We start from the raw sequence: 72,089 nt of genomic DNA, 5'->3' as shown, positions 1-72,089 counted from the left end.
TCGGATCGGGCAGAAGTGAAGATTGAATTTACAGTACGTAAGGTACTGTTTTATAGAGTAGGTACAGAATTATTTCAACATGAGTTACTGATACGAAGTAAGAACCTGGTAATTGGAATTACGTACAATAGTCTATAGTGCGATAATGTGCACATTAGAACTGAAGCCTATATCGAAATGAACGGCCACCATTTTAAAAATGTGTTTAAATATTCGTATTATGATTGTGATTATTTTTCAGTTTAACTTCATTCTCTATATTGTACCCTAATGTGCTGTAGACAGTATAATATACACTGCATAATGAATACGTCCACATGGACAGCTCAGTTCGTGAGTAAAAACACTCATTGTTAATACTGTACTGTATTTTGATTAAACAAAAACCTAATGAAAATAATCAAACTCAAAAACGTGATATTTCCTAGTTTACGTAAATGGATAAACTACTTTTTTTTCCTATACCTAGTAAAGTGATTTGTTTGTATGTTACGCCAGTATCATCGAACTCCAGTCTTGGAAGGGGGTAGCAAACGGCGTTGATCCAGAGGTATAGGCAAGTTAATATTAAAAATGTTAGTAAAAATAAAATGATGTCCCTGTATAAAAATCTCATTTTCACAAAAAAGTGACTTAAGGGTATATGTACGTGAACGATCACAAATATTATCAGAAAACGCAGGCTCTAAATTTCTAAAATTTTACAAGAAAATGAACTTACAAGTGGACAAAAATTACAAGGTACCACAACAAGACTTATTAGAAGTTAAATATCTGATAAAAGAATAAAAAAGGTTACTAATAATATTTTTTTAGAATTCACCTTTCACTTTAAGTTAAATTTTCCAAAATTTTAAAATTTTCACACACATTATTTCATAACTCCACTACCATTAGAGATAGAATTCTGAAATTTTGTACACTGATTTAACATGCATTTATGCAAAAGGTAGACTACAATAATGCCCATTTCCTTGAAAATAGAAAAATTAGGTCACAAAATATTATGTAAATTTTAATATATTTTATATAGGACAAATAAGAAATTAATTATATTAAAATAAACAACTCTACATATCTCAGAGTAGTCTACTTTTCAGAAATAAGTGTTTATTACATGCAGGAAAATTATTAAAAATGTCAGAGAGAACATAACAATGTTATGGTTACCAAATGATGTAACTGCGGAATATATATACATTTTTTCATACTTCGATAAAACTGACTTGAAAAATACTATTGGTAACCTTTTTCATACTTTTATCATATATTTAAGTTCTAATAAGTCTTGTTCTGGTACCTTGTAATTTTTGTCCAATTGTGAGTTCATTTTCTTATAAAATTTTATAAACTTAGAGCCTACATTTTCTAATAATATTTGTGGTCGTTCATGTACATATACCCTTAAGACCTTTTTCTTCCCGGCCACAGAAATAATTACATCAGTAATCAATTACATAAGTAAACACAAAAGTGCATAGATAAATAAATTAATCATGGCCCCATTGTTTTGTTCCTCCTCCTACATCCAGTGTAGTTTTCCTCGTCGTAATGTCATTTCTGACGTAGTTGTGTCAACATCCCTGAGTGCGATCAAGACATTTAACAATCTTGTTGTTATGCATGTTCCTGCTTGTATTTTTAATCTTGACCACAGTAAGGCCCGCAGATCTCAGAGTCCGGGGCTTCTCGGCGGTTGCTCAATGTGATTGTTGCGCCACCTCGCGCCAACTTCCGCTCGTCTCGAGAGGTGAACACCCTCCAGCAATTGACGCTTATTTCGCATCCAAGAGACCGCACAGCTTGGCTGCAATCCTCTGCAATACAGCAGCGGGACGCTCAGACATGTCTTGCTAATCAAAGAGACGGAAAAGCTACGAGTTTATTTTGTTTTTATTCTCAAGTCTTCAGTGCGGAGTAGGTATTGTGATGGCCGCCGAAGTGTAGACTCTGAACCCCTTGATAACAGCGCCTGTTAATGGAAGAACTCTTCCCCTCTCTGACTTCTAGAGCAAAGGTTCCCAAACTTTTCGGCACACCTGCCCATACATCACAATCTCGCTGCTCTTTTTTTTTTTTTTAAATAAAATAAAAGAACTCTCTCATAATGTGATGACTGTGCTTGGTGAAGTTTACACAAGTCATTAATGAGGGACGTCTGATGGACGACAGACTCGCACATAAAGATTCAAGATGTATATTTTTATTATTTTCATAGAGAGAAGTGCTGATTCACAAATATGACGTTAATAGAGACAGCAGACCCTTCTTAGTTCTGTTTGCATTTACAGGAACCCAAATCATGCATAATGTTACGCAACTGATAGCTAACTTCGTCTTCCCTAAAATTAACATTGTGTGACTGTTCAGTCACAGTCTAATATATACAGTCGCGAAGCTCAATACGTAGTAAATATGCAAACATTAGATAGTTGCTCACCACTAGGATCGCTAATATCGCCTCATTACAGGCAATGCAAAATAGTACCGTCACAGTCTACTGTTTCTAGCACCCTCAAAACTCAAGCTTCGTGACTGTATATAGTAGACTGTGGTTGAGTGCTTTTAAGTAGCATAATAATGATAATAATAATAGTAGTAATAATAATAATAGTACTTACTGGCTTTTAAGGAACCCGGAGATTCATTGCCGCCCTCACATAAGCCCGCCATTGATCCCTATCCTGAGCAAGATTAATCCATTCTCTATCATCATATCCCACCTCCCTCAAATCCATTTTAATATTATCTTCCCATCTACGTCTCGGCTTCCCTAAAGGTCTTTTTCCTTCCAGCCTCCCAACTAACACTCTATAAGTAGTAGTAGTAGTAGTAGTAGTAGTAGTAGTAGTAGTAGTAGTAGTAGTAGTAGTAGTAGTAGTAGTAGTAGTAGTAGTAGTAGTAGTAGTAGTAACTTACTGGCTTTTAAGGAACCCGGAGGTTCATTGCCGCCCTCACATAAGCCCGCCATTGATCCCTATCCTGAGCAAGATTAATCCATTCTCTATCATCATATCCCACCTCCCTCAAATCCATTTTAATATTATCTTCCCATCTACGTCTCGGCTTCCCTAAAGATCTTTTTCCTTCCAGCCTCCCAACTAACACTCTATATGCAGTAGTAGTAGTAGTAGTAGTAGTAGTAGTAGTAGTAGTAGTAGTAGTAGTAGTAGTAGTAGTAGTAGTAACTTACTGGCTTTTAAGGAACCCGGAGGTTCATTGCCGCCCTCACATAAGCCCGCCATTGATCCCTATCCTGAGCAAGATTAATCCATTCTCTATCATCATATCCCACCTCCCTCAAATCCATTTTAATATTATCTTCCCATCTACGTCTCGGCTTCCCCAAAGGTCTTTTTCCTTCCAGCCTCCCAACTAACACTCTATATGCATTTCTGGATTCGCCCATACGTGCTACATGCCCTGCCCATCTCAAACGTCTGGATTTAATGTTCCTAATTATGTCAGGTGAAGAATACAATGTATAATAATAGTAATGATAATGACAATGACGATGACGGTGATGATGATGATGACGATGATATACCTCTGATTGAGATTCTGGCTGATATATGTACATATTCTATTATCAGGCAGTACATCTCGCTTGACGAAATGTGTCACTTTTCAGGTTCAGACCTGTCTTAGGACAGTTGACTAAACAACAATAATAATAATGATAATAACAACAATAATTTTATTTATATTTATTTTATTTATTTGTTTATTTATTTATATTTATGTGCCGGTCAACAGCCTTTGGCCAATTACAGTTCAGCACAGTAATACAAATAAAAACAATATAAATAGTACAATGGAGTTACAACTTACTAAAACAATTTTTCATAATGAAAAACTATAGAAGAAAATTCTCACCACTGTTGGTTCTAAAATAAAAAATAACATATATTAGTATTAGTAGTATTAATAATGATGATATTAATAATAATAATAATAATGATGATGATAATGATACTTCATTGCCAGAACAAAGACACGTGTTGCTTTTTTATGTATAAAAACCTCTAGCACCCCCAGAAAGAGTAAGTTATATACTCGTGCTGAGGGGGCATTCCACATGATGTTAAGATAATTTATTAAATACTTACTTACTTACTTACTTACTTACTTACTTACTTACTTACTTACTTACTTACTTACTTACTTACTTACTGGCTTTTAAGGAACCCGAAGGTTCATTGCCGCCCTCACATAAGCCCTCCAGCGGTCCCTATCCTGTGCAAGATTAATCTAGTCTCTATCATCATACCCCACCGCCCTCAAATTCATTTTAATATTATCCTCCCATCTACGTCTCGGCCTCCCTAAAGGTCTTTTTCCCAACTAACACTCTATATGCATTCCTGGATTCGCCCATTTATTAAATAACAGAGTAAAAAAAAAAAAAAGAGAAACAGACATTGCAATATTGAATTTTAAATTTTCTCTCTGAACAGCAATTTTTAATTGAAGAGTCCACTGCAAGAATGATGGATGTCACTTTCTTGTCGAAAATGAACCAAGACTGTCAATGCATAGCTTAAGACATATAGAATGTACATAGAGAGTCATATGGCATTAACACTGATAGTCATTGTCCAGTAATGATCGGAAAATCACAGTTAAGCTTTGAGCACTAAGCATTTCAAACTTTCAGTTGCTTTTCCTGCAAAATGTATTCCAAATGACATCCATCATTCTTGCAGTGGACTCTTCAATTGTTTTTTTTTTTTTAAATAAGGAGCAGTAATGAAATAGTATAGTATAGGCCCTAAAAATATAAAATATGACCGAATGCCTTGTATTTACAGATTATGTGAAACAATTTAAAACAACAATTTGACACTGCTGTACATTTTGATCCATTCAATGTATAGGCTATATATTGAATTGATCGAAATCACATCCAAGCATGTTAGCTTCGACAATGCCAGTATAGTTTACAAGAAAGGAGGTGTCAGTTCTAAGCTCTTCCATAACGCACAAATTGTCAAGCCTCATTGTCCAATGTTTTTCATTGAAAGCTTAGCCATCAAAGAGTCAAGCCACTAGCCCTTGAATGAATGATTGCCTACCAGTCACAACAATGAAATAAGTGTAGCGCCGTACCGGTGCAAGGTAGGAACTCATTGCTTAATGAAAAATGTTTGTATTAGTACTCTATACCTACAGTATTCTTCTGTAACATAAGTTTTGAATCACACTGTATAGTAATCCACAGCCTTCCTTATTACCCATGGATGCTGTCATTGTTACAATCGATATATACGGCCAGTCACGTTTCATATTGTATCAACAAAAGAAGTATAAATTTTATTAGAAGTATAAAATGTTGTTATACGAGTAAATACAGATATAAAATTGAGTCTAATTTAGACATTTAATCACAGTCTAGTATATAGTCACGAAGCTCAATTCGTAGTAAATATGCATCCACAGGTAGTTGCTAACCACTAGGGTCGCTAATATCGCCTCATTATAGACAATGCGAAATAGTACCGGCACAGTCTATTGTTCCTAGCACCCTCACAACTCAAGCTTCGTGATTGTATATACTAGACTGTGATTTAACCATACATTTCTCCTTTGCACGGAATAAATAGTACATTATGCAACGAGCCTATAGGCTAATGGTAATAATTAAGACGCGAGTAAGTTTATTTATGAAACGAGCGCAAGCGAAAGTATTGATTTTTTCCGAGGAATAAATGTCATTGACCTTGATATAATCTAGAGAATAACATGAACATTAATCTTGATATAACCTGGAAATTGATTTAGAATTGAAAAACTAGACGACAAATTGAATTTATTTGAATATTACTTACAATTAACGCTAATTATTATAGTAACAGAACATAACCTTCTGCGACAGTATTGGATTTCCAGCCTCCGTGACGTTTCGCTAGTTGTCTTTCGATTGCATATCCGAGAATAATCGATACTTGCGATTTTATAATGGTACAATGGTGATTTCTCATTGGCTGAACAACTGAACTATAATGAATAAGTGTACTTTAATGAGGTACATTAAAGGGCTGCTACCAGGTGTATAATTACTACATTTCGGCATGGTCGAGCATAAAACTCTTTAGAAAATTCAGGCCGGTTCAGATGTGTTTCTACAGGGACATCATTTTATTTTTACTAACATTTTTAATATTAACCTGTCTATACCTTTAGAGAACCGGAAACACCACTTGCTCCCCCCTCCAAGACTGGAGTTCGATGATACTGGCGTAAAACACAAATCACTCTACTAGGTATAGGAAGAAAGAAAAGTAGTTCATCCATTTACGTAAACTAGCAAATATCGCGATTTTGAGTTTGATAATTTTCATTAGGTTTTTCTTTAATCAAAGTACAGTACTGTATTAAGAATAAGTGTTTTTACTCACGAAGTGAGTTATCTTTGCGAACGTATTCATTATGCAGTGTATATTATACTGTCTACAGCACATTAGCGTACAATATAGAGAAAGAAGTTAAATTGAAAAATAATCATAATATGAATATTTAAACACAATTTTAAAAATGGTGGCCGTTCATTTCGATACAGGCTTCAGTTCTTTTGTGCATATTATCGCACTATAGACTATTGCATCTAATTCCAATTGCCAGTTTCGTCCTTCGTACTAGTAACTCATGTTTAAATAATTCTGTACCTACTCTACGTACTGTAAATTCAATCTTCACTTCTGCCCGACCCGAAAATATAAAATTACTCAGACATGCTATCTACTGTCCGTCCAAGTGGTTATGCCGCAGGATTGTAGAAAGGGAGGAAATCACGTGACAGTTAATTACTTAACGAGGCCCTTTTATTTAAGTTAAATTAAACAGCTGTATAATATTACGTACACTTCCAATTCCTAAGAGAAATTAATGTTTTCAGAAAAGAGCTGAGACAGCCCAGCTATTACAGAGGGGCGAGCAGAAGCAGGTGGGGGAAATCGGGATGCGATGTAGGCAAACGGACAGTACCTGTGCGAAAATATGATTCAATATTGAAAGCTCTTTCGTCACTGGAAAACGCGAACATATTTCTGGTACGTACTATACTCAGTAACTCAGTACTGCTTACTATCTGCGGTCTTGGTTCTGTGTGGAGTTGGAACTTCCTTAGTAGAAGGGGTGGGAGTGAAGTACATTAAAAAACTCAGGTATAATAAAAATTGAAGTAAAAATAAAATGATGTCCCTGTATTATTATTTTATTGCAGTGCCTTCTGTGTATCTCTATTTCTATTGTTGCTAAGCGGAGTTAACGTATCACGATAATGTTTCTAATCGATAGCGACTTCGATCGGCATTTCTTTTGCAGCGGAGTGTACCTGCATTTAATATTGAATATTATTACAGACGGTGACCTATGATTATTTGGAAGCGCACGATCATCAAACACTTGCACGTCCCACGCAATTATAGGGGTTCTGCGAATCATCTGCCATCTTTTATGTGCAAAAGATGAAAATATAATTGAGATTAAATTCGTAAGTTGATTATAGTGTTAAAGTAACCACATTGCCTCAGTTTCACGTGTACTACTGCAGCCATTCTCTTTAAAATCCGGTTGGTTTAAATTGAATAACGACAGCAGAGTGTAGTTCGGGATGTCGAGCAGTATGTTGCTATGCTTGAAACATTCTTTACACCGAGAATGCACGATCTTAACATCGAAAACATGCATGTGGTCTCAACAGAACAGAGCCACATCACATACTGCTCGACAATCGATGGAAGGCGTTCGTCAATTGTTTGGAAGGCGCGCCATGTCACGCTGCGAGATGCCCTGACCTCAGTGTTAGCGATTTCTTCCTGTGGGGACATCATAAGAGCAATGTGTACCTCACACTCCTGAAACCATCGCTGAACTCAGAGGATTGAAGATGAAATGACTATCATTCCTCGATACATGATACACAGAGTCCACACCTATGGAGTAACGGTTAGCGCGTCTGGCCGCGAAACCAGGTGGCCTGGGTTCGATTCCCGGTTGGGGCAAGTTATTTGCTTGAGGTTTTTTTCCGGGGTTTTTACTCAACCCAATATGAGCAAATGCTGGGTAACTTTCGGTGTTGGACCTCGGATTCATTTCACCGGCATTATCACCTTCATCTCATTCAGACGCTAAATAACTAGAGATGTTGATAAAGCGTCGTAAAATAACCTACTAAAATAAAAAAATAAATGATCCACAGAGCATGCCAGGGTTTCCACACCAGGCTATTAGAATGTGTAGGCCTACGCCGAAATGAAGCATATCTTTTCGATGTCATCTTCAAGAAGTAACATTGACAAATGCCAATGTGTAGTAATGGCAACTATGCACATGAATTTCCATCAATAAATTATGTTTGTACTGTCCCATTTACGTTAATTCAAAATTTCTCCTTTCCCTGTACTAGTTTCTGTTTCTATCTGATATAACCTGTAGTCTAATCAGCATTAGTCTTTGTAGTTTTATGCTCTTCACCTCTAATCAAGAAAAACGACAATCCAGGTTGCCAAGCGACGATAGAAAACAAAAGATGTGAAACAGATGAGATAAATGAACAATTGAATAATCTTTCAAATTTAAGTAACTTCATAATGTAGGGGTAATATTTGAAAATTTCAAACGGGAATGCAGTGGGTGACAGGGTAAACTTCCCCCCTCAGTATCCAAATTAACGGGTTTGTGTTTAAATTAAATTTGATTGAAATAGTTACCTGAACTGGGAAGTTAAGAAATTAAAGCTCATGTATGTATGTATGTATGTATGTATGTATGTATGTATGTATGTATGTATGTATGTATGTATGCATGTATGCATGTATGCATGTATGCATGTATGCATGTATGCATGTATGCATGTATGCATGTATGCATGTATGCATGTATGCATGTATGCATGTATGTATGTATGTTTAAATTTAAACATGTGGGAATACTTTCATGGACACCCACGAAGCTTAGCGATTTCGAGCTGATACAGAATAGCTCAAAAAACAACACAAACGAATGAAATTGAAATGAATGTCATTTTGATGAGTATGCTCAATATAACAAAAATCAAACGACAAACTATACATTACACGGGTTCGAATTAATAAAATGTAAATTGGCAGCTTTCATGCATCTGAGAACTGGAGAGAGAGAGAGAGAGAGAGAGAGAGAGAGAGAGAGAGAGAGAGAGGAGAGAGATTTCGGCTTATATGTATAAAAAATGTTTTGAAATCTTAAACCTTTCGAATAGCCCCTAAGGTAGGTATTGCTTATGAAGAATTCACAATCAATATCACCCTTTACGGACTTACAAAAGAATAAGTAGTCAATAATAATAATAATAATAATAATAATAATAATAATAATAATAGTGGTGGTGGTGGTGGTGGTGGTGGTGGTGGTGGTGGTAGTAGTAGTATGTAATTCTAATAATAATAATAATAATAATAATAATAATAATAGACTAATAATAGTGAAGCTGTTACTGGAGATCACTTTGAGGAACATAGGTTAAGGGTGTTTGAGAATAAGGTGCTTAGGAAAATATTTGGGGCTATGAAGGATGAAGTTACAGGAGAATGGAGAAAGTTACACAAGACAGAACTGCACGCATTGTATTCTTCACCTGTCATAATTAGGAACATTAAATCCAGACGTTTGAGATGGGCAGGGCATGTAGCACGTATGGGCGAATCCAGAAATGCATATAGAGTGTTAGTTGGGAGGCCGGAGGGAAAAAGACCTTTGGGGAGGCCGAGACGTAGATGGGAAGATAATATTAAAATGGATTTGAGGGAGGTGGGATATGATGATTGAAACTGGATTAATCTTGCACAGGATAGGGACCAATGGCGGGCTTATGTGAGGGCGGCAATGAACCTCCGGGTTCCTTAAAAGCCAGTAAGTAAGTTACTGGAGATAGTGTAGGTATTAATAAATTGTATCAGTCGCAACAGATATCGGTGGTGGTAGTGGTGGTGGTGGTGGTAAGCAGTGTGGGTTTTGAACATTGCTTTTGTTTGCAAAACTCGAGCAGAGATACAAAGCGGGGTTCCTCTCTGTCTGTCACCGCTAATGCGAAACTCGCTCTCGACAGATAAACTTAGTTACGCATTTCCAGCTTGCATAACACCGATTGCACACTGTGAGCGAAGTAGGTACATGCACCGCGTTCCTTCCTTGAGCATGAGACACTTCCGGTGTATTGACACTTCGGCTCCGGCACTGAAATTCACTGGAAGCAAGGACTCTGTGACGCAGTGCAAATGACATAACCTTACGTTGTCCTACTCGATTAACATGAACTGTTTTGCTTAAACACTAATAGTTTCCATGGTAACACTCAAATGTTCTGAAAGTGAAAAATTTTAGACTTCTATAATGTAGATTTGTTGAATTTGGGCGATTTATCAGAAATTTATTTTCTCATATTTATTGAGATTGCTGTCGTCCAGCGAAAGATTGTGGGGTTCAATCCTCGAGAACTCAGTTCTAGAAATTCAAAATATAAAAATAGAATGGAATTATAGAATCATTTTGTTTTCTTCATCGTACACTATATGTCTTATTTTTTATACTTTGTATACCTATTTTATTTTTGACCTGTTGTTAACATTTTATTATGCTTTTTTCTTTCTTTCTCTATGTTATATATTATGTCTGATTTCTTCATACTTGTTGTTTACATTTTATTATTATCTTATTCAGATTTGTGTGTAAAATTGTAGTGTACTTTGTAAATTTGTAGTGTTTTTGTAACGCAGTTTTTACTCCTGGTTGAGTGTTAGAGAAGGCCGTATGGCCTTAACTCTGCCAGGTTAAATAAATTGTTATTATTATTATTATTATTATTATTATTATTATTATTATTATTATTATTATTATTATTATTATTATTGTGTTATTTTTATTATTAATCTATTTTTTGTGTACATTTTATTCGATTGTCAGTTTCTGGTTTAATTATGTAAATCCTACTTAATTGTAATCTAATACTAATATGTATACTAATGTGTTTATTTTTATTTTTACTGTGTACATTTTTTTTATTGAATTATCGGCTTCTGTTTTTATGTGATTCGTATTTGATTCTAACAACATTAATATGTATTCCACTATGTTTATTTTTATTTTATGAGGTAAATTTTTATGTAACTACCTCTTTTGATCTCATTATGTACCTAAATTGTATCAGTATGTACGAGTAATTACTTAATTCCGATCCAATTTTATGTTCAACTATGTAAGCAAGTTTTAATCCTGGTTGAGTGTAAGAGAAGGCCTTACGGCCAGGTTAAATAAACCCATTATTATTATTATTATTATTATTATTATTATTATTATTTTGCCCCGTTGATTTTGTTGACATTGCAAACTTCATGTGAATAAGTACAGAAACTTGTTTACAGCGCACATTAAAATAGCCATCTGGAATCGAAGTCATGGTCAATCACTGAAACCTCACCTTAGTTTATATGCAGCTGTCCTTATTATATGATGCTGGACTAATTTGGATTGAGCATTGCTTGCAGACAAGTTTGGCTTCTTTAGTTTCTTTTTATCACGGAGAAACTCGCGTTAAGAAAACTTGCTGATATGCAATTCATTTATGGAAGGGCAAATGGAAATGGAAGGAAATCTGCAAGGTTTTACCTGTTAAAATATCATTTACGATGCCGACTAGTCCATGGCATGTTTATAAAAATTCACAGCGTTTGCAGGAACAGGTAGTCTACAGCTAAACTGCCTTGAGTTCGATGCTAGCTGACTACATGCAGGGACATCATTTTATTTTTACTAACATTTCTAATATTAACCTGGCTATACCTTTGGATCAACGATTAAGAACCGGAAACACCGTTTGCTACCGCCTTCCACGACTGGAGTTCGATGATACTGGCGTAATAGACAAACAAATCACTTTACTAGGTATAGGAGGGAAGAAAAGTAGTTCATCCATTTACGTAAACTAGGAAATATCGAGATTTTGAGTTTGATAATTTTCATTAGGTTTCTGTTTAATCAAAATACAGTACAGTATTAACGATGAGTGTTTTTACTAACGAACTGAGCTGTCCATGTGGACGTATTCATTATGCAGTGTATATTATACTGTCTACAGCACATTAGCGTACAATATAGAGAAAGAAGTTAAATTGAAACAAAAAAAATCCTAATATGGATAATTAAACACATTTTTGAAAATCGTGGCCGTTCATTTCGATACAGGCTTCAGTTCTAATGTGCATATTATCGCACTATAGACTATTGTACCTAATCCCAATTACCAGGTTCGTACTTGGTACCAGTAACTCATGTTGAAATAATTCTGTACCTACTCTATAAAAGAGACCTTATGTACTGTAAATTCAATCTTCACTTCTGCCCGATCCGAAAAGATAAAATTACTCAGACATGCTATCTACTGTCCGTCCAAGTGGATATGTCGTAGAGTCGTAGAAAGGGAGGAAATCACGTGACAGTTAATTAGTTAATGAGGCCCTTTTATTTAAGTTATTTTAAACAAATGTATGGGTATAATATTACGTAGACGTCCAATTCCTAACAGAAATTAATGTTCTCAGAAGAGAGCTAAGACAGCCCAGCTACTAGACTTTACAGAGGGGCGAACAGAAGCAGGTGGGGGAACCGGGATGCGACGTAGGCAAATGGAAAATGATTCAATATTGAAAGCTCTTTCGTCACTGGAAAACGCGAACATATTTTTGGAACGTACTGTTTACTACGACCGTAAGGTTACTATGACTGTATATGCGGTCTTGGATCTGTGTGGAGGAAGGTTGAACTTCATTAGTAGAAGGGGTGGGAGTGAAGTACATTCAAAGCTCAGGTACAATAAAAATTGAAGTAAAAATAAAATGATGTCCCTGTATATCGAGACTTGTAACTACCAAATGGAACATTTCCGGTATGGGTTCCTATATGAAAATTTTTCGCATTGATCACCTCTGTCACGCCTAAAAGTTTGTAACGAAGTCACAGAACCACCCGGTATAATTTTATCTGTCTTTCTATCGTGTTTTACAGTGTTAGGTTCTTCACCAAGGTAAAAGTCGCTGACCACACACCGCAATCTAATGTAGAGTTCACGAGAGCGTGAAATTTATCTCCATGCCACCCACGCGCCTTTGTGGTACCTGAAGGGCAGACCTTCACCGTATAGCATTTTATCTGCGCCCGTTTAACGCTCTATCAGTGTCATTCTCTTCACCTTTCAATTCCCTGTGTCATATCATTTTCATAAATTCCTTAACTGGGATAGTTTTGTTTTCTCTCCATTTCGGTTCAAATCCATTTATTTACATTCTTTGGACTTGTTTGAGACATCACCATGTTTACTTGTCCTCGCCAGACTTCCCATCTTTTTATTATTCATTTAAAACATGTCCGATTACGTTGTTGGGAATAAAATAAGTCTACATGTTTGGTTTTTCCTTCAATATAATGTTATTTACTGTAAATACAATGTTTTGTAATTAGATGACAGATTAGTTCAATAATAAATATCTAATATCTTACGTCTTATACATTGTTGTTGTTTAGTCAAATGTTCGAAGACATATCTGGACCCCATAAGTGACACCAAAAAGACATATCTCATGAGGCAACTAGGACAGGAGATAATGGGTAGTGTGTTCAGTTCCTTTGCCCCTCCTTACAGATTATCAAGCTGGAGCTAATTTTTCTTTTCTAATATTAATTGTTACCATAAAAAATGTAATCTGTAGGACCAGAAAATAATAATCTTTACGTAGATGAATTGCTTCAGTTTAATTTTTCATAAATAATTGAATTGTATACATTTTGAAAGTCTTATTATTTTTGTGTTTTTCTGTTAATATTCGATATATATAAATCGTGACTGAACAGTGCTTTTCCTTATTGGTGATTCCTAATTTAACCAACTCGTAAAAAAAAACTCTTTAATTTACCGTTATAACGTTAATTAGTCCACACCTGTGGAGTAACGGTTAGCGTGTCTGGTCGCGAAACCACGTGGCCCGGGTTCGATTCCTGGTCGGGGCAAGTTATCTGGTTGAGGTTTTTTTCCGGGGTTTTCCCTCAACCCAATATGAGCAAATGCTGGGTAACTTTCGGTGTTGGACCCCGGACTCATTTCACCGGCATTATCACCTCCATCTCTTTCAGACGTTAAATAACCTAAGATGTTGATAAAACGTCATAAAACCTCAGATTATCGAAGTCTCTTACGTGGACCAATATTCCTCAGCGTGAGACAAGTGACTAACAAACTTGGAGCTCACATTTTTGTTTGATGAACCTCGGAACCCCTAGCAACGTCGTCGTGACATCGCGTACACTTTTTTTTTTTTAAATAGATCTTTCCCCTTCTCGGTTGTCTTTCTTAACGTCCGCGAGAAGCTGCAGGCAGTGGGTCATGAGTGTTGGGCTCGCAATGAAGATGGATCAACTCCTGTGTTCCGGGTTGCGTTGCGCCGGAAGAGCGCCTAGACGGTGGGCGACACTTCCGACAGTCTGGCCTCCCCCTCCTCGCGTGCGAGCGCGCGCTTATAAGGCGGCTACTCGCGCAGTTTGAATCACAGAACAACACTGAACAACCATGGCGCTGCTGAGACTGATTACGCTGGTGACCACACTGCTGGGCCTAGCAGCCTGCATGCCACCTGTCCTCTACGGTGAGTACAGCTCAGGGCAGACTTGCATAAGAATCCGTTGCTATGCACATCTTCCCTAGTAACGAACTGTGTGCATCACATTAATTAATACTAAACAGTTGAATCGCTGTTATAACGACAGCAACTTGTTCCGCATTGTTAGATGGACTTGCATAAGAATCCGTTGCTATGCTTCTCTTCCCTAGTAACGAACTGTGTGTATCACATTAATTAATACTAAACAGTTGAATCGCTGTTATAACGACAGCAACTTGTTCCGCATTGTTAGATTGCCTCGCATAAGAATCCGTTGCTATGCACATCTTCCCTAGTAACGAACTGTGTGCATCACATTAATTAATACTAAACAGTTGAATCGCTGTTACAACGACAGCAACTTGTTCTGCATTGTTAGATTGCCTCGCATAAGAATCCGTTGCTATGCACATCTTCCCTAGTAACGAACTGTGTGCATCACATTAATTAATACTAAACAGTTGAATCACTGTTATAACGACAGCAACTTGTTCCACATTGTTAGATTTCCTCGCATAAGAATCCGTTGCTATGCACATCTTCCCTAGTAACGAACTGTGTGCATCACATTAATTAATACTAAACAGTTGAATCGCTGTTACAACGACAGCAACTTGTTCTGCATTGTTAGATTGCCTCGCATAAGAATCCGTTGCTATGCACATCTTCCCTAGTAACGAACTGTGTGCATCACATTAATTAATACTAAACAGTTGAATCGCTGTTATAACGACAGCAACTTGTTCCACATTGTTAGATTGCCTCGCATAAGAATCCGTTGCTATGCTTCTCTTCCCTAGTAACGAACTGTGTGTATCACATTAATTAATACTAAACAGTTGAATCGCTGTTATAACGACAGCAACTTGTTCCACATTGTTAGATTTCCTCGCATAAGAATCCGTTGCTATGCACATCTTCCCTAGTAACGAACTGTGTGCATCACATTAATTAATACTAAACAGTTGAATCGCTGTTATAACGACAGCAACTTGTTCCACATTGTTAGATTTCCTCGCATAAGAATCCGTTGCTATGCACATCTTCCCTAGTAACGAACTGTGTGCATCACATTAATTAATACTAAACAGTTGAATCGCTGTTACAACGACAGCAACTTGTTCTGCATTGTTAGATTGCCTCGCATAAGAATCCGTTGCTATGCACATCTTCCCTAGTAACGAACTGTGTGTATCACATTAATTAATACTAAACAGTTGAATCGCTGTTACAACGACAGCAACTTGTTCTGCATTGTTAGATTGCCTCGCATAAGAATCCGTTGCTATGCACATCTTCCCTAGTAACGAACTGTGTGTATCACATTAATTAATACTAAACAGTTGAATCGCTGTTACAACGACAGCAACTTGTTCTGCATTGTTAGATTGCCTCGCATAAGAATCCGTTGCTATGCACATCTTCCCTAGTAACGAACTGTGTGCATCACATTCATTAATACTAAACAGTTGAATCTCTGTTATAACGACAGTAATTTGTTCCAGCATTGTTAAATGGACTTGAATTAGAATCCGTTGCTATGCACATCTTCCCTAGTAACGAACTGTGTGCATCACATTAATTAATACTAAACAGTTGAATCTCTGTTATAACGACAGTAATTTGTTCCAGCATTGTTAAATGGACTTGAATTAGAATCCGTTGCTATGCACATCTTCCCTAGTAACGAACTGTGTGCATCACATTAATTAATACTAAACAGTTGAATCGCTGTTACAACGACAGCAACTTGTTCTGCATTGTTAGATTGCCTCGCATAAGAATCCGTTGCTATGCACATCTTCCCTAGTAACGAACTGTGTGTATCACATTAATTAATACTAAACAGTTGAATCGCTGTTACAACGACAGTAACTTGTTCCGCATTGTTAGATGGACTTGCATAAGAATCCGTTGCTATGCACATCTTCCCTAGTAACGAACTGTGTGTATCACATTAATTAATACTAAACAGTTGAATCGCTGTTACAACGACAGTAACTTGTTCCGCATTGTTAGATGGACTTGCATAAGAATCCGTTGCTATGCACATCTTCCCTAGTAACGAACTGTGTGTATCACATTAATTAATACTAAACAGTTGAATCGCTGTTACAACGACAGTAACTTGTTCTGCATTGTTAGATTGCCTCGCATAAGAATCCGTTGCTATGCACATCTTCCCTAGTAACGAACTGTGTGTATCACATTAATTAATACTAAACAGTTGAATCGCTGTTACAACGACAGCAACTTGTTCCGCATTGTTAGATGGACTTGCATAAGAATCCGTTGCTATGCACATCTTCCCTAGTAACGAACTGTGTGTATCACATTAATTAATACTAAACAGTTGAATCGCTGTTACAACGACAGTAACTTGTTCTGCATTGTTAGATTGCCTCGCATAAGAATCCGTTGCTATGCACATCTTCCTTAGTAACGAACTGTGTGCATCACATTAATTAATACTAAACAGTTGAATCGCTGTTATAACGACAGTAATTTGTTCCCGCATTGTTAAATGGACTTGAATTAGAATCCGTTGCTATGCTTCTCTTCCCTAGTAACGAACTGTGTGCATCACATTAATTAATACTAAACAGTTGAATCACTGTTATAACAACAGTAATTTGTTCCCGCATTGTTAAATGGACTTGAATTAGAATCCGTTGCTATGCTTCTCTTCCCTAGTAACGAACTGTGTGCATCACATTAATTAATACTAAACAGTTGAATCTCTGTTATAACGACAGTAATTTGTTCCCGCATTGTTAAATGGACTTGAATTAGAATCCGTTGCTATGCTTCTCTTCCCTAGTAACGAACTGTGTGCATCACATTAATTAATACTAAACAGTTGAATCTCTGTTATAACGACAGTAATTTGTTCCCGCATTGTTAAATGGACTTGAATTAGAATCCGTTGCTATGCACATCTTCCTTAGTAACGAACTGTGTGCATCACATTAATTAATACTAAACAGTTGAATCTCTGTTATAACGACAGTAATTTGTTCCCGCATTGTTAAATGGACTTGAATTAGAATCCGTTGCTATGCACATCTTCCCTAGTAACGAAGTGTGTGCATCACATTAATTAATACTAAACAGTTGAATCTCTGTTATAACGACAGTAATTTGTTCCCGCATTGTTAAATGGACTTGAATTAGAATCCGTTGCTATGCACATCTTCCCTAGTAACGAACTGTGTGCATCACATTAATTAATACTAAACAGTTGAATCTCTGTTATAACGACAGTAATTTGTTCCAGCATTGTTAAATGGACTTGAATTAGAATCCGTTGCTATGCACATCTTCCCTAGTAACGAACTGTGTGCATCACATTAATTAATACTAAACAGTTGAATCTCTGTTATAACGACAGTAATTTGTTCCAGCATTGTTAAATGGACTTGAATTAGAATCCGTTGCTATGCACATCTTCCCTAGTAACGAACTGTGTGCATCACATTAATTAATACTAAACAGTTGAATCTCTGTTATAACGACAGTAATTTGTTCCAGCATTGTTAAATGGCCTCGCATAAGAATCCGTTGCTATGCACATCTTCCCTAGTAACGAACTGTGTGTATCACATTAATTAATACTAAACAGTTGAATCGCTGTTACAACGACAGCAACTTGTTCTGCATTGTTAGATTGCCTCGCATAAGAATCCGTTGCTATGCACATCTTCCCTAGTAACGAACTGTGTGTATCACATTAATTAATACTAAACAGTTGAATCGCTGTTATAACGACAGCAACTTGTTCCGCATTGTTAGATGGACTGGCATAAGAATCCGTTGCTATGCACATCTTCCCTAGTAACGAACTGTGTGCATCACATTAATTAATACTAAACAGTTGAATCGCTGTTATAAATATATGAACTTATTCCTGCATTCTTGGATGTAAAGATGTCTTACTTTCTAGTCAAGATTTTAGTTCAGACAAATGGTTGGATTTGTGGCTTTCGCAATGGACTGGACATAAACAAGGGAAGAGTCGTCGAGGAGACCAAGGAGCAAGTTAACTCTAATGGAATTTGGACATGATGTTGCAATGAGGTGCAGGGAATGCGAACCTTGTGTCTAACAGTGAAAGTGGTCATTCTGCGTGTGTACTGACAGATCATTGATGACGAAGTAATATTTCCTTTTTATCAAAGTGTTGAAGTTCTTTGTGCTAATAATTAGTTAAGAACCGAATTGAAGGACACTGGCTGCACGTGACAAAGCAACGAATGATGACAAATCAGAATATTTCGTTGTGGTTTGATATATTGTGGCGACGGCGATTTGAGGAAGATTACAAGTCTCTTCCGGTCACATTTCGGAAATAGTTCCGAAACAATTGACGTCTTCGCTCCAGCAATGGCAGTTCTTTACTGCGTGCGATGCCGTGACTGACACTTGATTAGAAGTTCGCGAATTCAAACCCAGCCGATGGGCGGTACAAATTATAGCTCTGTCTCTCGTCAAGAGGGAAGTGAATCTGTGTGGCAAAATTAACGGTCAGCTGTTTTTCGTCTCTCAAAGCTTCCTGTTCTGCGGACAGATGTCTCTGCAGAACACTGACTCACGTTTTAGATTTTACCTTCTTCTTGCACAAAGTTTGATGAGCGTATTGTGATGCTTAAAAATATCAATAACAAAATTTTCACGGAAATACACATTGTCTGCACTCCTCATACCGAAGTGTTTTTCGGTATGTCATCTGTCTGTGATCTTACAGCGATTTCTTCTGTTGAAAAGTTTTGTTTATATTCAATATCTATGAGTTTGTTCAACCCATTATGTACTAGAAATACAATATTTTTCATTAAAAATTGAACTGTATTAATTTGAAAAAAATGTTTAAAACGGTGACTTTTCGTGAATCATTTTCCGTTTTTTTTTTCTTTCTTGAAATTTTGTTTGCGTGAGACGAAGCACTAAAAGATATTCTTAAGTAATATGCCCTCCGACAGCATTATTCGGAGGTTTTCAGTATTATTTAGGCCTACATAATAAACTATGATCGAAAATTTGTTAAGAAACACATTTAATGATCAAATATTCACTTTGCAAAATTGCCGTAACCATAGAATTAGAGTCAAAGTAGCTGTTTGTCATAAAAATTTTACTTTTCTGTACAAGTTACAAATGTACAGTGAGGGACATAATGAAGTCGCGGGCGAAAATGTTTCAAGATCTGTAGCGCGTTTCATAAGAGGCTGCAGTTTTAATTTTACCTCAACAAAGATAATATGTAATATTTAAACAGAAAAGCGAATCGAATATCTCTGTTAACATATTATGACCGAAAGCTTTTGGATCGAAGTATTCGTACTGTGGCATTCTTTGACAGAAAACAATTCATTCATTCATTCTTTCATGCATTCTTTCAATCATTCATTCATTCATTCTTTCATGCATTCTTTCAATCATTCATGCATTCTTTCAATCATTCATTCATTCTTTCAATCATTCTTTCATTCATTCATTCTTTCAATCATTCTTTCATTCATTCATTCTTTCAATCATTCTTTCATTCATTCATTCTTTCAATCATTCTTTCATTCATTCATTGATTCATTCTTTCTTTCATTCATTCATTGATTCATTCTTTCATGCATTCTTTCAATCATTCATTCATTCTTTCATGCATTCTTTCAATTATTCATTCATTCTTTCATGCATTCTTTCAATCATTCATTCATTCTTTCATGCATTCTTTCAATCATTCATTCATTCTTTCAATCATTCATTCATTCTTTCAATCATTCATTCATTCTTTCAATCATTCATTCATTCTTTCAATCATTCTTTCATTCATTCATTCATTCTTTCAATCATTCTTTCATTCATTCATTGATTCATTCTTTCTTTCTTTCATTCATTCATTGATTCATTCTTTCATGCATTCTTTCAATCATTCATTCATTCATGCATTCTTTCAATCATTCATTCATTCTTTCATGCATTCTTTCAATCATTCATTCATTCATGCATTCTTTCAATCATTCATTCATTCTTTCAATCATTCTTTCATTCATTCATTCTTTCAATCATTCTTTCATTCATTCATTCTTTCAATCATTCTTTCATTCATTCATTGATTCATTCTTTCATGCATTCTTTCATTCATTCATTCTTTCAATCATTCTTTCATTCATTCATTGATTCATTCTTTCATTCATTCATTGATTCATTCTTTCATGCATTCTTTCAATCATTCTTTCATTCTTTCATTCATTCATTGATTCATTCTTTCATGCATTCTTTCAATCATTCATTCATTCATTCATTCATTCTTTCATGCATTCTTTCAATAATTATTTCATTCATTCATTCTTTCAATCATTCTTTCATTCATTCATTGATTCATTCTTTCTTTCTTTCATTGATTCATTGATCATTCATTCATTGATTCATTAATCATTCATTCCTTCATTCATTCGTTCATTCGTTCATTCATTCATTCGTTCATTCTTTCATTCTTTCATTCATTCTTTCATTCATTCATTCGTTCGTTCATTCTTTCATTCATTCTTTCATTCATTCATTATTTCATTCTTTCATTCATTCATTCTTTCATTCATTCATTGATTCATTTATTGATTGATTCATTCGTTCGTTCCTTCCTTGATTCATTCATTCCATTCATTCATTCCATTTATTTATATATATATTTATTTATATATTTATTTATTCATTCTTTGATTTATTTATTTCAACTGCATGGTTATTTGAAACGAACCTTAACCATAAGCATGACCATGGCACAGTAAGGCCTCTACTCACAATTATCAACAGCTTCACAAAATAATAACATTAATAATAGTACTACTAATCCTTGTAGACGGGATTTTCTTGCATGAATAGAAATCGGGCGTAACTTTGTACTCACCCGTTATTATGGCCCTCATTGTAGAGTCAGAATGAGTTTCCCGTCACAAGCATCACAATTCAAAAACCATGCAAGATTGTATTTACTGTATAGTGCTGCTCGAATTTTCTAATAGGGTTACCTGCTTTTCACAGTTTTAAATATGATTTTTGTAGGTAGCTACTCGTGGGTTCATGCCCATGAAATATGTCTCGTTTTGGTTAGAATGTCATAAGCGATTTCATCATTATCTGTATCAGTTATAAATCCCGCTATAAAGGATTGCTATACAAATATAATTATTTGTGTAGTTTGTGCAAAATTAATTGTAATGCGTGTCATTAACTTACAAAATAATAATGAAGCCAAATGTCTAATTTTTAGGATTATAAAAATGCGTTTTTGTGTACATTCCAGAAAACTTAAGTTTATCTTTTTGTTTCCATGGATATTAAACAATTTCATTCATTTTTGTCTTCAGCATAGCAGTTCAATCAAATAAACAGTGAACAGAAAAGCATGATAAATAACTCAGTAACTGTTGAATGGCACACAACTTTGTAATGAAAATATGCAATCGTCTTAGAAGGGTGTGTGTGTGTGTGTTCCAGAGGGTGACGTCTGCAGGGTGGGGGGCGGCCGCAGAGGGATCTGCAAGCCGCTGAACCAGTGCAAACCTGCAATGACTGCACTACGCATGTCGGGAACCAAACCCACGCGATGCAGCTTCAAGGGCTTCGATGAGGTCGTTTGTTGCGACGACGAGATGTCCCAAAGCATGCGCAAGAGCGAGATAGGTAAGTGACTTCGCATCTGACCAGCTACTTGAGCTGAATTTCGGTTATGAAACTGAAGAGAGAGAGGGAAATTATTTAATGGCATTATTGGGAATTCGGAGTCAGTCAGGTGAGGACACTGCAATGTAGATAATGCAGGAGAGTCGCAACTGACTTTTTTATTTCAAAATTTTCCAAGAAACCAGTAAAAAGTTTGTGTAAAAACTCTGTAACCGTTCTGTCACAAATTTGTGTAAAAGTTCCATAACTGTCTCTTGTGCTACAAATTTATGCAAGATGTTCGTAACTGTCTCATGCATTACAAATTTGTGCGTACTGTAACTGTCTCTTATGCTATAAACTTGTGCAAAATATTCGTAACTGTTTCGTGTATGCACATATCTACAGGAAATTCGTAAATGTCTTTGTGTACAAGGTTGTAGTAAAAGAAGTCCGTAAATCCCCTGTGGTTGTGCAAAAGATTCATAACTTCTCTTTCCTGTAAGTCTGTGGAAGAGAGCCGTGACTGTCTTCAGTGTTACGAATTTGTGTAAGATGTCCGTAACTGACTCTTTGTTCCACAAGTTTGTGTAAGAATTCCATAACTGTTTGTTACAAATTTGTATAAAAAGCGCACAACTGTTTCTTGTGTTACAAATTTATGCAAGAGGTCCGTGACTGCCCCTTGTGTACAAGATTGTTCAAGAGGTTTGTAACTGTCTCTTATGTGCAAGGTTGTGCAAGAGGTTCGAAACTGTTCCTTGTGTACAAGGTTGTGCAAGAGGTTCAAAACTGTTCCTTGTGTGCAAGGTTGTGCAAGAGGTTCAAAACTGTTCCTTGTGTACAAGGTTGGGCAAGAGGTTCAAAACTGTTCCTTGTGTACAAGGTTGTGCAAGAGGTTCAAAACTGTTCCTTGTGTACAAGGTTGTGCAAGAGGTTCAAAACTGTTCCTTGTGTACAAGGTTGTGCAAGAGGTTCGAAACTGTTCCTTGTGTGCAAGGTTGTGCAAGAGGTTCAGAACTGTTCCTTGTGTACAAGGTTGTGCAAGAGGTTCAAAACTGTTCCTTGTGTACAAGGTTGTGCAAGAGGTTCAAAACTGTTCCTTGTGTATAAGGTTGGGCAAGAGGTTCAAAACTGTTCCTTGTGTACAAGGTTGTGCAAGAGGTTCAAAACTGTTCCTTGTGTATAAGGTTGGGCAAGAGGTTCAAAACTGTTCCTTGTGTACAAGGTTGTGCAAGAGGTTCAAAACTGTTCCTTGTGTACAAGGTTGTGCAAGAGGTTCAAAACTGTCCCTTGTGTACAAGGTTGTGCAAGAGGTTCAAAACTGTCCCTTGTGTACAAGGTTGTGCAAGAGGTTCAGAATTGTCTTTTGTGTACAAGGTTGTGCAAGAGGTTCAAAATTGTTCCTTGTGTACAAGGTTGTGCAAGAGGTTGAAAACTGTTCCTTGTGTACAAGATTGTGCAAGAGGTTCGAAACTGTTCCTTGTGTACAAGATTGTGCAAGAGGTTCAAAACTGTTCCTTGTGTACAAGGTTGTGCAAGAGGCTCGAAACTGTCTCTTGTGTACAAGGTTGTGCAAGAGGTTCAAAACTGTTTCTTGTGTACAAGGTTGTGCAAGAGGTTCCAAACTGTCCCTTGTGTTGTGCAAGCGGTCGTAACGCCCCCAGTGCTTGTGCAAAACATTTCTTAACTTCTCTCCTTTACAAGTTTGTCTAACACTCTTTAGTGTTTCGAATTTGCGTAACAGACTCTTTGTTCTAAAAGTTAGTAGAAGAGCTCCGTAATTATTTATTGTATTACAATTATTTGTAACAAATCCGTAATTGCCTCTCGAGTTACACATTTGTGCAAAAGAATCATAACTGATTCTTTGTGATATTAATCTGTGCAATGGGTCCGTAACTTGCTCTTTTTGTTAAAAGTTTGTACAAGAGAACAGGAACTGTTATTTATGTTACAAGTTGCGTAGGAAATGCATAACTACCTTTTTTGTTACAAATTTATGTAGGATAGCCATAACAGTTTCCTTGTCTTCCATCGCTTTGTGTTATAAAATGCGTTAGTTCTATTAAATATCGAAATGTTAAGAAGAAACTTTCATTTTATTCTGAGAGAATTTTGATGTCAAATTTTATGGGTAGTTAAAGATAGATTTTGTAGTATCAGAACGTAATAAATCTTGGAAGCGCCAACTGTTTTGGGAAGTAGGAGGAGAGGTTTCGAGGCCTGGAGGGGCTTCCCCATTGTGATGTATGACGGCGCAGTCAAATCCAGGTGGCCGTGAACCCTCGGAATGTCGAGGTCGTCTAGCTCTAGTCGCTTGTTGATGAGTGTGTTGTGCGTGTTGCAGCTTGTCGGGAGTACCAGAACGAGCTGCCCCTCCGTGTCAATCCCTTCATCAAGAACGGCAAGGACGCCGCCCCCGGAGACTACCCCCACATGGTGAGTGCAATATATCGCTGCCTAGTCTGTAAGGGGTGGCTTGAAGTTCCTAACTGACAAGTATTGAATTTTTTATTTTTTGCACTGTCTGAATATTACGTGGATCTTTCTATCTGTCGTCCTTGGTAGCGTAGTCGCTATAGCGCTGGCCTTCTATACTCGAGGTTGCGGGTTCGATCCCGGCCGAGGTCGGTGGCATTTGTTTAAATGCGACAGGCTTATGTCAGTAGATTTGATAGCATGTAAAAGAACTCCTGCGGGACAAAATTCCGGCACACCGGCGACGCTGCTATAAACTCTGCAGTTGCGAGCGTCGTTAAATAAAACAATTTAAAAAAAATCTTTCTGTCTAATTTGGTATTCGTTTTATTCATACATTCCAATATTTACTGTAACAGTATTGAATTTACTGTAATATATTTTTTTAAATATTAGCGTAGGCATTTCTTTTCTTGAGGAAATGTTATAGTAGTCAAGAGCCTAACTGACAAATTTTGAAATTTTGACTTTTACCTTCTGCTTAAGTCCACACCTGTGGAGTAACGGTTAGCGCGTCTAGCCACGAAACCAGGTGGCCCGGGTTCGATTCCCGGTCGGGGCAAGTTACCTGGTTGAGGTTTTTTCCGGGGTTTTCCCTCAACCCAATATGAGCAAATGCTGGGTAACTTTCGGTGTTGGACCCCGGACTCATTTCACCGGCATTATCACCTTCATCTCATTCAGACGCTAAATAACCTAAGCTGTTGATAACGCGTCGTAAAATAACCTACTAAAATAAAATAAATTCTGCTTAATTTGACGTTTAATTTATTAAAGTATTGCAGTATTTATTTTAAAATAATTTTTAAAAAGATTTGTACATTTCTATTTTTAACTAAAGTTTACTTTAAATACGATTTTCTCAAAAGTAATTTTTTCAACATATTATGTTCTCCAATTTCTCAAAAATTATTATGTACATTTTCATGAATTTTTACCACACAATTCAGACAGCACTGCGATGTCTGATGTTGTGGATCTACATTATTAAATTTTCTTAAATATTTTATCTTTGAACAAATAAAATATCTTAAATTTTGTTAAAAAAATAGGTCTATAAAAATTATATATTTATTCTAATCGATATTAAAAAATTCTTGATCAGTGTATTCAATAACCTTTCTGTAAAAAAAATTCACATTTTTAAACCCAATAATTTCAGAGATAGTGGGGCATTGGCTTTTCAAAAATGGTAAGGTACCGTAGGGCTTTCAATCTTCCCTTAACCAGTATCAGCTCTCATAAACCTCCTGCAATAGTCTTCAAGATTTATTAAAAGTCTTCAATCTTCACGAAAATAAAAAATTGAGTAGATGTCGGAGACCACCTAACCTGCCTGTGGTTTTTAATTTTGTGGAATGTACGAAAATAGCTAATTGACAATGCTTTTGAGACAGTACTTCCTGCCTGCAGTTCTTCTTTTCATGGAGTCAATGAAAATAGAAATTCGGCAAGGTTTTACAAACCACTTATCTTGCCTTATAAAAAGAAGAAGAAATAATTAAATTTAGCAAAATACGTTAATTTTATTCAGGAAGTCTTTTCAACTGCCCAAAAATTTGCTGTTCTGGTATATTGCATATCTACTTTCATTTGGTAATATTTAAATACGCTATAACAATGCAGCTTTTGACGGCCTTCGGAATTCTACACATGCCCAACTTAGAAATGCGCGGAAAAACAAATGTATTCATTCGCGAAAAATGAAGTAGTTCTTATCATTTTCATAAATTTTACGGCTTGTAGAGTTTTTCTGTGAATTTAATTGAAAAAATCTCACTAAGCATTCGATATTAAACATTTTGATACACACAAACTGCACCCGAGCACGAGTTTTTGCTCCTTCGAGTGTTATAATTACATACGTCATGTGTATAATCAGAACGAAATAAATTATTACTCTTCATTTTTAGATACACTCTTTTAACACTTGTCTTATATAATCATTGATGAACTGTTAAGTTATTTCAACAGAGGATGATACAAACAACGCCGAAACTAATGATTCAGGTTACATAACACCAAAATTTATAATATTAACACAATGAAGTAGTTATAATTTGTTGAAATAACTTAACAGTTCATCAGTGATTATTATTATTATTATTATTATTATTATTATTATTATTATTATTATTATTATTATTATTATTATTATTATTACTATGCAGGTTAAAAAACAACTTGTAGTAGCTTGTGTACTGTATTTAAACACCAACACTCTTTCTTATGTTGTGCAGGCCGCTTTGGGTTACGTAGATTCTTCGCAGCCTGGTGGGATAGCCTGGAACTGTGGCGGCTCCCTCATCAGCGACCGTTACGTGCTGACGGCCGCTCACTGCGTCGTGCCCACCACCAGGACGTGAGTACAGCTTTCCTTATGCCTCCCTACAATTCTGCTACGGATTATAAAGCAAAATGAATCTGTTGAGGAACGAAGTAGGCTAATCGTTGCCCAGAGTGCGATATAGGAGGCCGGTCTATGCCGCGATGAAATGCGGTGATGGATATTGTTGGGATTGGGATGGCACAGGGCAACCGGAGCTCCCGGAGAAAACCCCTGTGTTACCCAGACAGCAGACTTGCCCAACACAAGTTAGCCAGAGATCGAACTCGGGTCCGCAGTATTATAAGTCCAGCGCTCTAGTTGTGGTAGCTATTTTTTATAAATTTAATTGAAAGCTTTAAAATTTATTTTGGTGAATCCTAATTTTTAATAACCTCATGTCCAGAGTGCCTAAAAATTTTATCGACAAATTAATTGTGGTAATATCCACAGAGTAAAGATATATTCCAGTGAAAACTCCAGAGTTCTATTTTAAATATTTTTCAAGTTACCATTCTGTGAATTTGTTGAAGCCCAGTTCTAATAATAAAAAAGACATCCCTAAAAGGCTTAAATTAGGGAAAGGGTAGGTCTATGTTTTATTTGTAGGAAATACATACCCGGTGTTTTGTTTCTTTTCGCTCAAATTATTTTCACTCTTAATACATGAAATTATACAAAATCAACGCAACTCAGAGTGATTAGGCAGTATATGGAGAGCTGTTCTCTGATTCTTCGGCAAGTTAGAAGTTGAACAGTTCGATGTCATTTATAGTCGCGACGCTGTTATTCCCGGCGTGACTCCTCCTCTTTGCTTACGTCTTAGAAAGTGAAGGCTCTATAAAGTCTAGGTATGTAGTATCGTTCGCCATTTTTGTTCTTTCGTTGCCGAGCTACCGGACGAGGGATCTATTTGCCACACCGTTAAACATTATCATGTCGTAGCTCCTATGATAATAAATCAAACGCATTGTAATTCAGCAAATAATTGAGCGGCAAATAACGTCCTCGTGTGCTTTCTGCGAACCCCAACGAAAGAGCGGGCGATTATATTAAGTATTTATTGAGCCTTAAGAAATGAATAACGTTTTCCTCAGCGAATCACAAGAGGCACACGTTTAAATGTAACTGACCTGCAACGCGATTGGCTGCCGGAAATTAGAGCGACGGGACTATAGAAGACTAAAGTCTTTTGCTGTTGTGTGTGTATTCTTTTAATTAACATTTCAGAAAATCTTGTCGGTTTGTTTCTGAGACACCCTGTGTTATTATGATATGACAGGCGATTTATTGCATGAATAGTGATTATTCACCAAATATATACAAGAAAAATTAATATTTGAGCGTGCTTCAATATGTTAGTTATTTAAGAGTGAAATTGATTGATTTTTCCTTGGAGGGAAATCTCCACAGTTGGGCCAACTCTTGAATTCACCATCGCTGTGTCTCTGCGCAGGAAACCACCGGTGAAGGTGCTGCTTGGGACAGTGAACCTCCAGGATCCTGGCTTCATGGCGCAGACGTACCACGTGAAGGATTGGCGCAAATACCCCCAGTACTCGACATTCACCGCGTACGACGACCTGGCTCTCATCGAGCTGGACCGCCCCGTCAAGTTCTCGGAGACCGTGCAGCCCGCCTGTCTGTACACCAAGTCGGAGCTGCCCGACACCGTGCTCGAGATCACGGGCTGGGGCGCCACCACCAGCACGCGTGAGTACTACATCTATTTTCCTTTGCTAACAGCTCGAAATTTGTGTGCCCACGACTGATTCAGAAAACAATTTCAATTTCATTGTCTCAAAGACAACGCTCACGACCTACTTGATAATCAACAAAATCAATGTTCTCCATCCGACAACAGTTTCTCATTTGTTTTCAATATTCTCTTATGTATACCTCTTTAAAATTAATTATACTAATATTTTTTTTTTCTTGAAGAGGAATTCCCTGGGTGTCTAGAGTCTGGAAATTTGTATGGATGTGAGTGTGATTGTGAGTGTGCCGGGTTAATATTAATTAACCAATTATCACAAATATAGAATAACTCTTCTCGGGTTCTCAGCCAGGTGAGTTGGAGATTAGCTTCCAAGCTTTCGACGGCTAGCTCTGCCATCTTCTTCAGGGACGAAGAAGATGGCAGAGCTAGCCGTCGAAAGCTTGGAAGCTAATCTCCAACTCACCTGGCTGAGAACCCGAGAAGAGTTATTCTACATCAAATGCCGGGAAAGCCTCAAGTTATACATCACAAATATAAAAATACATCAGGACTGTCGCTGGGCAGTAACCTGAACACACGTTTCAGCGTCACATTGTTGACAAGTAAGTCCATCTGTTAGCACAACCATAAAGCATCTAATAGATGCTATAGAGTTACCAACAACGAAAAAAAAAATTAATAACTAAATAAGACAGAGTATGAAAGAAAATATTGTACACTAGGCTGCAGAAGAAATATCGATACGAAATTGTGTCGTTTTCCGAGGACTTTAGCAAACATGGCGAGGTGGAAAACTATCTTCATGAGATTAGTTTCATAACATGTTGACATTTTTATTTAATATAAATTAATTTTAAATTATTCATATACTTTTATTTTGCACCATTAATAACAATACTAGGGCTACACGAAAATAGTGGAACTGTAGTTTATATGGTATTCCACAGCCTTCCTTATTATCTATGGATGCTGTCATTGTTGTAATCGATATATACGTCAGTTACGTTTCATATTGTATTTTTAAAAATGTATCAATTTTATTATAAATATAAAATGTTATTATAAATACAGATACAGAACTGAAAATTGAATCTAATTGAAACATTTAGCTACACATTTCTCCTTTGCATTGAGTAAAAACGCTTTAGAAAATTCAGGCCAGTTCAGATGCGTTTGTGTAATTACTTTTATTTCAAATGTTTCCTAAGCGAAATCCTCGTAACACGATAATGTTTCAAATCGATAGCGACTTTGACTCGGAATTTCTCTTTCCAGCCAGTGTGCTAACAACTACGACAGTCGTTCATTTCGCTTCACTGAGCATCACAGTTCATTGATGTCTTCATCTCAAGCAAGAAATATAACTAAAATTGTTTCTTTTGTTGCAGGATCTGCAAAGAGTTCAATTCTACAGTATGCCCAGCTAAGCCTTGTACCCAATGACAAGTGCAATGCGAGCTACGTAAACCAGAAGAAGGTGAACAAAGGCGTGCAGGAGGGCATGATGTGTGCCGGCGACCCAGAGGGCAACATGGACACGTGCAACGTAAGTATCCTACTCTCCTGACTTGGCTCACACATGTAATTACATGTAATTACGTTCGCAGCGCTAACGTGTGTATCACTTGGTTTCTAGGGCGACTCTGGAGGTCCACTACAGGTGAAGACCACCGAGACAAACGCTTACCTAGTCGTGGGCGTCACCAGCTACGGGCCCTCGGTCTGTGGGGGCACGACTCCCGCAATCTATACGCGCGTGGACAAGTACGTGGACTGGATAGAGAGTGAGATCTGGAAATGAAGAAGCAATATACAAGGCAGTGGCGGGACTCAGATCCACACTGGAAATACCGTAGAAAATAGTTGAATATGGTTCACTGAAACTAGCAGACATGATAATCTGTATGAAGAACTTTTATCATAATTATGTATTCTATATTAGAATTATACGTATACTCAAAAATGAGAGATAACTCTTGAATCCCCACAGTGCGATGTGCCATATATTTGAGTGAATGATTATTTTAACACGACACGGCTTTCAGTAGTCGAGAGCTGAATAAGTCAAAGTACCTTCTCCTACAAAATTTCATTACGAATAGAGGAAGGTTTACTTCATTACTTTTACAGGGAAAAGATAGGGTTACCATACGTCTTATTTTTTTTTTTAGGTAAAAAAGTGTCCGGGCGGATTTAACTCTATTTTGGCTGCAGAGAAAGAGTTTCATTTTGAAACGCGCCCTGATTATAGTGCGTCTTGAACGTGTCTAAAAGCGCCATTGACGCTCGCGCTATTATCGTGAAGTATTTTTTTAGTTGGCAGCAATTGGCAACAATGAGGTATAGTATGTGAGCAGTACAAATTGCAAGGATTTCAACTGATTTTGTTTCTGGAGATTTTTTTTTTGGAAAATAAAAGTTGCTACTGGAGATTTCTTCATCCAGAAAGTATTCATGGCACAAAAATGAAGACGACAACAATGAAACATTGGGTGAATATAATGATTAAGATTGAAATAAACATATTTTCAGTAATTTACCCGAAGGTTCATGACAAACCAATTAAACATGGAACTTTCACTATGTTAGATACAGATAGTTTTGGTTAGATTACTTGAAATTCGGACAGTCTAAATTTGTGTGTTTCTGTACCACATAATGCCAATCACTCGTATGCCAATATAAAAACAAGTGATAAGTTTATGAAGATGTATAGAATCTGGTAGATTAGCAAGTTTATGAAGATGTATAGAATCTGGTAGATTAGCATTTTTTCTATTTCATTGTTGCCATTTGTTAACTGAAGTCTGATAGTTCGATATTCCTCTGAATATATACCATATATCTTATGAAGTACTGTGATACCAATGTATTTTTGTCTAAAAATGTGTTCTGTTTTTTATAAGAAGAGTTCTCTTGCCTTATGATGGACCTATGGTAACCCTAGATAAAGGGCATAAATATAAATATCTCAAATGTTATTCGGTAGCTCTGTTACCTCGCGTAGTTGTCAATTAGATTGTACAGGATTTATATCCCGTTCTATGTTCCAAGATAACTTCTTATTTACTTTCTTTCCGAGAAGGAAAGTGTAGAGTTATGATTTATACGTATTTTTTTTACTTGTAATTGCAGCGGATCGTTAATATTCCATCCTCATAATTAAAACATTGCTCAATATTCCACCAGTATTTCTTCATTTGTTACTGCCATGTTTTTCTTTTGAAAGATGTTAAACATGGCAGCGTTAAATGAATATCTACTACACATAGATTGAGAGAAATATGGTGATATTTCAAATTACTAGATAATACTGTTTATTACCTTATGTGTTATTTATTTTGTATTTCTAATTATTTATTTATGTAATTTATTTAATGTAATAAATTTTTTATGAATGACAATGAACTGCTGTTGTATTAATGTTTGATCCTATTTCCCTTTGTTCCTCAACAACCGGAAGAACGGACACAAAAGTATGACGATCTTGACAAGTCATGCTACATCTTGAAATACGACATTCTGTATTTGTGTACACAATGAGTCAGATTTCGTTGTTGTTTATAATGCATACTCTTGTAGGACTTCCATTTGCCTTCTTGTTTCATAATATAAATCACTAATTGTTTTATTGTTTTACTAGCCGTACCCGTGCGCTCCGCTGCACCTGTTAGAAATAAATATAAAGTAATTAGATAATTAAAATAGGACGTTTGATCCAGGGAACATTCGTGTTTGATAGAAGGATAAATCGTTTAATATGTTACTTATTTAAATAATTAAAATGCGGTCATTTTGGTCCAGAGAGCAATCATTTGTTGCAATAACAATTCCTTTAACATGTTTCTTAATTGTTATTACATTCAACCATAATTTAATGAAGATTGACATATCATTTAGTTTCAATGTGTATACTTTATATTACTTGCTATGTGTTTCCATTGAATTATGGTAATAACTTAATTTTAACCCTTGTTTGCCACGTCTTCAGTAAATGGCGCTTGGCCCACCATGGTTCTGAACCCTTCAAATAACTCAAATAGTGATACAGCATAAACAGTGATATGTAATTATATTTCTTTCTTTCGAAAATGTAAGAATTCACGATCTCCTATGTACCATTGCCATGGAATGAATAAATTAATGTGTTTTTTATTCCTACTCAAAAATTTTATATTTTGCACATAGGAGTTACTGCAGGAACAACAACGCTATAATCTGAGGCGGCGGTGAAAATGTATTGTATTGTTATTTTAAAAGTCTTGTAATCCTTCAATATCAGTCCTATCAAAATTTTGCATAGAATAAAACTTATCGGAAATCGGTTACAGATTTATTATTAGTACTAGCCGTACCCGTGCTCTCCGCTGCACCCGTTAGAAATAAATATAAAGTAATTACACAATTAAAATAGGACGTTTGATCCAGGGAACATTCGTGTTTGATAGAAGGATAAATCGTTTACTATGTTACTTAATTTAAATTGCATCCAAATAATTAAAATGCGATCATTTTGGTCCAGAGACACTCGTTTGGTGCAATGACAATTCCTTTAACCTGTTTATTAATTTTTATTACATGCAACCATAGTTTAATGAAGATTGACATCATTTAGATTTAATGTGTGTATTTTATTTTACTTGTTATAGGTTTCCATTGAATTATGGTAATAACTTAATTTTAACCCTTGTTTTCTACGTATTCAGTAAATGGCGCTCGGCCCACTATGGTTGTGAACCCTTCAAATAACTTAAATTATATTATATAATATTACATTACATACTATATTATATTATATTATATTATATTATATTATATTATATTATATTATATTATATTATATTATATTATATTATATTACATTATATCAGAAGTTACTGTAATAACATTATAGCATTATGTCCATCTAGAGAAACTACACTTTCCAGTGGTGAAATAATAATTAATTATACAAATCGGTTAATTTAGCTTCCGATATTACTTCATATAAACACAGAAACATTCTCTGTAGGCTATCTTTCATAGCTTTCGAGTCTTGCTGTCCAAGGCCCCTTATAGACGAAGTCATTTGTTTTTTAATTCATTACACTGCCTTAGATGGCAGTTATTTTAATTTTAAAACTCATTTATCTCATTAAATATCAGTCCTATCAAAATTTTTCAAGGAATAAAACTTATCGCAAATTATTTTTGAAGAAACTTTTGTTATGTAACATTTTTTACAAAAATCAATAATAAGCGAGATATTTCGATTTATTTAATTCAGGCCCCCTTATAACCCCCTTTTAAATAATGTATTTTGAATGCCATATAGCCTAAAATCTAAGTTATAACGAACTTAATATATATTCCAATTTTCATCGAAATCCGTTCAGCCATTATCGCGTGAAAAGGTAACAAACATACAGACAGACAGACAGACAGACATAAAAACAAAAATTTCAAAAAAGCGATTTTCGGTTTCAGGGTGGTTAATTGTATATGTTAGGACCAATTATTTTTGGAAAATCGAAAATTACCAGAAAAATTTCGGTTACAGATTTATTATTAGTATAGATTCAAGACTCTGCAGAATTGATGTTTCCTTTACGTGATGAATTTCGTATGATACCGGTATTATTTTTAATATCTTTTGGTAATTCGAAAATATCTGGTTTGTACTTGTGGTCAATCATATTCGGTTATTAAACTGTAAATAGGAATAACATCATTTCTTGAAAATTCAGGCATCAGAATGAGAATTGGATATCACAGTTTGTTCAGTGATTATAATGTTGTGATTGAGTATTTCATCTTTAAATGTTCTATTTTCTGCTAAGACCAAAGAATAAAATGGAAGTAGTATGCGGTTCTTATTTATTTCTGCTGATTGACGTATTTATTTATTACTCACTATGCATTTTTTTTTTAGGTATTTTACATAGGAATTTAACATTTCCATAGGAAGGCTACGTATAAAAAATGAAGAAATAACTTAATCGTGGGCCATGTTTAGAAATTAGCAGGCTTTGACAATTTGTAGATAAAACAAGAGAACATCAGATTTGATTTAGTAACCATAAATAATTTATGGTTACTAAATCAAATCTGATGTTCTCTTGTTTTATCTACAAATTGTCAAAAGCCTGCTAATTTCTAAACATGGCCCATGATTAAGTTATTTCTTCATTTTTTATACGTAGAACATAATTATTATGTTCTCTTGTTTCACAAATTGTTAACGCCTGCTAATTTCTAAACACAGCGCACTGATTAAATGATTTCTTCATTTTTTTATACATAGACTTCTTATGAAAGTGTTAAATCCCAGGAAAAAACATAGTATAGCTTGTATACATTTTTTATTTTTGTTACCTTACTAGCCTGTCTTCCTTCTTATCATAATTAACTCCACATTTTTTTTAGATTTATATAAAAGTAATCAGTAATGGCGTCCGTTTCGGTGAAATGCAGACGTCAGCAATGGAAATATTTTTAGTTGCTAGTAACATTATATTAATGATATTATTACATATCAGTAACATTATTATTCGTATTATTGACTGATATTTTGTATATTGATGGTTATTTTGGTTTCCAAATTGAAATTAACATAGTAGATGTTGAAATTTCAGGATATATCATTTGAATAAAACGTTTCTAAAGAGTGAAACCAAAACCAAACCATAGAAAAGTAATGCTTCATTTTATATAATGTTTATATTAGGATATTATGTTCTACGGACAGCGGCCATTTGGAATCATGGTATTGAATCCGCAATGTCATGGTACGAAGTATTTTAAGTAGTCTAGCGTGTAATGGTGCTTAACTATAATGAAGTTTCCGTTTTAAATTATTGTATTCTTGCAGCATGTGAAGAAAGCATGATGTTACCGGACAGCTGTATATTAAGTAGACTGCGAAATATCGCGGACTTGACATCTAGCGGAGCGGCGTGGAATTACGTCCACAAATACAAATATTAACATAGCGGAAATCGGACTATTGTTTAAAACATGTACTAATGTGGAATAATATATGAAACACTTAAGAACTGTTGAATAGTACCGTATTTAATGTAACGTTATTTTATATCAAAGCTGCCCAAGACGTGAAAATGTATCTGTATGCAGATGATATGGTTGTGCTAAGCAACAACAGAACCTCACTCCAAGAGGCAATCAACAATCTAGTCGTATGGTCCCAGGACAACGACATGCAGATAAACCAAAACAAGACGAAAATAATGAAGTTTCGAAAAGGAGGAAAATTATCCTGAAAGGACAAGTTTATCTGCGAAACTCAAACCCTCGAAATAGTAAAATATTTCAAATATCTAGGGGCGACCCTGCAAGTAACCGGATTCACGTTCACCAGGCATATTGAGGATAGAACAGTCGCGGCAATCAAGGCCACAATGGGGATACGAAACCTCAAGTCCCTGTCACTCGGAACCTCAATTGCATTGTTCAAACTCAAAGTCGCACCAGTAGCTTCATATGCCATGGAGATAATATGGACGTACCTGAGCTACCAAAACCTGAAAACTTCGGACAGGGCTAAGTCCAGATATACTTAATTCATTCATTCATTCATTCATTCATTCATTCATTCATTCATTCATTCATTCATTCATTCATTCATTCATTCATTCATTTTATTCCATAGATCTTACATGAGCAATGAAGCTTTAAGATGTGGAACATGTCAACATTTTACAATATTACAATTACAATTTTTACAAATTTTTATAGTTTTACAATTTAGTAATTTTCTACAATTTTTACAATTTTGTACAATTTTTTTTTTTTTACATTTTGGCGAGATGTATTGAGATGAGATGAGGTCCGAGGATTCGCCAAAATATTACCCGGCATTTGCTTTTCGGTGGGGGAAACCTCGGAAAAACCCAACCAGGTAATCAAATCAAAGAGGTTGATGCCAAGGACTCGCCATAGACCATCCGGCTTCAGTCCCACGGCTGGGGAAAACCTCCGAAGAAACCAAAGTCCAAAGGGGGATCCAACCCAAGCCCGAACGCAGCTCCGGATCAGCAGCCCAGCGAGTCTGCCGACTGAGCTATATCGATGGCTCTACTAAAAGTATACAATACATAGTCAATCAGATTATTAAATTTACAAACGCAAACGATCATTCATAAGTTGAGCTATATTATAATACAAAACAATTTAATTAAATTTAAGGCATAAACAATTCAACCAGTTGTGATATACAGAAATTGATAATACATATCATGCAAACTACTTCAAATTACAAACACAAACAATTTATCAGTAGAGCTATATAGATTACTATTCAATTTAAAGCATATACAATTCATCGGCCAAAACTATACAAATATATACAATACAAAGTAGCATACTTTCATTAAGCTATACAAAAGAACACTCTGCATCTCCAAGTTCGCTCCAACCCGACTCGTGTACCAGCTGGCAGGAACAACGTCCTTCATAGAAGATTTAATGGCCACCTACAACCTGACACCAACCCCAGCCAGTACGAAGTTTTTTGACGAACGACCACAGAAAGCCGCAGAAATTGACCCTGCATTTTTCCGCACCCCAGCGATGAACAACGAGGAATGGAAAGCAGCCAACTTCGAGCTACGTCACCATTACACAAGGGGAGCAATCCATGGTTTTCACTACCGCATCTGTACTAGAAAAGGTTTTCACCAGGTGACCAGTGATTGTGCGTGTATAATCTGTGGACTGCATTGCCCGCTATATCACCTCTTTGAGTGCTCACTAAGAACATTGCCGCTGTCATATTACGCTAAAGATGAATGACAAAGAACTGTGTACGACATATTCACAATGCTCGATATACACAATGTGTTTATTAAATCTAGTATTATATATCAAAGCTGCATATTATAAGAAATAGTGCATGCTTCATATTATTTTCCGTAATTAATTGTTGCGTATTTTTTCTTTGCTTTAGTGAGAAAATTATTTCTGACATTAAGAATGAATTTACAATAACGCTTTAAACACGCATTGCTGACAACTGCAAAGCTAAAAATGGTAGTAATCTGATCCTTGTAATAATTAGTAAAGGCATGTGGACAACAATAAAACTTAATTTGCTAAAACCTTAAAATTTGCAATATATTTTAACTTCTATTCATTTATTAGGCCTAAATAAAAAAGCTAATTTTTATTGCTCTATCAACACAGAGACAAAGGCATTAGGCCTAATAAAGAATTTTGTTGACTCAGTTTTATGAACTCTCGGATATCGAAAGTACGATTTGGAGCAATTTGTAATTCTGTAATTGTAGCAATTATAAACAGCATATATACACCCTGACATTTTAACACAGCACTAATTAATAAAACTATTAACTAGCCCAGCAACAATATACATTGCAGTTGATTACAGCTTGTTTCGCGGGTATCTCCATACCGGCCGCCTAGATAGCAGCACCATCGTCGTTCGCACGTAAAACTGCTAGCTGTCCGGTATTATTATAGTAAGGTATTTGCTAACAGTGTTTAAAAATAGCTTTAAGTATTATAAGAGATGCAAAACTACATAGGGTACCGATATTTTATAATGAAATGATTTTACATTAATAATGATTACTGTCATCAGAGATCATCAACATTTAGCTCCTTCGGACTGTCTCACTTTAGTGATTCATTTTCGTGCATTCACCTAATTTCTCAAAACTCCGTATAGTCACAGACGGAACTCCATAGGGTCTTTGACATGTCTTCCTCTCTGCATTTTCTGACGTGTGATTGATGAGTACGTGTAAAACGAAACATTGAATGAAAAGAATATAAGAGTGATTCAGAGAAATGTAACTTACATGCTCCTATTTCCCTAGAACATTACTTCAATAGAGATGTTTAAGAGACGTCTTTTTCTTTTTTCAAGACAGCCTACTTCAGTGAGATGTCCTGTGGTTTTCCTGTCTTCACCGGAAGAGGCAGGTTTATTGCTTTCACATAGGATGTGATTCTTCCGTTTTATAGCAGATCACGTCAATCCTGTCACTTCATGGCCATGGAAATAGTAAGTAAATTGGTAACTAAATCAGTAATGAATACACAGGATGAACCGTCAGTAATGTCAGGGTGTTATTCTTTGACATATTTCAAACAGTTAAGTTTAATTAATTACGAAACAAGGAATGCCCTTACTTGTAATGTACGATTGCATAGATTGACTATAATTCAGAATACAGTAGTTATGTATGTATATACCGGTTTAAAGGATTTTAATATACTGCCTCTAAATATCAGATATTTGACAATTCCAGCATTCAAGCAGGAAATTTAACAATGGTTACTCGCCAGACCATTTTATTCTCTAAATGAATGTTTCAAATCTAAGTTTAATTTTTAATGCACTGTTGGTTTCACGAAGCCATTTAATATTTAAGAATTAATAAAAATTATTATTATTATTATTATTATTATTATTATTATTATTATTATTATTATTATTATTATTATTTAAAAGTACAAATTTGCTCATGTTTGCTTCTTTTTCGAGATAAAAATTGTTTCATGTGAAACATTTCATAGCGTGTTTTGGGAAAGCCATAGATTTAATTCCCAATATGCTCAGTCAATTTAAGAGAACAGTGTATTATGATAATAAATGATTGCAAGAATTTAATTTCGTCCCTTAAGTGTGTATAAATTTGATCCGAATAAATATAACATTGTAAAAAAATAAATAAATAAATAAATAATAATAATAATAATAATAATAATAATAATAATAATAATAATAATAATAATAATAATGACTGAAGATCACACGAAGGTTCAAGGGATGAATAAGTGACAAATTATGAAAATGAAACAAATAGATACCGGTACCGTGCATCAAATAACATTGTCTATTGGACACAAGTAACATTATATAAGCAACTAGCCGTACCCGTGCGCTCCGCTGCACCCGTTAGAAATAAATATAAAGTAATTACATAATTAAAATAGGACATTTGATCCAGGGAATATTCGTGTTTGATAGAAGGATAAATCGTTTAATATGTTACTTAATTTAAATTATATTTAAATAATTAAAATGGAATCATTTTGGTCCACAGAGCACTCATTTGGTGCAATGACAATTCCTTTAACATGTTTCTTAATTTTTATTACATGCATCCATAGTTCAATGAACATTGACATCATTTACATTTAATGTGTATACTTTATTTTACTTGTTATATGTTTCCATTGATTTATGGCAATAACTTAATTTTAACTCTTGTTTTCTACGTATTCAGTAAATGGCGCTTGGCCCACTATGGTTCTGAACCCTTCAAATAACTTAAATAACTTAAATTATATTATATTATATTATATTATATTATATTATATTATATTATATAAAAAGTGTGTTGATAACGGATGTACCCCGATAAGTAAGTTTTAAATTTATTATGGGGGCTCTTGAATCTCAGGAGGAACAAATTTTATTTTACAACAGGGCAACATAATCTGCTTGGCTCATTACCCAAATTTTTTGCATTGCATTTAATGCATATGTATTTTATGTATTTTAGCTCGATTCAATTGAGCATAGTTAAAATTTGGATTATAAAATAATGAAATGCTAGGCTAACGTATTATTACTGCATACTAAATCAATACACTCTCGTTGGTCGTTAATTCTCTGAGATAAACATTATTTTAAGAAATACAGGAAACGAATACACAGAATAGCCTATCAAGTTTTCTGTGCATAAGAAGCTATTTTAATCTTACCTGTTCTCAATTCACTCAGAAGTTACTATAATAACATTATAGCATTATGTCCATACAGAGAAACTACACTTTCCAATGGTGAAATAATAATTAATTATACAAATCGGTTAATTTAGCTTCCGATATTGCTTCATACGAACACAGAAACATTTTCTGTAGGCTATGATTCATAGCTTTCGATTGTTGTTGACCAAGGCCCCTTATAGACGAAGTCATTTGTTTATTTCATTACACGGCCTTAGATGGCAGTTATTTTAATTTTAAAACTCATTTATCTCATTAAATATCAGTCCTATCAACATTTTTCAAAGACTAAAACTTATCGGAAATGATTTTTAAAGAAATGTTTGTTATGTAACATTTTTCATAGTAATCAATAATAAGCGAGATATTTCGATTTATTTAATTCAGGCCCCCTTATAAACCCCCTTTTAAATAATATTTTGAATGCCATATAGCTTATAATCTAAGTTACAACGAACTTAATTTATATTCCAATTTTCATCGAAATCCGTTCAGCCATTATCGCGTGAAAAGGTAACAAACATACATACAGACAGACAGACAGACAGACAGACATACAAACAAAAATTTCAAAAAAGCGATTTTCGGTTTCAGGGTGGTTAATTATATATGTTAGGACCAATTATTTTTGGAAAATCGAAAATTACCAGATTCGGCTACAGATTTATTATTAGTATAGAATAGATGTACCAAAATATCATGCATGTGTGTTGAAAATATGGGTAAAACAGGCACTCATACCAATTTTTATATGGTGCAATTTAGCGGCCGAATTGAATTGGAAGCGAGGGGAAATGGGGGGAGAAATTTAAAAGGTACGCGAAAACTCGTCCTTGTAAAGGGAGTTCGGGGCTGAGAGAAACTGAGTAATTATGTGAGGTCCAAGCCTGTTGGCCACTTGTCTCACTCCGAGTTACGCTGCTCCACTGAAGGAAGGAGAAAAGCCGAAAATGGACGTAACCTCTTGGTACCACATGGGGGGGGGCGACTGCAAAACAAGTCACGTTATAACATAACCTCACATTACAGTAAAAAAGGAATTCGCAGAGACATGGGAACGGCCAATCTGTTTTATATGTGATATAACGTATACGTAATCAGAGATTTTAGATTGACAGTCTAGCAATCACTGTACCATAGCGGGTTTTAAAAATTCGAGTTGGCCACACTGTTAGCTATTACGTATCACGTAAGCAACGACCTATCATTACGGCGATAATCGATTACGGTAAGAGTAATGAGTAATAATAACAGGTGTGTTTGTTTTAGTAATGGTTTCTTAAAAATATATACCAATGAAGTTGTTTTCAGCATTCTATTCAAGGATGACAAATTATTATAGTCTTACACCGATTAAATTGGGATGTGAAGTGCGAGGTGTGGATCTGAAAACTGAAAATAGGCAGGAAGGTATGTTGAGATTATGGTAGGTAAACACATCAGTTACTGTAACTTAATCATTTTATATGCAAAAATATGATTGCTATTGCAGTTTTTCAAATACATATACTGGTTTATACTACGTAATTATTTGACTTGTATGTTGTTGAGCACTTGCATGTGGAGTTTGGTTAGGTTAGACCATGACGTTAGGTGAAGTTTGGTTAGGTTAGATCACGAGGCTAGGTTAGTAATATTAACGAGCTGTATTTCAGCTTGGAGTAGCCTCGTTGAGTTTGACTTACATCGTTTTGGGATACATTTCAGAACACGGATACCTTCCTTTCCTTCTTACTCCAAAATTCCAATTAGATATATTTGTGCCTTCACTGGGATTGTACAAATCTTAAGTTTAAGAAGATTCATACAGTTAGCCACACTGGTGTGGTCTGTAGCTAACGTGTGGGACTTCAAGTCTGTGCATAAGCTTGGGTTTGAATCTGCTAAGTTTTTCTTCCCAGGTTTTCCCCAACTGTATGCCGAATCCTAAGACTTAAGTTATCTGGATATTTTTTTTTTGCATTTTGGTTTTTCATAAATTAAGCCCTCCAATAAAATCTAAAAGCCATCATTGATGTCAGTATTTCGTCTACCAAAACTCGCTGGTTGCTAGAATTTAATAATGTTGATTTTTTCTACATCGATTTTATCTAGTTTATTTGCGTCCCAAACAACTTTGAGACATTAAAATTTACATTTTATATATAGACATTTTGCAAGGCAGTTACATTCAGTGATGAGTATAAGTTTTTTACATCTGCCAGTCCAAAGTTTTGTAAAACAAATTAAAAATATTGTTCATTCTAATATAGAAAACAATTAGGTGAAACGAGCGTTGAGGGACTTCCGCCGATTTTGGAATAGACACCGACGCATTTGAACTGCCGACATAGAAAACAAAAAATCACACTCAATCGCTTTCACCTTCATCTTGATGGGATAATAAAAGCCTAAACTAACCTAACCTAACCTAAGTATGTCGGTGTCTATTCCAAAATCGGCGGAAGTCCCTCAACGCTCGTTTAACCAACTATTTTTTACAGCTGTCATACATTATACTCTTTTGCTTTTCTTATCACTACTAATGCCTACTTAACATCTGCAGCTGACAAGAGTAGAATGTTGCCATAGATAAAGAGACATCTTAGTTGTTGATTCTTTGTGTCAAGTTCTGTGGTGTTTGTAAACAATTTCTGTGTTTTACATGAGTATGTGAACTACACTTTGCAGTGATTGACCAGATCAAGAAAGATGTGGCAGTCCACCGCATTCTGGTGTTCCGTGATCAGGGCGTGATCAGTGGACAGCGTCATGTGGAAATCAGCCGTTGGTTTGGGGAGCTGGAGTCAACCTTTTACAAGCACCCCAAGTCACCACACCCGGACGTGTTCAGGGTGTCAAATGATCGCAGAGAAGGCTGCACTGGTATGTGTTGAGTTTATTGTACTGCTCGTGATATACAGATGCGCTAGATGTTAAGAAGGAATATGTGTATGAAGAGTTTGCAAATACCAAACAGGCAAATGTCGTCTTTGATGCTATAGTTGTTATAATTCCAAAATTGTTTCCAAGGCTTAGGATTTTCCTTCTTGAAACATTTGTTTGAGAACATGTACTGGCTACATGATGTCTGTTTTTAAGACAAACCATCGGCAAACCGACGCTGTAAAACACCTCGACGTTTCCCCAGTTAAAGTAAATACAGTGCATATCCCTTTCAGTTCTTCAGTAAAAAATCTTGGCATTCACATGGATAATAATCTCAACAGGGACATGCAAATCACAGAAACCTGCAGAAAAGTATATTCTATTATCCATGTGCTAAAAAGGATAAATGTTCATCTTCCCTCTTGCTTAAAAAAGTCCCTTGTGCAGACGCTCGTATTTCGCTATTTTGACTATGCTGACATTTTACTGACTGACCTTTCCAGCGACAACGAAACGAAACTTCAACGTGCTCATAATTTGTGTGTACGTTTTGTAAGCAATGTTCGTAAATATGATCATATTACTCCATCCCTGAAAGCAATAGGCTGGCTTGAACTAGATAAGAAAAGAAATTTACATTCACTTCTCCTTCTCTTCGAAATCTTGAACTCTTCTATTCCTTCGTACCTGTCGTCTCGCTTCACTTACCTTTCTTCCCACCGCAATCTGAACACACGCTCTCGCCATGAAACAATACTAACAATACCATCCCATCGCACCTCCTCATACTCATCTTCTTTCACAATAGCCCTGCCAAGACTCTGGAATTCGCTACCTGCTAGCATCAGGGACTGTCGAAATAAAATTGAATTCAAACGCAAACTTACTAGGCACTTGATCAGTAATTGAGACTCGTTCAGACATGGTTTCTTGTAAATAGTTCTCTTAATCTATCACAAAATATTTCAATATCCGGTAATTTCATCACTATAGAATTTTGTTATTGTAGGTTTAATTTGTAATTCAGTAAATACAAAAATATTCTTTGTTCTTAACTTCTATGATAAAATGTCTAGCTTTCATTAATCAGGTAATCTTGTCGTACTTCAATTTTTATTGTAATTGTAAATTTAATATTAATTGTAATTTTATTCTTCATATTATAGTTATAATCCCCTGGTAGAGGGGCAGAGAAGGCCTGATGGCCTTATCTCTACCAGGTTAAATATATAAATAAATACTAAATACTAAATGTTTCACAAAATATGAAGGGAAAAAAAAGACTCCACGAGTATGATAATAAGTAACATTATTGCCAAGATTAACAATTTTTTATATGCAGTGAAGAAGTAGTTATCTTCTTAGTTCTATTCATAGTATATGATATAGTTTATGTGTGATCTGTAAGCTTAAGTGACAGTTTAAGGTACTTCTCTACCCTTGGGAGAAAAATTAATTGCACTTTTTATCCAAATTTAAAAACACTTTTTTCTCTAATTATTTGACACATAATTAAGGATTTTCACACAGAATAAACTCCTGAAATATTTTTGAGAGGGCAAGGGGGGAGCAGTTTTTTAAAACGAAAATTGAAATTTATTTTAGTTTTTGGCCCACAGTTTTATGTTAGAACAAAATGTTGTTGTTGTTGTTTTCTAATGCCAGGCGTTTGACAATAAAGTCATTTGACCTCTTACACTCCAATATTTTTCAAAGATATTATCATGACCAGCCACTGAAGCACAGATTTTGAGGTGTTGCGAATCCATTTCTTGGTTTGAGTTGCACAATGGGCAGTTAGGGGACTGATATATTCCAATTCTATGCAGGTGTTTGGCCAAACAATCATGGCCTGTTGCCTATCTAAATGCAGCTACAGACGATTTTCGTGGTAAATCTGGAATTAACTGTGGATTTTGATGCAGAGAGTTCCGTTTTTTCCCTTGGGATTGTGTTATTAAATTTTGTTTGTTGAAGTCTAAGTATGTAGATTTAATAAATCTCTTCACAGAGTAATACGTAGATTCAGTAACAGGTCTGTAAGTAGCAGTGCTGCCCTTCTTTGCTAAAGCATCCGCATTCTCTTTTCCCAGAATTCCACAATGGGGTCGTATCCATTGGAAAACAATTCTTTTATTGAGTGATATTAATTGAGAGAGCATTTTAGTTATTTCTGCTGTTTGAGATGAAGGTGTGTGTTTAGAGACTATTGATAGGATAGCTGCTTTGGAGTCTGACAATATAACTGCATTCTTAAATTTATTGATGTGGCATAGAAGATTCCTGAGACTTTCACTTATTGCAATGATTTCTCCATCAAAACTTGTTGTTCCATACCCAAGTGATCTATAAAGTGAGAAGAGACAGCACATAACACCTGCACCGGCACCTTGTTCTCTGGAGATCAAGGATCCGTCGGTGTATAAATGAAGCCAGTTTTGTGGAGGGTACCTAATATCAATTGTCCCTAAAGACAATTGTTTCATTATTTCAGTGTTTACTTCTGATTTCAGTATTTCTTCTGTTAAATTTAGATTATATTCTATATTTAATAGAGTTAAAGGGTTTGGTTTAATTTGTAAGTTTTCTTTTAAATTCGGGATATTGATTTTCTGTTTTAATTCTTTAACTCCATTTAGAACAAAATGTCTTTCACTGCCTTACTCCTAAAAGAACACAGAATCAGCTGTGAAAACAGTTTTTCCCTATCATATCCCATTAAAGAAAATTGTCATTTTATTTTTTTTTAATTTTGAACATAAATATAAAAATTTAAGATCTTGGAATTTTAAATTAACTTTCTTAGACACTGTTTGTAGTCTGGCTCTTAGCTATGATAATCAGCTTCATTTTGATGCAAGAATAATGAAAATATCTCAATTCTAAGTGCACTTTGTGTGATCATTAGTGTTGTAAAATGCTGTAAAACTGAACACGGAGAAAAATCATCTACATCCTGAGGGTATGTTGTAACCACACTGCTTCCTGATTGTTTGAAAAATAATACAGTCAAACTCTACTGCCAAATTCCAATTGTTATTACACGAAAAATATATAAAATTGACAGAATGAGAGGGATCGACACTTACAGAACTGCACTTCCGGTTTAAAGAAAGGGTGCTTCCGGTCAATAAAAACTCAGCAAATTAATTAACTAAACATCATAGAGACAAAACTGATACATTTTCTAAAACTGGAAAGTTTAAGCTTTCAGACGACATAAAAATAAAAAAAAATAAAAATAATTTTTTTTAAGGAAAATTAAAAATTAAGGGTAGATGGGTACCTTAAAAAAGTAGTCTTTAGAAAATCAGAAATTGTCCTTCTTTTCTCTCGTCAATAGTTCTCAGTGGACCATAAAGAGAAACCATTTACATCTTAAATCTATTTGAGAAATTTTGTTTGTAAAATTTAATTTAATATATCTATCTTGTGTGAATTTCCACAAGTATTTAGTGGGTGACAAACAACATTCCTTGATCAAACAAATTGGGTCATCAGTGGGGTTGTGATTTTATGGTGATTATTTTATCCTAATTTCGGAGCTTAAAATAGTTTGATTTCGGTAAATATTTCGTAAAAAAAAACAAACAATTTCGTATATATTTCGCACGAAAAGAAAGAAAGTTAAAAAAATAATAAAATAACATTTTCTTAAATTATTATTGAAATAGTTCCTTCTCTAGATTTGTCTTCATGACGCATACAATTTGGAGAGTTGAAGATTCCAATTTTATAAAGATGTACAGCCAAATAGTCGCGACCTGTTAACAATCTAAATGTTGCTGCAGCATCATGTCTTGGATTTTCGGGAATCAAGTATTTATTTTGCAATATGGCTGCCCATGATTTGTCATTGCTTTGAATTTTGAAGTGCTCCAACAGTTCTTTCTGGAAGTTTCTTTTAATTAAAATTTTGGAGAATGATAGGATAAAGTTTGATTTGGTTTTTGTAAAATTTTGGTGCCCTTCTTTGCCAAAAAAATCAGCAATATAATTACTGTGGGTCCCGCAATGAGAGGGTATCCATTAAAGATGGATCATTTTGTTTTGTTAAAAAATAATCTGATAATTTTTTTTTTTATTTCTAACACTCTACTGCAGATTGAAGAATTATTAGTTGCTATTGCTTGTATAGCCGAAGTTGAATCACTTAAAATAACTGTGCACTGAAATGAATTTATTCTGTAGAGATGATGTGTTAGTGCCATCTCTATTGCCTGAATTTCACCATCAAAGTGGGTGGAGTTTTCCAAACTGCGACATAGAACCTAATAATTTTGAGTAAATTCCAGCACCATTTCAAACTTCTGCTTCCAGTTTGGATCTATCTGTGTAAATATGTAGCCATCATGGTTCAGAGTATAGACTGTGAATTGTTTCCGTGTAATTTGTTTTAATTCATTAGGAGTCTTATAATTTTTAGGAGTGTTCATTTAAATTTGTATTATGGATGATATCTATATCTTCTATGAGTGGTATTGCTAAGATAAGTTTTTCTGGCTTTTATAAAAATTTCCAATTCACTGCGGGCTAAAGCAAGGAGATGCACTATCACCTTTACTTTTTAATTTCGCTCTAGAATATGCCATTAGGAAAGTTCAAGATAACAGACAGAATTTGGAATTGAACGGGTTACATCAGCTCCTTGTGTATGCAGATGACGTGAATATGTTAGGAGAAAATCCACAAACGATTAGGGAAAACACGGAAATTTTACTTGAAGCAAGTAAAGCGATAGGTTTGGAAGTAAATCCCGAAAAGACAAAGTATATGGTTATGTCTCGTGATCAGAATATTGTACGAAATGGAAATATAAAAATTGAGATTTATTCTTCGAAGAAGTGGAAAAATTCAAATATCTTGGAGCAACAGTAACAAATATAAATGACACTCGGGAGGAAATTAAACACAGAATAAATATGGGAAATGCGTGTTATTATTCGGTTGAGAAGTTTTTGTCATCTAATCTGCTGTCAAAAAATCTGAAAGTTAGAATTTATAAAACAGTTATATTACCGGTTGTTCTGTATGGTTGTGAAACTTGGACTCTCACTCTGAGAGAGGAACAGAGATTAAGGGTGTTTGAGAATAAGGTTCTTAGGAAAATATTTGGGGCTAAGAAGGATGAAGTTACAGGAAAATGGAGAAAGTTATTAAACACAGAACTGCACGCATTGTATTCTTCATCTGACATAATTCATCATATCCGTCACGTATTAGACCCTACAGGATCTGTTACGGTCTCATGCCAGCGCTTTCGTGGTCTTCCCAATTTCCTCTTTCCTCTTGGTACATAAGTAAGAATCTGTTTAGGCCATCTAGTGCGATCCATCCTTTCGACATGTTTTTTCCACTGAAGTCGATATTGTTGAACAAAATTAACTATAGGATCCATTTTTAGTTCCTGCAATATGTCCACATTTTTACGGTGTTCCAGCAAAGAGCATCCCGCTGTTCGTCTCATGAACCTCATTTCAGCTGTCGTCAGCCTTTGCTCATCAGCTTTTCTGATTGTCCATGCCTCGCTACCGTAAGTGAGGACCGGTCGAGCTAGTGTTTTATATACCTTTAGCCTTGTATGTTTCTGAACATGGGAGGATTTGAAGACGGCGTTAATGCGCCAGTGATTTTTATAAATTCAGATATTTTGTTTGACATATCTTCATCAGTGATGTAAGAGAGGTTATAACCCAAATAGTTAAAGGAATTAACACGTTCAATTAAAGTATTATTTATCATGATCTTACTTGGAATTGGGTTGTCTCCCGAAAATGCCATGACTTTTGTTTTCTCTTTTGAGATTTCCATATTGAAATCTGAGGCGGTTATTTGCAAATTATAAATTGCTCTTTGTAAAGCATCCTCTGTTTTAGCGATAATAACCTGATCGTCGGCAAACATTAGTGTATCGAGAACTGTGTTTCGATTATTTTGAATTCCAGCGTGATGACTTTGCCTCCAAATGTATAAAATATGGTTCATATATATAATAAACAACAGAGGGGAAAGACCGCACCCTTGTCTAACACCTTGGTTTACCTGACATAATTAGGAACATTAAATCCAACATTTGAGATGGGCAGGACATGTAGCACATATGAGCGAATCCAGAAATGCATATAGAGTGTTAGTTGGGAGACCAGAGGGAAAAGGACCTTTGGGGAGACCGAGATGTAGATGGGAGGATAATATTAAAATGGATTTGAGGGGGGTGGGATATGATGATAGAGACTGGATTAATCTTGCACAGGATAGGGACCAATGGCGTGCTTATGTGAGGGCGGCAATGAACCTTCGGGTTCCTTAGATACCATTTGTAAGTAAGGCTTTCATAATAATAATAATAATAATAATAATAATAATAATAATAATAATAATGCACAAAATTTAAAATTTCGATAATGTAAATTGTAAGCAATTTTAATAATGACCCCCTCTCCCCTTAAAAAATTCTGTGTATGCCACTGCTCCCTCTGTTATAGCTGGTGTATTGAACTTCATTGTGCTACTCATTATAGCTCCACAAATTCCTTTTGATGCCTCTGTATCTAGTGCAATTAAAAATAACATGTAAAGTTTGCCCTAACAATTTGGTCACGTGTGTACTTGATTCATATTGTCCAGCTGTGCAGTGTCAGATTTGTGTGATTGCAGGGGTTGGTCGCACTGGCTGGCACATCGATGGCTCCTTCCAGCCGGCCCCCTTTGCGTACTCCCTGTACCACATGGTGTCCATTCCTCGCACAGGGGACACAGTGTTCGCGCCCCTCAACGAGATCGTGGAGGGTCTGGCACCGGCCAAGAGACGTGAGTGGGAGCGGCTGTGGATGCTCAGTGACCGACGCACGGGTCCCGTGCACCCGCTCATATACCCACACCCGATCACAGGCAAGGCAACTATGTGCTTCCACCTGGGCATGACGTGCAACTACATCTGGGACTACGGGACGCCGCAGGAACGCATGACCACTGAGGACGAGTTTGAACGCATCACCAGGGACATCCACCATGAGTTCGTGAAGGATGGTGGCAAGATCCAGTACTCACACAAGGTGCGTAGTGAGCTAGCAGTTGCTTCGAATTATCAAGTTCGTGTGTGATGGTGACTGGGTAACTTGCCCAATCTAGGGGGACAAAAGTCAAATTCCGACTTACGATGAAAGAGTAATGGAACGGAGAAAAATTCTCTCCGGCACCGGGATTTGAACCCGGGTTTTCAGCTCTACGTGCTGACACTTTATCCACTAAGCCACACCGGATTCCACCCTGGCGTCGGAAGAATCATCTCAGTTTTAAGTTCCAACTCTTGGGTTCCCTCTAGTGGCCGCCCTCTGCACTACGTCATAGATATCTATGAACCTAGGACCGAAGTCCACACATGTGCTGAGATGCACTCGTAATGAGTGACTAGTTGGCCGGGATCCGACTGAATAAGCGCCGTCTTAAATCACGAAGTGATTTACGCATATCATATATGTTATTTTTTTTAATGTACCGAAGTACATATGATATTTCATCATATGATGACGCAGAATATCTGCATGGAAATATCATATGTACTTCGGTACATTAAAAAACTAACATATATGATATGCGTAAATCAATTCATGATTTAAAACGGCGCTTATTCCGTCGGATCCCGGCCAACTAGTCACTCATTACGAGTGCACCTCAGCACATGTGTGGACTTCGGTCCTTGGTTCATAGATATCTATGACGTAGTGCAGAGGGCAGCCACTAGAGGGAACCCAAGAGTTGGAACTTAAAACTGAGACGATTCTTCCGACGCCAGGGTGGAATCCGGTGTGGCTCAGTGGATAAAGCGTCAGCACGTAGAGCTGAAAACCCCGGTTCAAATCCCGGTGCCGGAGAGAATTTTTCTCCGTTCCATTACTCTTTCATCGTATGATGACACAGAATATCTGCATGGAAATATCATATGTACTTCGGTATATTAAAAAAAAAAAATTCCGACTTGTTTAGTTAGGCATAGATGAATATGAATTCATGTTGTTTAACAGTTGGAGCCCAGTTTCTTCAACCTTTGTTAAAATGCACCTAACATAGAGGTTTTTTTTTTATTATTCAATTTAATAAACCCTATTTCACCCTGAGGTATATTAGGGTTACTGGCTTCATTTGTACACTGACGGATCCTTGATCTCCAGAGAACAAGGTGCCGGTGTAGGTGTTACGTGCTGTCTCTTCTCACTTTATAGATCTCTTGGATATGGAATAACAAGTTTTTATGGTGAAATCATTGCAATAAGTGAATGTCTCAGGAATCTTCTATGCCACATCAATAAATTTAGGAATGCAGTTATATTGTCAGACTCCAAAGCAGCTATTCTATCAATCGTCTCTAAACACACACCTTCATCTCAAACAGCAGAAATAACTAAAATGCTCTCTCAATTAATATCACTCAATAAAAGAATTGTATTCCAATGGATACCATCCCATTGTGGAATCCTGGGAAACGAGAATGCAGATGCTATAGCAAAGAAGGGCAGCACTGCTACTTACAGACCTGTTACTAAATCTACATATTACTCTGTGAAGAGATTTATTAAATCTACATACTTAGACTTCAACAAACAAAATTTGATAACTCAATCCCAAGGGAAAAAATGGAACTCTCTGCATCAAAATCCACAGTTAATTCCCGATTTACCACGAAAATCGTCTGTAGCTGCATTTATATTGGCAACAGGCCATGATTGTTTGGCCAAACACCTGCATAGAATTGGAATATATCAGTCCCCTAACTGCCCATTCAAACCAAGAAATGGATTCGGAACACCTCAAAATCTGTGCTTCAGTGGCTGGTCATGATAATATCTTTGAAAAATATTGGAGTGCAAGAGGTCAAATGACTTTATTGTCAAACGCCTGGCATTAGAAAATAACAACATATTAGGGTTATAGTTGGCATCAAAATACATATTTTATAACCAATAAACAATAGTAAAATTATAATATAAAATTGTGGTCACAGTTACAATTCACATGAATAATGTAGAAGAATGCACCTTAATGAAACAATGGATTCTGTTAAAGATTAATGAGATGTTTGAGGAATAATCAATGCAAAAGATATACAAGAATGTCTAACCGTTTCAGAGTAAATACACGACCTTAAAAAGATAATCAAGGTCGCGTATTTACTCTAAAACGGTTAATTAATTGCAAGTTAAAACTATAAATTGCTGTTAAAAATATTGCGTCTCTTCAGCTTTATATTTCACATTTTAACATTCTGTTTGTTAACTCTCTGTTAGGACCAGAGATTCTAGAGTTTAACCATTACCTATAACCTAGTATAGGCTCAGTTATGTTTTCTGAACTCTGACAATTGCGATTCTCGCTTGTTTCCGTTGTTTGATTCAGAGAGGATAGAAGTCTTTGTATTCTCTCAGGTTTGATTTATGCTTCTTTCCGTTGTCTGTATCGCAGTAGCATGGAGCGGAATATTGGTATTGCTGTTGTGAAATGAAAAACACTGGAACAAAAAGAAATCGTGGGACTAATTTCTCTTTGTTCGAGCTGGAATAATTTCGCAGTATAAACCAACTATTGAGAATAAACAAACAAACAAATCTATGTTGAATGCGAAAAGTGAGGCTTGGCAGAAAATCGCCTAAACCTTTGTATGAACTTCTGGTCTGTCAAATCACAGAAATCATCCCCTCTGTTTATGTATGCATGGATATAATTTTCTAAATGATCAAGATATAAAAGTTCAGCATCTAACGCACCAGCCATATTGGATACTTCTATGCTAACAGAGAGTTAAATGATTTAACTGCATGAAATTGGGCAGTTAAATTAACATGGTTTTAACAGCCTGTTAGTAGTAACAGTAGTTGAAGAAATGCTTCAACTGTTAAGTTTACAGTTAAAATGGAATAACACACTGTTATAATTTAACAAAAGTTGAAGAAACTGGGCCTTAATATTCAAATATAATAGAAGTCTAAAATCTTCGAAACTTCAAAAACTTCACAGTATTAAAATTTGTTAAAAACTTTCTAATAAATTTTAAGACGGCAAAGTTTCTAAAGTTATTGTATTTTAAAAGTATGTTACACAATTAATTTAACTGCTTTTATAATTTTTTCTTTCTATATTTCCACATCAGTGAAAAACTGAAAGTCGATGCTAGAAATTAATGTAATAGCACGTTCGAAAACATCTACTTTGAACTGCAGTTTAGCATATTTTATTGCGCTTGAATGTGATTTTAAAGGTTGCTTCTGTTGTGGGATTGATCTTAGAGTTACACCCATTACTTGGTACCTGCTGTATAGGAGCTTATGAATGAAACAAGTGTTTCTTGTAACATTGCAACCACTGTAAAATGTGCTGCTTATGACATTATTCATTAAAAATGTTATATTAGCAAAGTATCGAGGTCATGATTGGGGATATCAATTGGCACTGATACCTCTTGAGTATCAATGGTATCGAGGTATCATGACATCAGGAGTCCTCTGTAATAGTATTTGGTGTCTTTGAGTGATAGCCCAAGAAAATAAACTATAGACAGGAATGACATTGATATGACAGTAAAAAAATTGAATTGTTGTCAAATTCATCATCATCATCATCATCATCATCATCATCATCATCATCATCATCATCATCATCATCATCTCCTTCAACGTTTAATCCTTTCGACCTGTTCCATCTCCATCAAAATTGGTCTCGCCATCTTTTAACTGGTCTTCCTCTTGGATTATAAGCCATGGCTGCTCTAGCAATATGTGTAGTTGGCATTCTATCCATGTGTTCTTTCCAGTCCTGTTGTTTGTTCTAATTATTTCTATTATAGTTTGTATATTTAGTTCCTTTCTTATATCTTCATTCCTCTTTCTACTCAACAAAGTATAGCCAGCTACGTATCTCAAAAACTTCATTTCTCTTGCATCAATTCATGGTCTTTTGTTAGAGTCCAGCATTCACAACCGTACAAGAAATCAGGGATTGCCATGGCTTTATAAAACTTCAATAAAGTCTCCTTTCTCACCACCCTTTTTACGTAAAGTATGGTGAATTGTACCACAAAAATAGTTAAATATATTTAATTTATTATCAGTTTCAAATTTTTTTCCATAAGTTGTAGAGCAACCAAATATTTAAATTTTTTAACTTGTTCTATTATTTTAGCATCTATAACTATTTTTGTTCTAATTGGGTGAGGTCCTAGAAAAGCCATTAGTTTTGTTTTATTTACAGATATTGCCATGTTAAAACTAATTGCTATTTGATTCAACTTGAAAATGGTTTTTTTGTAAAGTAATTTAATTTTCACTAATGAGTAATGACAACCTAGCTATAGCAAATAGTATAGCTGTTGTAAGACTTATTTAATTTATTTTCAAATCATTCAGCCAAATTTCTATGACCAAATTTCAAATATAAGTTAAAAAGTGTCGGTGATAAGGGGCACCCCTGTCTGACTCCTTGATTTATTTCTGCTGTATCATTTCGGAATGCTTTTATTTGTATTGTATTATTTCTATAAAGGCTCTGTGTAGCTCTTATTAGATAAATGTTGTTAAATTAATTAATTTAAAATAAGAAAGTACAGTGACGGACATCAAAGGGATGTAGCAATCTGTGCACATCTGGGAGGTGTTCTTTATTGGAAGGGAGGCTCCCCATTTTGACAGCAAATTTATAATATGCATTATGTATCTCTTCACGCTTTAAATGAAATGTATTACTGTGGTTTAATTCTAAATACAGTCTACTGTACTACAGTAAATTCTTTGCAACTTTGAACTACAGTAGATAAGACCGAAAAAGAAAAATATAGTACTGTGCCATGCAATTTTATTCTAGGTCTACAGTTACGCAGTACTGTAATTTACAGTTTTCAACTTAACCTTTACGTTCAGGTGCCATGACTATCGAAAGAGAACAACTGATTGAAGTGAAGAGAATAATCCTACTAATCCTATCATGTGTCGAATACAATTTCACGATCACGGAAACCTTGGACCCATCAGACAGGTTAAATTTTATGACTTTGTTTATCCACCCGCTTCCAGCTAAGAAGGGGTAGCCGGCTGGGTTAGTGGTAGCCTACGAGACCCTTATTGTCTTCTTTCATCTTAAGGAATTTCTGTACTAAGGAGGTAAAGCAACTTTAGGACTGTGAAACAGCTGTTCGTGTCCGTGTCTGAGAGTGTCCGTAAACGAGAGTTAAATTTATAATTATTTCTATATTATTTCAGTTGGACATAAAAATCTGTCTGTATAAGAGGAGTGTCCGTATCTTGGGGGTGTCCGTAAGGAGAGGTTTCACTGTATGTGCCAGAGTGCTGCATTGGAGTTAAATCGTTCGCTTGAACTCGGTCGAGTGTCGCACCCTCGAGTGAGATACGATCGGTCGTGATACGCTCGTAATAAATAGAAGCACGGTACAAGGTCATCTCACCGTCATGTCTTATCTTGTATGGAAGGCGACAGATAAGATACACATATGTTTTGCTCTCACAGTAAAAATAAGGCTTTATTTTCTGCGTTTATGACAAACGTTTAATGAAACGTACCAAAACAGTAACATGAAGTTATAAATAAAATAATATGAAAAACTTCGATATACAGTTATTATTGCTAATTAATAATTATTCAATATTTGATTTACCACACATATAATATGATAGGTCCATACATAGTGTTCCGCCTATATACTGCGACAATGTAGAAACGTTTTACAAAATATTATTGATATAGCAGTAGATTAATAACAATATTAGTACAGAGATAACGTCACAGAAAATATAATAAAACGAATAATCATGCTGCACAACTGTTACAGACGCAAAGATTGATACACTAATTATTAGATATTATTACTAGAAAACTTGATACGGTTCTTGCATTATCGTGATTGTGTTCTCTGTTTATAATAATTACATTTACATCCAATAACATCTATCAGATGTGGTAAAAACAAAATCACTCCTGTTTGGAAAAAAAAAAAAAAACATTTACCTACAACATTTATATTACATTTTAAAGCAAGTTTGTAGTTGTACTATGGAGAGGTTAGTTAAACACTGCAAAGTTTTGAAATGATAAACATCTATGATGTTACTACACATTTCATCACTGTAACAAGAACGAATGTCTAACGCTCGGCTTATACCGTTCGAGGATTTATCGCTCGCGACAATTTTACCCATCATGCATGTGCGCTACCTATCGGATTATGTTATGAACTACTTGGCGCTCGAGCAAAAACGTCTGGTATGTGCTTTCTTCTTGACATCCATCTTTTAATAGCCAATGCACTCTTCGTAATGGACATACTGTATTGTTTCCAAATATTTGACAAAATTCTCTGTGAAATGGAATAAATATCGAGAAACTAGTCACTGTAGATGGTACTTGTCATTCTACTGCATTGTTGTCGTGTCTTTCACAGTGGCAGGAAGGGGACTTCATCATCTCTGACAACCTGGCAGTGGGACATGAAGCCACACCGGATACTCAGCTGCCTGTGGAGATTGTCGGCTTGCGTGTGCTGCATCGCACCACCATCAAGGGGACCACTCCCCCCGCCAAGTAACATTCCAGGTGCTTGCTGTGCACCATAACGTGATAGATTGAAGGTTGTAATATTTTATGAGTTGTAAGCTTAACCAAATATATTGTTACTGTTTTATGTTACAAGATGCCAAATAATTTGTTGTTTTATATTGTCTCCAGATGTTGTCAAATAAGACCTTTCTGGAGTTCTACTAGTCGGGTAATGTTCAGTTCTTCTCGTTTCAACTTTGCTGGATCTCTTATCGTAGATAGAATTCTTTTTGTGGGCTGTATGCCAAGTGTGTGTTTCGATACATTCCCAGAAGGAATGTGGCTAACTCAAACACTCTGTCTGCCCAATACTGAAAAGTTTTGTCAAAAAATCTTAAATATTTTATTTTTAAGCATTGAGAAACTAGAAGGATGACTTTATCGTTAAATTTTGAACATGGGATATATAAAATTCTTAAATAAATATATATATATATATATATATATATATATATATATATATATATATATATATATATTCTAATTCAGTGGAATATTATTTTAATTCTAACACCAAAGGAATATATAAATAATTTGAATTTACGAGTGTGTTTCTCGATAATTGTGAAACTTGGACTCTCACTCTGAGAGAGGAACATAGGTTAAGGGTGTTTGAGAATAAGGTGCATAGGAAAATATTTGGAGCTAAGTGGGATGAAGTTACAGGAGAATGGAGAAAGTTACACAACGCAGAACTGCACGCAATGTATTCTTCATCTGACATAATTAGGAACATTAAATCCAGACGTTTGAGATGGGCAGGGCATGTAGCACGTATGGGCGAATCCAGAAATGCATATAGAGTGTTAGTTGGGAGACCGGAGGGAAAAAGACCTTTAGGGAGGCCGAGACGTAGATGGGAGGATAATATTAAAATGGATTTGAGGGAGGTGGGATATGATGATAGAGTCTGGATTAATCTTGCTCAGGATAGGGACCGATGGCGGGCTTATGTGAGGGCGGCAGTGAACCTTCGGGTTCCTTAAAAGCCATTTGTAAGTAAGTTTCTTGATAATATTAATTTTTCATCAAAGTACATGGAAACGTGTGAACCACTCACTGTTATGGAGGGCCTCAAAATGGTTGAATCTACTCACTAACAGGAATGATATTAGTAATTGATTAACTAGTGGACTTACTTGTGTTAATTATGTAAGTCTGTCCGGCTTACAGCTGTTTCGGTGCTTCATCACACCATCCTCACAGCTTACTAGATCTTGGCGTCATCTCGAACTTCTCTGCCTGTTGTGTGGGTGCGTTTGATTGTTGAAAGGTGTTGAAAAGTGTAGTCAAATAGTGTGTGTGTATTGAAATTGATCTGTGTGTTGACTCCACTTTTCAACACCTTTCAACAATCAAACGCACCCACACAACAGGCAGAGAAGTTCGAGATGACGCCGAGATCTAGTAGGCTCTGAGGATGGTGTGATGAAGCACCGAAACAGCTGTAAGCTGCACAGACTTACATAATTAACACGAGTAAATCCGCTAGTTAATCAATTACTCATATTCAAGTGTTAAAAGTAGTGTACGCAGGTTTCAAAATGGAATGATATTCTTTTGAATGTCGTAAGATAGTTTAAAGAAAATTATAAAGCTAGATTGTTATTATAGTCCAGAAAAGGAATATTGTCATATCATACAGTTTGCACGTATATACAGAATGTACCGTAAGTAATGTCACCAATTTCAGGGGTTATTCTTTGAGATATTTCAGACAATAAGGTTTAATACAGTTTTGCTCGTTTTTGCCTCCTTTGCGAGATAATAGTAATATACGTTACAAGAGCGGTATGTTGACGTTTTCATGTTCGAGGAAAAGATTGAAAAAGTGAAACGTAGTTGAGCGTTTTTAATTTCCGAGAACATGAAAACAAACATACCGCTCGTGTATTGTACATTATTTTGTGCGAAGATCGTTTATTGCATACCTGAAAGACGAATTTCTAATTAGTTGCAATGAAATCTCCATCTTGGTTTCTGTTTAATGACGGCAACTTTAGAAAACAAAAATATCTATACTTCAGCAGGCTGTGATATACGTCTGTCTTTTTTTTTCCCCAGTCTATAAATGCGAACTTAAAACAAACGGTAAGGTTATGTAATGATTTATTTTTTCATTTTAATATTTTAACAATATTATTTATATAACATATTGCAGTAATAACATCGGCATCTGGAATCTTGTTGATTTTTTCACGGCTTCCTTAATGTTACTTGTATCAGGAATGCAATAAGTTTCGTGGAGTAGTAGACTTTACTTAATTTTTGCAAATATTTAAAAACAATAATTAACAATGCAATTTAGGTGAAATTGCAGTGGTAAGTTTCCAATTTATAATTATTACTATGTTAAACGTCTCTAAAAATAATATGTTAAAAGCCTAAAGCAGTAAAATGAATGTCGCGCTTAAGCGGTAAGAAGAGGGAAATTGTTATGTGTGTTACGTTGGGAATACTGAATGTGGTATTTGACACTTACCGCGTATTGGTTCTGTGCGGAAAACAAGCAAATACGCACGATCTCGCACAAAAATTGTTTTATGTGAAACATTTCATAGCGTGTTTTGAGAAAGCCATTGATTTAATTCCCAATATGCTCAGTCAGTTTAAGAGAGCAGTGTATTATGATAATAAATGATGGAAAGAATTTAAATTTTGTCCTTTAATTGTGCAGAAATTTATCTGAACAAATGCAACTTTTCATTCTGCATAGGAATTTTACAATGTTACATTTGTTCTTCAATATTAAATTCACTTTCGATAGAAGTTAATACTACTTAGTGTCCACCTTCCTCCCCCCCCCCCCCCTGCATTGTTGCAGAAGAGGGCTCAAAGACTGAGTCATATTGTGCTGACCTGACCTTAGATAGGGATGATTGTTTTAAGTCCATAGGACCGTATTCCTGTAAGTATCATGATCACCGTTTGGTGTCATTTATTGATTCAGCCGCACAACACCCGCAATGAACACCCCTCCATCCCTCTTAGAGTTCTGTGACCTCCTCAAATTGACGCCATCTGTATGCACATCACGTTGCTACAGCATGCTGCATTCTGGCTTCCCGGTAATACGAGGCGTGTTCTTAAAGTAAGTTCCAAAAGGGTGTAGAAAGTAAACGGGAAAATATTTACAAACCATTTTTGTAGCATTGTATTCCCCACACTTCAATTACTTCTCACCATAATCTCCACCATTATTGAGGCATTTATCGAGTCGTGGCACAAGTCTTTCTATCCCCTCATTGTAGAATTCGCCCGCCTGCGAACCACTCCGCAACATTTGTGGAAAATTCAAGGAAAGCGAAGAAATTGTGAACCTCCTGTCCTCATGAATTTTTTCATCGACAGCACGCACCAAATCGTCATTGATCAAAGATGGCCGACCGGTATGCTGCTCGTCATGCACAGAGTTGCGGCCCTTGTTGAACTTTCTAACCCATCTCCTGACCATTCCATCACTAATGGCATCATCACCATACACCTCACAAAGTTGATGATGAATGTCAGCTGGTTTGATGTTTCTCGCATTCAAAAAACGGATAACAGACCGCATCTCACAGTCGGCGGGGTGCTCGATCACTTTAATCATTTCAACTGATCACAACTAACCACACACACAGACTGAAGCTCTGAAACTGTATGCACAGCTTGCCTGAGGATTGAAGAAGAAAACACGTATGCACAAAATAACGATTGCAGCGATGCGATAGCTATAATTACTTACTTTAAGAACACGCCTCGTATTTAACAAGTTGCTCCTCAGGAGTACACTTTACTTTGTGTAGGGCAGGGTTGGGCAGAATTATGCACTCTGTGCTTGCACGGTGTTCTACTAGAGAAGTGTGCTTATAGAGTGCACGAAAACCGGTTTATTCAAGTTGCGGTACGTACTGTATGTTTCAAAAGAAAATGCTATTCTACCAAACTAAATAAGAACACAAAGTAATGAAACACTTCCTTAAACACAAAACAAAACATGTATGTTGCATATTAATTCATATTACTCAATTTCTCAAGATTTGGAGAAACTGTATTAGTACAAGCTATGTGAAGAACTGCCGTTAAAAGCCCATCATTTCTTGTTTGAGATTTGTTTATTTTCGTAATAGAAAATAACTGTTCACATCTATAAGTGGAACCAAATAAACACAAAACTTTCTCACACAGCTTATGCAGATTGGGAAAGCGTCCTCTTGGGAATCAGTCATAAAACTACATAAGACTCGACCTTGAATTATATTTCGCTCGCATCTCTCGAACGCATCGCAGGTCAATCAATTCACACTGTAATGAAGGGGGGACCTTATCAATAATCAGTTGGCATTGGAACATGTAGCAAAAATACGCAAATCCATTTCTAGGCAATCTAAATCGTGGAACCTTGATGTAAATTCCTCTAATAGGCCGGATAGAATACATGCGTACATTTCGAAATGGTCATTGTTCAAAATTCTATGCGCTTAGATAAGGATGGGAAATGATATATTTCGCCCTTTTGCATTTGACGTATCCATAACAGCAATTTCTCCTTAAAAGCTGCAATTCTATCTGCAAATTGTGTATTAAGAATTTCTTTTCCCCGAAGCACTAAATTTAGCTCATTTAAAAGCTGTGAGATCTGTTACAGCTGCTGGCACACTACAGCGCTCGCACTTGGAATACCCCGTGTGCACGGAGGGCAAATGCACTCAAACGCCCACCGCTGGTCTATGGCCTTGCATTATAATAAATGCTCTCCGTTCATGATGGACTCCGGAGTTTCACACAGTGCACAGCGTGGTGAGGGGTAGATGTTCAGATGATGCTGGTGTGCCACCAGACAATCGTCTCCAATGTATATTCTGAAAAGTGCTGAGGTGGTATTTCTGAAAGAATCGGGGATCATATTCTGGTTGTGTACAAATGTTTTGCAGCATTCATCTTGACTTTTTAAGAAAATTTTATTATTCGTGTACTATCACTCTCATGTACAGCCTTTTTCCCCTCTCTTTACAAACTAAATTTTTCTAGTTACGAAGTAATTTTAAAAGAGTCGTAAAGAAACCGTTCTTAAACACTCACCTGTCTTCTCCTTCGACATCCTGTAGAGAGGAGCTTTTCTCAATATAAAACTGTATTGGCTGAAAATCGGTAATCATTTAGTTTTCAAAACCTAAAAATGCACGTCATTGTACACTGTAACTCTAAAGTATAACAAATATAAATACAGATTTACATGGATAATCTTAGACTTACGTTACCAAAATTTTGTAGTAATATCTGTAATATCATTTCATGTGTTATGCAGTTCAAATCTAACATTGGAAAGAATTCTAACTTATGTACTTCGGTACATGAAAATAATATATTGTATAAGTTGTAAATATATATGTTGTCAATTTTATTTTACCCTCAGAAGTAGGGGCGTGGTTTTATGGTGATTATTTTACTCTGATTTCGGTGATTAAAATGGTTTAATTCGGTGAATATTTTGTAAAAAAAAAACAACCAATTTCGTGCATATTTCGCACCCTAAAGAAACTTATAAGATAATAAAATAACTTTTTTTTTTTTTTAATTTTCATTGAAACAATCCCTTTGAAACTAACAGAAAATTGTTTGCATCATTAATTAAATTCGTAATTAAATTTCATTCGACTATGAGGAGGTGACGGCACTGCCTTCTTGATCACACGAAGACAGTTATTGCAGGAAAAAGAAATAACCATTGTTTGTTTGCACTGCTCCCTGGAAGTAGTCCCTGAAACTAAGCATACATCGTTGCCAGATACCACATGTGTATAGCTGAATGATCAAATATGTAGAAATGTTCTTGTATAATTTTATAATGAAGAAAATTGTCACTTTTTATTTGGAAAAGAGAGTAATTTTTCGTGCGAATTCTCCATGAAACTTGTTTTTTGTTGAAAATATCGTGATTATGAAGTAATTTCTTGAATATATATATATATATATATATATATATATATATATATATATATATATATATATATATATATATATATATATATCCATTTCGCGAAAATTCGCGGATATAGGCCTATTTGACTTAAATTTGGATTTTCATTAAGGGATGTGCATTTTTCATGCATAAAATTAAGTTTTTAACACATTTCACATATATTGTTAATACCAAAGAATCACACCCCTACCGGTAACTCATTTTAGGAAATTTTACAGGCACATAAAAATACGGATTATGGGATTTTAAGCACATAATTATCCGAGCTCTGTTTATCATAAATTGGTGTGCCTCATTTGGAACTCGCTTCCGAGTGATGTAAGGGGTTGTTGGACAATAACTTCATTTAGGTCAAAATTACATAAATTCTTACTTAACAAATTAATTGCTGATTAATATTTATTACATATAATGAAACTAACATCTGTCCATTCTTATTATTATCATTAATTTCTTTAAATAGATTTACAAAACCTCTAATGGCAATTACATTAATATTCTCATTATAGAAATATATTTTAGATTTATATATATATATATATATATATATATATATATATATATATATATATTCTCCCTGTAACATAGTTCTAGTAAGCTTATATTAAATTAATTTTCATCATTTTACTACCTATCTCAAATCTCAAATTAATTATAATTGATTGAATTAAATTAGCTCATAAATTAAGTTACTACTTTACCTTGTAGGTTTATCTAAATTTAAATAAATATGTAGTCTACTAGTCCTTAAAACTTAACTGAAGAATATTGCTGGAGAACCTTTTAAGTGTAGTGTAAATATTCGTAATTTAAATATGTATTGTATTGATTAAGGCTGGTTGAGTGGAAGAGAAGGCCTTATGGCCTTAACTCTGCCAGCGAAAATAAAACATTATTATTATTATTATTATTATTAGTAAATATTCGTAATTTAAATATGTATTGTATTGATTAAGGCTGGTTGAGTGGAAGAGAAGGCCTTATGGCCTTAACTCTGCCAGCGAAAATAAAACATTATTATTATTATTATTATTATTATTATTATTATTATTATTATTATTATTATTATTATCATTTGTAGATATACATACTGCACTGTAGCTTTCCTTCTGCAAATCAAGCTTTCAGGTATAACTCCCTGTGAAAGGTCCTGGGTTCAATACCGAGCCCTGGAACAATTTTCAATTTTTCCCTCGAAATTATTCAAATCAGCTTTTCTTCTGTTCTTGCAGTGCACTCTGCAGATAACTAAACAGTTACTTGAGGTGTTTTATAGCTTAAGAGAAAGAGTTGTTAAATCAATGGCTGAATAGTGTGCTGGTTTGCACTTCCTCTGCTTGGTAGCTCTTTTCTGGCGTAGTTTTTCATTTTCACCTTTAATGTGTTAGTTGGCTTCTTCTTGGAGAGCAGTGTTGCCAGCCTGCGCACCAGCCGAGCAGAGGCAAGAGTCAGGCTGTGCAGCAGTGAGGTGTCATGTCATCTGCTCCTCCACATGCGTTCTACCACGAAGGACAGGGAGCCCAGAGTGAGGCCGCACACCAGTAATATGAAGGCCGTCTGCAGGTGCACCATAGACAAGGGTTGGAGGCGCTTGTGGGAGGCAAAGTTTGGCACCAGCATGCCCCTGATGGCCAATGCGTGGTACATGTCCCTGTACCACTTACGGGGGAGTCCTGCCTCGATGATGCGCCGTGTCACCGTGTCGATACGGGGGCGGAAGGGCGAGTTGAGTGGAAGCTTGTACGCGTCGTAGCACTGGAGTGCACACTCCTCCAGCACGTGCAGCAGGGGCTGGCCCTTACGCATGTACTGGGGACGATGCGTCATGAATCCGGCATTGAGGCGGTTCATCATCGCTGCACCGTAACCCGTGCGGGCCACCTTGTACGTGGAGCGTGTGTAGTTGTATTCGTCGCGGAACTGATCTGCCATTCGCACCAGCACGTCTTCGGGGTCCATTTCTTCGATCTGGAGTATACCTGGGTACTGGAACACTGGCATGCCGGTCGCATGCAGCTGCTGGAGTGTGTTGATATCAGGTTGGTACTCCGGCACGGCGAGGTAACTGGTGAGGGAACCCTGGAATGTGTTGGTCATCACCATGCTAAAGCATGCCCACGCCACGAGGAACAGGCGTTTGGCCCTGGATGTGGGCTTGTTTCGCATGGCACCTGTGAGGAAAGCTCGCAGAACCTCCAGCACCACACGGCCCACTATATCGCGATGTGGTCGTTGGTTCTCCATGTCGAACTCGTCTATGATGAACCAGAATACGACGGCCCCTATTATGTACACAGAGAGCAGAAGCCAGATGCCTGGGCTGAAGGGCAGGAGAAGGTTCTTGTATGCGGGCACCTGTCTGGCTTTGGGGACCACAATGCAGTAGTCATTCTGGCTGTGCGGGTATGCGAACTCAAGTGGGTAAGAGAAAATGGTCCAGTAATCAGAGTTCCCCGCCAGCTCAGCCCTGCCGTATAACACATCGCCTCGAGAGCCTGTTACTGTCCCATTCTTCAACTTGAAGCCGTACAACAAACCGTCTGGTGGAGAAGCGAATGCTGGCATGGCATTCATGTGCCGTACTATGGTGTGGATCATGTCTCCATCGGTGCCCTTGTACATGGTCGCGCCATCACTATCTACGTAGGGCACAGCTCTGGGGGGCAAGTTGAACATGGAGACTTTCATGTGGTAGCCGTGCAGATTCTGTAGCTTGTCTCTGAACACATCGCCGCACAACACTGTTGTGTTCCACTGAATGGGAACAACCCGCAGCTTGCGGGTTGGACTGAACGGGTTGTATATGAATACTGAAGCGTTTGGCGTGAGCACTGCCACCTGTAGGATGTATTTCTCCCAAATAAAATGCAGGAGCATCTCCATGCTTGGCGCACTGATGGTGACGGGCTCGGTGACCACGACAAGCAGGCTCGTGACAGGGCTCCAGCAGGCGTGTGTGCGCAATAAAGACACTGTGCTGTGCAGGAAGCGGTCCTGCATCGAGGGTGCAAGCAGTGCCACAATGTCACTCTTGCCGAGGTTACGCGTCATGCTCTTGGATGCAAATGCTGGCGTGGTGAGCACCTGCAGCATGAGTGCCGGCACGGACAGCTTGTGGAGGACGCTGGTGGCCAGCACGTCGGTGAGGCTCCCCCCCACCACAGTGACGTAGTGCCCTGTGGAATTGAAGCACGTCTCTAGCAGCAGTGTGATATGTGTGGACAAGCGTTCAGCTCGCTCATCTGTGTTCTTGTGAGCAGAGAGCAGATACTGGATGCCACGTGTGGCCTCACACGGCATGCGAAACAGGCAGATAGCAATAGCAATGTTCCAGGAAGCGTTCATGACATGGGCTGGTTTCTGCATTAATCTGAAGAAGAAAACATAATTATAATGTATTAACAAAAGAGGGTTACAGACTGTGAAACTTTTGCAGAGGAGGAAGAAATTACTGGATGTGGCGTTAATAAAGCATAGAATATTTTCTGTGCTTTGCACTTACATTTAGGCATTATTATTATTATTATTATTATTATTATTATTATTATTATTGTTATTATTATTATTTTATTATTATTATTCGCTAAACTGGAGAATTCCCACGGTATCTTTGAACCGTGCCGTTACGTTTAGCACCAAATTTAAGTAAATACACAATCTCGCCAACATAAGAACACGACGTTGGTGTGTGGCGTCGTTGGAGGGAGAAATTTGTTTCTTTTCTCTCTCTACCTCCTTCGTTCTGAACATTACTGAGAGATAGCACCACTGTTAGCTACAAGATATATTTGCCCAAATATATTGAAGTAGATTACGTGACGTATTACGTGACTTAGATGAGAGTCTCGAGACAAAACAGTTTTGCTTTATTTCTTTTTTTATTAAATGTTAAGCACAGGAACGCCATTTCGTAATTTTATTTAAGAAACAAGCCAAACAAATTATCTTTGCATCAAAAACGGATGTTCCCTGGACCAAATTATCGTATTTTATAATTGTTATGCGCAATGTTCAAAACATACAGAGGCGAGCCTGCCTGGAGAGAAATAAAAAATAGGTTGCAACCGCCAAATTACTCTTCAAGGAACGACCACTCATATAAATTGAGGGACAGAAGACAGAGGACGGACACTGGAAAGTTTTCTTTTCTCAATCGTACTATCAGGGACTGAAATGCTTTACCTGCAGACTTACTAAAGGCTTTACCAATAACCAAAAATGTATTTAAAAATAGGCTTAAGGACTTTACTAATAGACGGTAGTATATTATACACACTACTTAAAGGGTGTAATTGATATCTTGTTATTTGAAGTGTTCTATCAGTGAGGAAGTGTGTAGTGTCAGTGAAGTCTATTGTGTAAGTGAAGTGTGTTTGTGTCAGTGAAGTGGCTGTACAAAGTATTTGAACAGTGAAATGGTTAGAAGTGTTAGAGAAATCAGGATAGAATCAGTGCAGTGAGTGAGTTGACAGCGAAATAAGTGTAGTGCCGAAAGGTACTTGTGCAGGTATGAACCTGTCACACTCGTGGGTCTTAGTTCGAACTTAGGTTTAAGATACGAATTAGATTTACTTTAAATGTTATTTTAAGTGACCATGCTTCATTTAATTTAGGATGCTCCTTGTTATTGTTATTATTATTATTATTATTATTATTATTATTATTAATATTATTATTACTATTATTAATTATTGTTTTTTATTAGTTGTGTTTATTATTAATTGTTATTATTGAGTGTAATTAGTTACCACTGCCACCAAGTATATACCCATTTGCAGTGTGAATAAATACATACATACATTATTATTATTATTATTATTATTATTATTATTATTATTAACTAATTAATTTCTTTGTTTATTTAACTATTCATCTATACACATCTTTCAATGTCTAAAGCTTTATCTTTCTTCTCCTCTTATCCCTATCGACAGTGTTCGAATTGAAGATGAGAAAAACCGGGAAATTTCCTCCTGGATTTTTTCCCCAAATTCTGCAATCCTGTGTTCACTCCCAACTGGGTAAAGAAGTTCCCCTGTCTGAATATATAGGATGAAATATTGCTAATAACTTCTTAAATTCTAGTTTTACAAATACAAGTTTTGTACAAAAGGTGTTGGAGATAACCGTACAATATGATACCAGTGTTCCAAAAAAGTTATTCAGGTATACAGGGTGTTACAGTAAACTTTATTTTTTTTTAAATGGCACTCTGTATTAACATATACATATTCCGAATCTCCATTAAATTCTACATATCATCCCAGATCATATATAGATTGCTCATTCCTATGTTAAAATCGGTAGCACTTTGAAAAGAACAACCGCCAGGATCGCCACCCATACACTGTAAACGAACACGAGATGGCAGTACAGTCGCTAATGTAATTCAAATGAGAGTTATGACGTGACTCCTTATGTAACAACTAGATGGCACCATAGTAAACCTGACAAAAGTTGTTACTGTCAAAGCTTATAACGCAGAGCAATCTGGGTATATATGATCTAGGATATCATTGTGTAGAAATTAAACCCATTCACTCATTTCATATCTTTTAACTATTTATTGAACTCGTTTCGTAGACTTCAAACTTGGGACAAATAAGTATGTAAAATCATGTTGAGTAGGATATAAAACTAAACAAAACACTATGATTAACCAAACTTGACAACAGATCCTCAAAATGAGAACCATTCACAGCCAAGCAATGTCCCATCATCACGGAAACAGTCACTTGTCTTTCTGACTGTTACATGACTAATCTGTTCCATCTCATATTTACAGTAGACTCTTCGTGATAGACTCTTACATTGTTTGGCTGTGTATGTTTCTCATTTTGAGCATATGTATTAAAAATTGGTTAGTCATAGTGTTTTGTTTACTTTTATGGCCTACTGAACATGATTTTACATACCATACTTATTTGTCTCAAGTTTGAAGCCCACGAAATAAATTTAATAAGTATTTAAAAGATATAAATCGGGTGAATGAGTAAAATTTCTACACGTTCACACATAAAATTTAATGCACATTCGGAATATGTAAATTTTAGTGTATGGTGCCTTTTAAAAAAAATAAAGTTTATTGTCACACCCTGTATGCCTAAACAACTAACTTCTTTCGAACGCTGATATCATATTGTATCGTTTATCTCCAAAAGCTTTTGTATAAAACTTTCTTTTGTAAAATTAAAATTTAAGAAGTTATTAGCAATATTCCACACTTATTGTTCAGCCTGTATATTTTATTATTATCAGTACCACGTTGGCCTGAACAGCGATATTTATCCTGGAATTACATTTCCGAAAACTTACTTTTATTTTCTCCTCTGGAATGAATTTGCTGTAGTGAACTTATTCTTAATGTCATTTGTAAATACTAAATATCATTTAATTAGATTTCAACATTAAAAAAAAAGTTATCCTTTAATATAAAAATAGCATATTGAAACATTTTAGACATGTCTCTTGTTTTGTTATGAAACTATGCGAAAAATTGTACGTTTGTTTCCATAATACGATTTTGTAATTGGTTTGTGACTTATCTTGTATTTATTAAGTCATAAAGATAGGATAGAAAGCGCTACCAGAATTCAGAATAAAATGTCTGATGCCACAGTAATTGAAATGGACGTAACAACAATATTATAAATAAATAAATAAATAAATAAATAAATAAATAAATAAAGAAAGAAAGAAACAAACAAATGAGTGAGTGCGTGCATAAGTGAGTGAAGTAAGTAAATAATAAATGCTTCTGAAATCACCGGGGAAGGATGTTTTGAACTTCAACGGAAAATTTACCCCTATTTACCCCTGGCTATTACATGTATTCATCTTTGCTTACAAAACCTTGAAGGATGTATAAATTTGCTTTAGAAAGTCTTACTTAATTTAAGACCAAATGCATAATCTAATATGTCATTTCATTGCCCCATTCATTTGAATGTCTTGATAGGATAGCAGTTTCCTCTAGAACAGGTCTGGACGTTATTAACTCGATTGAGTCACTAACAGATCACCCCGTAACTCCCCACTCCACCTTCCTCCACTGAGACTAATGTTTTGGTGCGGTACGAGCAGGTAGGAAGGTCAGGAATGAGTTGTGTCAGGCAGACATCATAGCTTTTACGAACTTTAGGCAGGCTCTCGCTGGTTGCGCATTTGTTTATAAGGCGGTGTAAGCAAAAAAGACATGGGCGAAGGTTTCTGTATCCCTGTCACTTCCCCCCTTGTGCCCAGGGCTGCTCTCGAACTTGCATTGTGAATTGAAATAATCTGATGAGGAGAAAAAGTGAAATACAGTCCCCATTAGCATAAAAAAAAACATGATAGCAGCCTTATTGTGATTTAAAATATTAAAATAAACTTAAGAAATGGAGAGAAATAATTTAACTTTAAAAATATGTTCAGTGTATCTGATAACATTGCTAAAATTAATTTTTTGTGGTCAAATTTACCCCAGTTTACAGTATGGAAAATAATTAATTTCAATGGAAATATGAAGGGATTACGCCACGTGATATACTCTATAAAGTCTTCCCTAAAAATACCTCCCCCCCCCCTTTCAAGAAAAACCTGAAATGATGTCCCTGATGGACAGAATTTTATGTTCAGAGCAGGACAGGCTAAGTCAAGATCCCATGTTTGCTTTAATGAAAATTTCAGGGACCTCCAAGAACTTATGTTAGAAAGTATACAACCATAGAAAGAGTTAGATAATGTAATTTATTACAAAAACAATTCATATCGATGGCTAAGAAGTGATAGTTCGTGTCTACAACTATGGTCACTTTAACTTACATTTTATGTTCACAGAATTGGACAGTTACCGGTAACTAATATTTTGTCCTCGGGTAGAAGATCTTGCAAAATAGAAAAATGTACAAAAAGTTGGTCTATTTTGAGAAAAATTAATTTTTCGAACAGTTTTTTAATTCACCTCCAAATTTACAGATATGAGGTACCACTTAGCCATTGATATATGGTAGATTACAAGAAAAAATCCCGAATATTTAGAAATTTCTGAACATAATGAAATAAAATTTTATTTTTAAGTAGCTAGATTGAAGTATTATTATTATTATTATTATTATTATTATTATTATTATTATTATTATTATTGTTGTTGTTATGATTATTATTTATAATCATACTTTTTGTTACTTTTGTTAAGTAGCTAGATTGAAGTATTACTTACTTACTTACTGGCTTTTAATTCAACCTGGAGGTTCATTGCCGCCCTCACATAAGCCCGCCATTGGTCCCTATCCTGAGCAAGATTAATCCAGTCTCTATCATCATATCCCACCTCCCTCAAATCCATTTTAATATTATCTTCCGATCTACGTCTCGGCCTCCCCAAAGCTCTTTTTCCCTCCGGCCTCCCAACTAACACTCTATATGCATTTCTGGATTCGCCCATACTTGCCCATCTCAAACGTCTGGATTTAATGTTCCTAATTATGTCAGGTGAAGAATACAATGCGTGCAATTCTGTGTTGTGTAACTTTCTCCATTCTCCTGTAACTTCATTCCTCTTAGCCCCAAATATTTTCCTAAGCACCTTATTCTCACACACCCTTAACCAATGTTCCTCTCTCAAAGTGAGAGTCCAAGTTTCACAACCATAAAGAACAACCAGTAATATAACTGTTTTATATATTCTAACTTTCAGATTTTTTGACAGCAGACTGGATGATAAAAGCTTCTCAACCGAATAATAACAGGCATTTCCCATATTTATTCTGCGTTTAATTTCCTCCCGAGTATCATTTATGTTTGTTACTGCTGCTCCCAGGTATTTGAATTTTTCCACCTATTGAAAAGAAAAATTTCCAATTTCGTACAATATTCTATTACGAGACATAATCATATACTTTGTCTTTTCGGGATTTACTTCCAAACCTATCTCTACTTGCTTCAAGTAAAATTCCCGTGTTTTCCCTAATCGTTTGTTGATTTTCTTCTAATATTTTCACGTCATGTGCATAGACAAGCAGCTGATGTAACTCGTTCAATTCGAAGTATTACTTTTAT

General features: G+C 35.8%; 2 protein-coding genes across 3 annotated transcripts; both read left to right on the top strand.

The window, feature by feature from the left end:
- Positions 1 to 14,542: 14,542 nt before the first annotated feature.
- On the top strand, positions 14,543 to 31,857 carry LOC138715822 (serine protease snake-like). The gene is made up of 7 exons (XM_069848919.1): positions 14,543 to 14,666; positions 22,173 to 22,358; positions 24,688 to 24,779; positions 27,059 to 27,180; positions 28,601 to 28,857; positions 30,253 to 30,410; positions 30,501 to 31,857. The coding sequence occupies exons 1-7, from the start codon at positions 14,591 to 14,593 to the stop codon at positions 30,663 to 30,665; spliced, it is 1,056 nt and encodes a 351-aa protein (XP_069705020.1). The 5' UTR covers positions 14,543 to 14,590; the 3' UTR covers positions 30,666 to 31,857.
- Positions 31,858 to 41,816: 9,959 nt separating this feature from the next.
- LOC138715820 (alpha-ketoglutarate-dependent taurine dioxygenase-like) lies at positions 41,817 to 57,509 on the top strand. 2 transcript variants are annotated; one of them, XM_069848918.1, is made up of 5 exons: positions 41,817 to 41,849; positions 41,933 to 42,031; positions 43,292 to 43,486; positions 50,147 to 50,544; positions 56,931 to 57,509. In XM_069848918.1, exons 2-5 carry the CDS (start codon positions 41,947 to 41,949, stop codon positions 57,072 to 57,074), a joined length of 822 nt encoding a protein of 273 aa, XP_069705019.1. In that variant the 5' UTR covers positions 41,817 to 41,849; positions 41,933 to 41,946; the 3' UTR covers positions 57,075 to 57,509. The 2 variants fall into 2 exon arrangements, with proteins under 2 accessions (XP_069705019.1, XP_069705018.1); XM_069848917.1 differs by lacking the exon at positions 41,817 to 41,849 and having other exon boundaries at positions 41,856 to 42,031; positions 56,931 to 57,508.
- The last annotated feature ends 14,580 nt before the right edge of the window (positions 57,510 to 72,089 follow it).

The sequence above is a fragment of the Periplaneta americana genome, chromosome 15, assembly GCF_040183065.1.
Source record: "Periplaneta americana isolate PAMFEO1 chromosome 15, P.americana_PAMFEO1_priV1, whole genome shotgun sequence".
Lineage (NCBI taxonomy): Eukaryota > Metazoa > Arthropoda > Insecta > Blattodea > Blattidae > Periplaneta > Periplaneta americana.
The sequence above is the reverse complement of the archived record's forward strand: the minus strand, read 5'-3'. Positions and strand labels throughout refer to the sequence as shown.

Coding starts and splice junctions, on each gene's coding strand:
- LOC138715822 (XM_069848919.1), top strand. CDS start 14,591: ATGGCGCTGCTGAGACTGATTACGCTGGTGACCACACTGCTGGGCCTA. Junction 24,780..27,058: donor CCGGAGACTACCCCCACATG/GTGAGTGCAATA, acceptor TATGTTGTGCAG/GCCGCTTTGGGTTACGTAGA. Junction 30,411..30,500: donor GCAACATGGACACGTGCAAC/GTAAGTATCCTA, acceptor CTTGGTTTCTAG/GGCGACTCTGGAGGTCCACT.
- LOC138715820 (XM_069848917.1), top strand. CDS start 41,917: ATGAAGTTGTTTTCAGCATTCTATTCAAGGATGACAAATTATTATAGT. Junction 42,032..43,291: donor AACTGAAAATAGGCAGGAAG/GTATGTTGAGAT, acceptor TACACTTTGCAG/TGATTGACCAGATCAAGAAA. Junction 43,487..50,146: donor TCGCAGAGAAGGCTGCACTG/GTATGTGTTGAG, acceptor GTGTGATTGCAG/GGGTTGGTCGCACTGGCTGG.